Genomic DNA, 72,089 nt, shown 5'->3' with positions numbered 1-72,089 from the left:
GAAAATCCTTGCTGATTATTCCACTGCAGACTTTTCATAATTAATGACATAATTAATCGCATCCTGAAGTTAGGGGGCTTCAAATAACAACCAGTGTCTTAAACACATGACGTTGTGGGGCAGAAAGCCAGGAGTCTGGGAATTCCTTTGTCTCTCTGATGTTTAATGTGTTCAGCTGGCATCTGTGGGAGCTGGACCAGGTTGTCCACAAAGACGTCCCTCATACATACCTTGGTGGGGATGGTGGAAGGGGAGGCTCAGAGGAGTACCTCGTTCCACCCACGTGGTCTCTGGGTGACCTCATGAGATTTCTCCAACAGAACAGTCGCGCTGCTTGCATGGCATCTCCTGGGTGAAGACGTTAAGGCAGGAGCGGTCTCTTCCTTTAAAAGCTCTTTCCAGAAATGAAGTAGAACCCATTCACTGGACGTTAATGTCAAAGAAATCACAGGCTAGTCCAAGTTCAAGGAGAACAGAAATAGATCCCACTTGTCAATAGCAATAGCGTCAAATACAATTTTAAAATCATTACCAGTCACAAATTCGAAGTGTTTTTATACATTCTCATCTCTTCTTCTACATGTAGGATTTAAAAAAAAATTAAAACTATCCATAAAATATCAGCATTTATTACTAAACCCACCAATGGTAACAAATACATACCCTTGCATTTTCTCATGACTTCTAAACATTTTCTATAAATGTGTTTCAGCAGGAGCACCATTGAGTTATTATGATGATTGGTCCAAAGCCATTTTTTCAGAAATTATAATAATTCCTCAAATGTGATGTGCATGTTTTCCTAAGCGATCTGTGGGTGATCTCTGTGTTTTGACTCTTTGAGATGTGATCATTTTTTCCTCCTGGATTTATTTCTCATGTTTTACACAAAGAAAGTACTCTACAGATCCTGAAACAAATACCATTTCTCTCATCATTCTTGGAGATTGTGTTTTGTTTTATTTTTTCTTTAGCTTTATGTAGAAACCGGTATTCTAGGATTATGTGATATTAGAGTAATATGATAAAAATATTAAATCAAAGAAAAAGATAAGTCAGTAACCAGAATGAGTTAAATAGTTGCCCAGTGAATTTAACTTACTGGGGAATACTTAATAGAATGTAATCATTCTGAAGGCCTATAAAATTAATTGGAAGCATTAAATACACATGTACAATGGATTAAGGCTGAACTTACAGTCAATGTTCCATGGTAAAACCAGACATACACTGAAGTTAGATATATCTTTAGAAGTAAAAATATTAATATGGTAGTTTCATGTGAAAATTATTCAGGACTTCAATTTGAATGCTTTCATTTTGTAATGATCTATAAGGCTAAAGAAAGTCACTCTAAGAATAGAAGCACAGGGATGCCTGGGTGGCCTAGTCGGGTAAGCCTCTGACTCCGGCTCGGGTCATGATCTCACAGTTTGTGAGTTCGAGCCCTGCGTCGGGCTCTGTGCTGACGGCTCAGAGCCTGGAGCCTGCTTTGGATTCTGTGTCTCCCTCTTTTTCTGCCCTTCCCCTGCTCACACTCTGTCTCTGTCTCAAAAAAATAAAAGAAATAAACATTTAACAAATTAAAAAAAAAAAGAACAGAAGCACATATTATTTTAGAGGGATATTTGTTCATGGATGTTTTAAAAAATCCAACATGTGTAATTAATAATGAGACTTTGGGCCCTATAAAATTGACAAGTTACAGATAAAAAAAATATTTCTATGGTTTTCATTTAAGAAGATACTTCATAGCACATTACTGAAATACTGACACAGAACAGAATTCTTAAAAGCCAAAATGGGGCTCCTGGGTGGCTCAGACGGTTAACCATCTGACTTCAGCTCAGGTCATGATCTCAGGGTTCCCGGATTCAAGCCCCACATTGGGCTTTGTGCTGACAGCTCAGAGCCTGGAACCTGCTTCAGATTCTATGTCTCCCTCTCTCTCTGCCCCTCTCCCATTCTCTCTCTCTCTCTCTCCCTCTCAAAAATAAACATTAAAAAAATTATTTAAAAAAGCAGAAAAGAAAGACATTTGATATGTGTTCTCATTATACCATCACTTTGATCATGAAGTCATTGCCAAATGATATACCCAGCTAACGATGGAACTTCTATGGAAAGACTCCAATCTAGAGATATTCTGAGAAAGGGGAAAAGGAGATCCTAAATCCTTAATAAGATTAGTCCAATTAGTAAATAAAAATAGAGCAAATTCATTCAGTCTACTTAGGATGTATATTCTAGCATCATAAAATTACACACACACACACACACACACACACACACATATGAGTTACACATATATCTATATATATGCCCATTAATAATGAACTTTTAATAAGGGAGCGAAATCACCATAATGCTGACTTAATGGGAAAAAATTAAATGAAGAATGTAACATCATGAACCCTTAACAGATGTCCTAATTAGATATCATTAAGGAGACTATTAGATGAATTAAATTGAGCCTTTCATTTGCTACCAAAAATATACCTTTTAATTTATAAGGCAGCAGTTATAGGCTGAAATACTCACCTGGGCAATAGATGGAAATTAGGTGTGAGTCGTCTGGAATCAGTGTGTAGCTCCTCAGTACCATTCTAACTCCCTAACATGAGTTGGACGCCTAATTCTGCTTGCTGAAAACTTTTAAAGAGAAGAGTAAGACAAATTACTTTCATCAGGCTAAGGTTCGTGGAAATTTACAAACGGTTCACGAAGTCTTTGAAACGCTTTACAATTTTGTTTTTGTAAAGTGAGATCTTTTATTTATTGATTGATTTTAAATTGAGAGAGAGAGACCAGCTAGGGAGAGGGGCAGAGGGGGAAAGAGAGAGAGAGAGAGAGAGAGAGAATCCCCAACCAGGCTCCAAGCTCGGCACAGAGCCTGACATGGGGTTAGATATCACAACCCTGGGGATCATGACCTGAGCCCAAATCAAGATTTGGACACTTAACCAACTGAGCCACCTAGGTCCCCTAATATTTTATGTTTAAAGGTATTTTTAATGATAATTTCCTGTCGAAAGGCACTTAAAAATAATATGGCGTTTTAGATCAGTGTTTCTCAAACCAGGAAATGAGGCACGAACCCTCAAAGCCCTCTCGGATATTTGGTATATGTATTTTCCTCCTCAACATAGATCTGTATGATATTCAAGTATGAGACACAAAGCAACGCTTGCTGTCTTTTTCCTGGTGCTTGACCATGTGGAACGGACTCACTGGGACCCAAGTACTATACTAGTAAAAAGAAATATGTGACAAATGCTTGGACCATATCAGCATTCCTAATGACCATTACTTTCATTTACCAGTTAATTCTTGTAATGAAATACAAATATTTAATTCATTCATTCATTCATACAAATGCTAGACTTAGAAAAGCTAGCTCAGGATATTTCCATCTACTTCAGAAGTTGCCCGCCCTGCGTCCGCTGGGGCCTGTCAGGTGCCTACAAGCCCCACCGTGGGCGAGAGGGGCATCGCTGTCCTGCTGATATTACTGCCACTTCCCGCCTCCCTGCTCTTCTGATTCTCCTTGAACAACTGGCCTTGAAGGACTGGGCAAGAGGAAGGGACAGACTTCAAAATAAAGAGACAATGTACTGTTTTCTGTCAAGAGCAAGACATGTTTTCTGGGTTAACAGTGACAGTGGCTTTTCCAAAAGATCTTACATCCGGGTTGTTCAGCGGCCACAGCTCTGGATTTTAATGTAGTTGAATTTACATGAATGTCTTTTCATATAGATCATATTTGTAGTTTCTTATCTAAAAAGTCCTTTCCCATCGTAGGTCATAAGGTGGGTTTCTATACTGTCTTCGAAAAGATTCTTTTTATGATGGCATTTTAACGCTTTTTAATATTTATTTATTTTGAGAAAGAGAGAGAGACAGTGTGAGTGGGGAAGAGGCAGAGCGGCAGAGGGGGACACAGGATCCGAAGAGGGCTCCAGGCTCTGAGCTGTCAGCACAGAGCCCGATGCGGGGCTTGAACCCACTGACTGTGAGATCATGAGCTGAGCTGAAGTCCAATGCTTAACGGACTGAGCCACCCAGGTGTCCCTATGATGGAATTTTAATATACCAAATATTAATTTTCATGTAAGTTTAACAGCAGTTTCAGTTTCTCTGTGTGGATTCCGAATTGATCCAATGTCAGTCCTTATGTAGACCATACCTCCCTGCTCACCCGTGACCCTGGCTTTGTCATTCATCAGATTTCAGTTTGGGGGATGCCTCTTTCAGGACTCTTGATTTTCCCATCCCTTTCCTCATCCCTGTCCTAATAATACATTATCCTATTTAACAAAAAATGACATACTAACTTGTGATGTAGTTTAAAAGAAATCCCTTCACCTTGTTTTCTAAGTCCTTTGAACGTCCATGTAAATTTCAATAGATGATTATCAAGGTATATAAAATTATATACATACATGCGTCTTGCAATATTTTTATTGGAACTGAATTGAATGTATAGATTGATTGAGTTAGTTGTCATACTTTTAGCCATATATATATATGTTAGTAGTCAGGGTTCTCCAGAGAAACAGAACCAATAAAGTGTGTGTGTGTGTGTGTGTGTGTGTGTGTGTGTGTGTGTGTGGAGAGAGAGAGAGAGAGATTTAATTGGCTCATGTAGTTGTTGGTGGCAAGTTAAAAATCTACAAGGTGGACCAACAGGCTGGAAACCCAGGCAAGAGTTGGTGTCACAGTCCTAGTCTGAAGATCCTTTACTGGCATAATCCCCCCTTTCTCACGAGAGGTCTCTCTTTTCTTAACAATAAGACCCACACATATTATGGACGGTGATCTGATTTACTCAGACGCCATTGACTTAATATTAATTTCACCTAAAAAAAATCTTTCCAACAACGTCAAGACATGCTTACCACATATCACATATCAGATATTACGGCAAGTGGGAGTCTTGTGGATTCTGTCTGAGTTCTCTGATCGAGTCCTCTCTGTGCCAACACAGAGTTTTTACAGCCAGTTCAAGTGCGCCTTTGCATGCTGGTTCTACGCACTTTAATGCATCGGTTTCCCTATTTGCCAACTGAAACTGACCTAGAAAGATAGATCCGACAGAGAGGGACATGACTTGTTTTTATTTCAGATTACAATCCATTGTCTGCTCATGTTCCCCATTCATCCAATCTGTACTCCAAAGTCTTTCTGATGTAGCTAGGGTGAGCTGTTACAATCTTAGGCCGGAACCTACAGTTTAAAAGGTTAACACTATGCGGGGGCGCCTGGGGGGCTTAGTCAGTTAAGTGTCCAACTCTTGATTTCAGCTCAGGTCACGGTTTCACAGTTCGCATGATTGAGCCTCACGTCCGTGGTGTCTGTGCTGACAGTGTGGAGCCTGCTTGGGATTCTCTCTCTCTCCCTCTCACTGCCCCTCCCCTGCTCATGCTCTGTCTCTCTCTCTCTCTCTTTCTCTCTCTCTCTCTCAAAATAAATAAATAAAACAAAATAAAATAAAATAAAATAATAAAATAAAATAAAAGTATGACACTATGTTGGATAAAATACAATTACTCAAAACTAGAATTCAAATATTTACCAGTTTTCACGTTCCCTCAATTTTATTCCATGTAGGATTCCCAGCACCTACATGTCCCCAAATTTTGTTGTGGCTCAATGAGACTTTTTTTTTCCCATGAGGGGGCATGTGCAAGGATTAAATGACATATTTAGCTGTCACCATTCATGTAGATTCTGACAGAGATCTCTGCTTCGATTTTGTCCGTTCTTACTAGGAAAGATCTCTGTACCATGAAACCGTATTTCCCTTCCAATTTCTCTTTGAAAACACATATTTTCCACCTTCCTTGCGAAAAACAACTGCCTGCAAAGCTCTCCATCTGGCAGCTCATTTGAGCAGGCTGTCAGCCTTGACCTGGTCCAGGAAGCAGCCTGTGGCGTGAACAAAGTGTAGACGAAGACAAACCACCCAAAGGCCTTCCCTTCTTCCCGTTTCCCCTCCCAGCATCCAGAGCCTGCCAGCTGCTCTCAAGACGGCCCTTTCTCCCAGAAGCACACGCTCATTCTGACACGCCCGGACAAACCAGCACTCCGCCCAGGGCCCTCAAGGGCTGGGTTCAAGCACCAAGAGTGTACTCCCTTCCCCAGCCCCCTGCGTTCCTCCCCACCATCCACCATTCAAGGCTATGAAAGCCACTCGTTGACCCGTATGAATTCACACATCCACTCGTTCTTTCACGTGTCATCCGTGGATGCTGAGTGCCTACTAGCGATGGCAGTCCCTTCTGTACACCTGCACACACACACACACACACACACACACACATATATATATACAGGCACACACACACACATTGGACTTGGACCAAAGGCATCACTTCCCTTTTCCTTCTGCCTTCAAAGGACTGTATAGCAGATTTTAGAGAATTTGCCTTTAGCTATTTTATAATTATTCAGCTGCACTGTAGGTGTCCAGCCATCTACAGACCAGAGTCACCAACAACGAGGAGTAATTCGGCATCTTCTGGTTGATTCCATTCTGGATGGGGCTTGACCCGACAGATGAGGCCATTCTCATTTTATGGAACTTTGATGCTGTTCAGGGTGCTAAGCCAGCCAGGCGGTAAGAACAAAAGAGACCGTTTTCTGGACAGATAGGCAACCTGGCACACGGTGTTCATGGCAAGTATGTCTCTCGTGGAACACGGCCTGTCACCTGTTCTTCTTACTCGTCTCTAGGCATGTGTGTGCGTGTGTGTATGTGTGTGTGTGTTTTCAGGTGCTTAAATTTCACTAAGCATTCAAGAGACTTGGGTTTTGGAGTATTTATCTCTTTTTTCTGACTTCATGCCAACTACCTGGTGACTGCCAGAGAATCAACCAACAAATAAATAAACATTGGCAGACATGAACGTGGTTTGGCCGCACTTACCTTCAAAAATCTAGAGAGGACTGCTACGGTGTTATCGAACTCACAAATATGTGATTATGTTCTTACGGTTTCGATCTATTTGCTTGGCAAGTTGGATACGACGATTAACATTCGCGTGTCTCTTGCCAAAAAGGACAATGGCACGTTTGGATTCATGATCTCAGTTCAGAGCCACTTACAATTGATTTCTGCGTGCCCTGTCATGGAGATGATCACTTCTGGGAGCCTGAATGCCAGGAGTGGAGGGGACACCATGGGACTTTATCTACAGCCATTTTAGAAATGAAGGATTTTATCTCTGTGAAGGATGTTTTTAGAAAGGGAAATATGGTTGCTTTTTGCTACTCTTATTTCAAATTTAATGCATGTTTATCAAAAAAAACATAACTTTTAAAGAGAAAATTAAAATGACCATTTTGATGGTCAGTACTAAATATTATCTCATCTAACGTGGTGCCAGAAATTTTCACATCTTAATCTATTATTTTCTCCTCCTCCACGTCTGTTGCCCCTAACAGATTCATATGGTAGTTCAGACGCAAGTGCTTTATAAAGAATCTTCTTCTAAAATTTAGTAATTTAATGGGCCGGGAATAACAAGAACATCCTAAAGAGGAACAAATATCTAGTATTAAATACTACAGAGTGACAAAAATTAAGACCATCGACTATTGGCATGAGGAAAGACAACAAGCCAGTTAGAGTCCGGAGATAGGCCCGGGTATACATGGTTACTTGATTTACAAACAAAACAAAACAAAATAAAACAGAACAAAACAAAACAAAACAAAAATGGTACCATGTCATTAAGTGGGGACAAAGATATTCTGCTCAACAGGTGGTTCTGAAATCATCGTATGTCCACATTAGATATCTCAAAGCACAAAAGTGAATTTCAGATAGATCAGAATCATAAATGTGAAAGCTCAAATTATAATGCTTCTATAAGAAGATACAAATTATGGGGGACCTGGGTGGCTCAGTGAGTTAAGCGTCCAGCTCTTGGTTTCGGCTGAGGTCATGGTTCATGCATATAAGCCCTGTGTCAGACTCTGTGCTGACAGTGCAGAGCCTGCTTGGGATTCTCTCTGTCTCCTCTCTCTCTCTGCCCCTCCCCTACTCACACTGTCTCTGTCTCAAAAATAAATTAAAAAATGAAATGTTTTTTTAAAAAAGGAGATACAAATTAATATTTCCATGAATTTAAGGTAGGCACTAGTCTCTGAAACAGAACACAAAAATAGTTAAGAGAAAAAACGCATTTAATGTCATTAAAATTTAAAATTGGAAAGTTAAAAAAAAACATGAGTCAAAAGACCCTTCTGAGTAACTGAGAAGACATTTAAAAACTAAGACGTCATTTATTATACCAGCTATCCCCAGGGTGTGGTCTACTGACCCCTTGGGATTCTTGAGACGGTCTTGGGTTGTTTGCAAGGTCAAAACTATCTTCAGAATAATTGTAGGACAATATTTGCCTTTTTCAGTGTGTTGACACTTACATTTATACTGCAAAAGCAATGGTGGGTTTTTTTGCTTCACTCATTCCATAAGAAGATAATAACTACTGACAGGACCAAAGATTAAATGGACATTCAAAGTATAAAGCCCTCATTAGATAGCAATGGTTCTTAGATAACAATATCTGGTCCAACAGTTATAAGACACAGATAGTTAAGTAGAAGTTCGAAACAAGTTACTGACATGGCCCCCAACACTAAACTAATTTGTAACATAAGCAGATCTGGAAATGTTGTTGCCTGACCTCGAAATATACGAAGAGTATACTTTTAGTTCTTGAAATCTGCACACCTTTTTTCCACACTGTATTTATTCATAAGATTTTGTTTCATAAAGAGTTGCACCTAACACACACCACCATGGAAGGATTCAAAGAAATAAAACCCGCAGAACACATAAAATAGTATTTATACATTGCAGGCAATGGATAAGCTTTAAGCAGCTTAAAGCTTATTCTATTTTGCCTTTGCATTATTTTGCAAATTTGATCGACCTCACCACTTCACATAACCTCTGTGTTATGTTTGCGTACATTAATAAATTTGCGTGATGAATATGTTTTATTCCTTAGTTGAAGTTTCTATCATACTATAAAAGGCACTCACTAGGAAGAATCAGGTTGCACTTTTTATAAGCTTCAGACTAAGTGACTTAGGTGCATCTGAGTCCTGTGTGGAACAAGTTAAAATTCAGATTCTGTAGGTCCCAGAGTGAGGTCCATGTTTCTGAAATTCTTTTTTATGTTATTATATTATATTAATTATTTTATATTATATTATATTAATTATATTATATTATTTTATTTTATTTTATTTTATTTAAATTCAAGTTAGTTAATATACAGTAGGATCTTGGCTTCAGGAGTAGAACCAGGATTCATCACTCACATATGACACCCAGTGCTCATCCCAAGTGCCCTTCTTAATGTCAGTCACCCATTTAACCCCCTCCCCCCACCAACCCCCCTTCCATCAATCCTCAGTTTGTTCTCTATATTTAAGAGTCTCTTACGGTTTGCCTCCCTTTCTGTTTTTATCTTATATTTCCTTCCCTCCCTCTATGTTCATTTGTTGAGTTTCTCAAATTCCACATACAAGTGAAATCATACGATATTTGTATTTCTCTGACTAATTTATCTCACTTAGCATAACATCCTCTAGTTCCACCCGTGTTGTTGCAAATGGCAAGATTTTATTCTTTTTCATTGCCAAGTAGTATTCCATTGTGTGTGTGTGTATCATATATATATATATATATATATGATACACACACACACATATATTATCATATCATATCTTCTTTATCCATTAATCAGTCAATGGACATTGCATTTCTATCAGGTTCTCATATGATGTTGATAAGGCAGGACCTCACACCATGCTTACAATATCACTGTTGTAGAGGAAATGCCTAACTTTATTGATGCACAGAGTAGTGCTATGTGAGTTTAGGACATGTGGAGGCCATCCTTTCCCCATTCCTCTGTTCAGTAACTAAAATATGATTGTGCTGGCTGATGGTGCAGATAAAGCCTGAAGACAGTCTGATGGAAAATTTCCTCTTACTTGAGGGGAAGGTGAATCTTTGTTTACATTTTCATCCTATTCAGGCCTTCAAATGATTGGATGAGGCTTACTTGCATGGAAGATAATCTACTGATTAAAATGTTAATCTCATCCAAAAACACCCACATGGAAACATCCAAAATAAAGGGACCAAATGTCTGGGCACCTTGTGGCCCAGATGAGTTGATACATAAAATTAACCATCACAGAAGGGAGAAGGGCAAAATTGTATTCCTGCTGATTCTTAAGCATTCCTAGAGGCCCTGTGATGAATGAGTCTGCTCCTTAACCCCATTGTCCAGAACACTCCATCATACGGCTATACCTGGTCCTATGGAAGCTTAGGACACTGAATATTTCAGCTGGTCTTTTTTCCATTTCAAATAAACCCAGGAATCTTTTGATCATGGAAAAGGATAGATATTGGGGGGGGGGGCAATTAGCAGGATCTGACCCACTAAGTAATTTACCATGTCATTTGTCTGTAAAACAAGACAGGGTTAATATATTCTATAAATCAGACACATAGAAAATAATATTCCCCTGATTTCTCCAAATAGTGACTCAAAGAGTCACAACGTAAGGAAACTTGATTAAAATTTCCACATTAGAAAAAGATCAGGTAGGATGCAAAGGTAAGAGGGTAACAGATGTTGATCTCCACATAAATCCTCTTTATTTGGGATAACCAGCAACTACTGTTTAGGAGAGGGGGAACTTGAAAGGACAATCATAATGTTGCAATTAACGTATCTGACAAATATAGGAGTTGTGCAATTAATTAAATTTTTACTTGCGTGTCTTCACACAATCCAGAATGGGTTGTAAAACTCCCTTTCCTATATACATACGCACTGTTAATTTTTTTAACAAAATGATGTATACATCATATAAATTTAGAAATATATCTTCCCGTATCAATTAAAGACATGGCTATCTTTCCAGGAAGCATATTATATTCTCCACCTTTCAGATAAAATATTCTGAAATATCTCATACAGAATAATTGTTTCCAGTTTCAGCAATTCAACCCAAATTTATAAAATGTATTTTTTTCACACTAATAGAGAGATCCAAAGTTTTGAGCTCCCTACTGAAATGTCACTAGATAATAATTAACCTTTATTTTATGAAATGCTGCCAGTGGGGCAAGAACGTGTAGAAGTAAGGTTGAAAGTGGGACGGACTGGGGCACCTGGGTGGCTCAGTTGGTTAAGCGTCCAACTCTTGATTTGGGCTCAGGTCATGATCTCATGGTTAGTGAGTTCAAGCCCTGCATCGGGATCCGTGCTGCTAGTGTGGATCCTGCTTGGGATTCTCTCTCCCTCCCTCTCTCTCCGCCCCTCCCCCACTTACATGGACTCTCTCTCTCACTCAGACACGAAATAAATAAGTAAATAAGACTTTAAAAAAATAAAAAGAAAGTGGGGATGTATCTACTGAGATTCACTGAAAGAGTAGCATATGGTCTCATAACAAATATAAACAGATATATATTTAATATATATGTAAATATATGATATATTTGACAAATACTGACATGTTTAAATCTTCATTATGTACCAAAACGTTCATAGTAAAAAATATAGTGCCAAGTAAGCTGCTATTTTTTAAAGATCTACACATCATCCTAAAAAATCAATATTTACAAATTTCTCTTTCTTTTATTTCCACTGCGTAATTGAGGTATATCATGGTAGGTCTGCCCAAAGTGACACTTACCTAGTGAGTTATAGGCATTTAAATAGATGATTTGGAGACACTGGGTTTCCATCTAAATTTAAACGTTGTTGATATATATGTGCATTTCAGAGTTGAAGATCTAAATTTAATTACACATCTAAATAGTTTAATAGCAATGTTTTGCATCATACTTATTATTAAAATACTAAATATTTTTATGAAGTTTCACAGCAAAACAAGCCTTACAGTATGAGATAAGGTAGACCAATCATTTTCTTCTAATTAGACTTTGCTTAAAGTACTATAGATAAGGAGGTAGTTTATTTTGTTTCTCATTTTCTTTGGCAGAAACATAATCATAGTGCCATTTGTATTTTTTTTAAAGTTTATTTATTATTTGAGACAGAGAGAGAAAGAGACAGACAGAGCATGAGTGGGGGAAGGGCAGAGAGAGAGGGAGACAGAATCCACTGCAGGCTCCAGGCTCCGAGCAGTCAGCACAGAGCCCGACGCAGGACTTGAACTCACGAACCGTGAGATCAAGACCTGAGTTGAAGTCGGACACTTAACAGACTGAGCCACCCAGGCACCCCTCATAGTACCATTTTTAGAATTGTGTAGAGTTTAAATCAACTTGAACATCAAGACCATTTAAGACCTCTTAAAGTCTTCCGAAGGCATTCTTAGGAAACCTCAAATAAAATCCAACTTACATCTTTCTTTCCAGACTCTGGGGCATCTGGTCTTTGACTACTCCCCAAGTTAACCTCTCCCACCCTCTCCCTTTAGTCTGTATACTCCAGATATGCTGGACTACCTTTCTTCTCCAAGTATACCCACTCTTCCTCTCCTCAGAGCCCCTGTGCCTGCCATTCCTTCTCCCTACGATGACATTCCCAGTGGTTGGCAGGGCTGGCTTCTACTCATTCAGATTCCAGCTTGCGCGTAGTGCTCCTAACCAGGGGCCTCCTGTGAACTTATTGAGAATTGCACACTCCCGTTCATTTCTTCTCTTTAACACCGCACATCCTAGAAAGCCCGACAGTTAGAACTTCCCAGTGTTTGCTGTTTTTAATCGTCTCTTTCCCCTCTCCTACCCTTAACAGACTGTCGACGCTCATTTCGACCTCTTCAGAGCCGTATTCTCAATGCTTAGGTAGAAGGATGCCTTCCATAGCGGGCCTTCAATAATGTTTGCAGATTCACCGAGCAAAATCTCAACCTTAACAAACTTCGATAGGTGAGGTTCACTTGCAGTTAACAACTATTGTTTCCTCAACACGGAGCCCTGAAAGCAGAGCTATCCTAGCGGTAAGAACATTATTTTGTAATTTGGTAGAGAAATAGAATTGATACTTGGAGCTATTTCTTCAAATGCACTGATGAAATGCATTCAGTGTAGGTTAAACAATCATAAAATCTGAGATCACCTAAAGAGACTCCATTTATTCCAGTTTGGATGAGTTTAAATCCATTATGCTAAAGGAGTCTGGGGCAAAATGTTATTAGAGCAGCATGCTGAATTTTCTCATCTGTTACAAACAGTAGAAATAAAAAGGTTTAGATAGGAGCGTTGCAATCTGCATGTCTGACCCCCCCCAAAAAGGAATCCAACGTCACATTGTATGATTAAAATTGAATGGCCTACTGGTGTAGAAGACATATTTTGGAAAATATTTGGTTTTTTCTTTTTTTTTTTTTTAACATTTATTTATTTTTGAGACAGAGAGAGACAGAGCGTGAACAGGGGAGGGTCAGAGAGAGGGAGACACAGAATCTGAAACAGGCTCCAGGCTCTGAGCTGTCAGCACAGAGCCCGACGCGGGGCTCAAACTCACAGCCCTCACGGACCGTGAGATCATGACCTGAGCCGAAGTCGGCCGCTTAACCGACTGAGCCACCCAGGCGCCTCTGGAAAATATTTGGTTTTGATGCCAAATTAACTCTGGCACCTGCTTGTGAGGAGGTCAATATCAGAGGGTGGGACCTTATACCTGAAAGGTGGAGTGAATCTGGGCTATTGATGGCATTAGGGTTCAATGAAACTCAGATTAGAGAACAAGGAAGTTTATGCTGTACAAGTACATTAACTGGAACCAAACGTGTGCTGGAAACGAATAGAGGTGACGTGTGCTCAAATGTCAGGTAAATCTATCCTCTGTGCAATTTTAATTGGCCGCTTAACTGGGAGCCTTTAGAATTGTCCAAACTCTTTCCAATAGCAAATATTAAGCTGTACCAAATTGCTGGAGGTCAATAAGAAATTTTGAATTTTGGGGGGAAAAATATGGAAGTGGAGAACTTATTTGCACCAGTCTGTTGTGAGAACAGGTGGATCTGAGTGACTAAATGTCGACCCCAATGGATCGAACAAAATAGTTTCACGGTGGTTCAGCGGAGGCAGATGTAGCTTTCACTCCTCCAGAAAAATCCAACAGTCTAAAAGGGACTTGCCTGCTTTGAGAAATTCGGCTGATTCCTTCTTCACCGTTATAAATAGTGACTGCGGACGGGTACAATTTGTTTCTCATAAGCAAGGCTACAAAATGGATCCACTGTCTTTCTGCAGAATATTTAAATTCTCTGGCATACAGCAATCACCTGGTGAGATAAGATTTCGTTATGATTCATCATCAAAACAACTTAATTTATGACATTGATGACATCATGGAGAAAGCCAAAGGACCTGTGAGAGCTACTGTGGCACCTATTACTGGCTTGGCTTACTTGGCCAGATAAAATATACAGCTAACCTAATCTGTTAAATTCTTGAATATAATTTGAGCTAAAGAACCAGGAGGCAGTCTATAGATTGCATGGGATAAATTTCTCTCTTGGCTAAACCCTACCGAAGAAAAGAAGGTCAATGTCTTGAGAGGCTGTTTGGGTTTTTTGAAGAACACAACACATGTACCTCACCTGTTATTTTGTTTTTGTTTTTGTTTGTTTTTGTTTCTCGTGCTACTCAACATCACGTGACCAGAAGTAAATAGGAATTTAGATGGAATCCAGTATAATTTTTTTTTTTTTTGCAGAAGTCTGTAAGTCGAACAACACTATTAAGAACTAGAATTTCCATAATAGCAAATAATGTGAGGCATCTTTTCCTGTACTCATTTGCCATTCATGTATCTTCTTTGAGGAAAGGTTTGTTCACATCTGGAGGTCATTCATTACTTAGGCTGTTTGTTTCCTATTACTGACTATTGAGATTTATGTCTTCTGGATCCAAGGCCTTTATCAGATACGTGGTTTTCAAAAAATTTCTCCCAGTAGAAAGGCTTCTATTTCTAAACTCTTACCAGTGTGTTTTGAAGAGCCAAGTTTTTCATTTTGACAAAGTCCAATGTATCAGTTTGCTGTTTCAAGGTTCTTGATTTTGGTCTCATGTGCCCTGCTTTTCCTATGTGAATATTGGGAAGGATGGGGTGAGGGCGTTTGTTTGTTTGGGCTGATGTGTGAGGCAGTGGTGATGACTGAATTCTTCTGCTCCCTCTCTTAGTCATTTAAAAGCCTTTGCAGCAGGGAGAGACTTGGCAAGGTCTTCTGAGGGCACAGCTTCTTGCTAAATTATACCTGCAACATTTTTCATGTCTCTTGAAGTTTCCCCTTTTCCCACTTTGTCCATTCCTTTCCTATTTTCTTAGCCATATAATATCCTGCCAAAATGACTTTAAAGAAAGGAGCACCTGAAAGTTTATGGGGGAAAAAGTCTCAAATGTGTTTGAGAAGCCGCAGAAGGGTCTGGCTTCGCAGAATAACTAATGATTCTCACAGGGTAGATAAACTGCATTCCTTTCTATCTTCATAAGCATAACACAAGATTCTGATAAGCAAACTCTTCCATTCTTGACTGCAAGCGACCTATTGTGATTTAAACCGGAGAGAGCCCATCCCCCTTCTAACCCTGATCAGGTCGTCTTAGGTTAAACAAGAGCAGACAGCACACATTTCAACACTGATCGTCTTGCTGTATTTGCAGGGGTGGGATGGAATCCGTGTGTCGTCACAAGGCCTGCTGCGTCCACAGGCATAATGTAGAGATAACTTAGCTGATAAAGTGGCGTAGGGCTTTCAGTATTTGATGGAACCCTCGTGAGCTCACTTCAGTTGAGTGTGATAACCCAGCAACGCTAAGGCCATTGGATTGAATTTTGTTTTTACTCTCTAAAAACATAGATATAAATACATATGTACAGAAGGATACCTGATATGATTTATAAATCATATCATGTGCGTGCAAATAAAAATTTAAACTTGTTACATAATAAATCTGTTTAAAATCACATGCTAGCATTACCTTTGTACTCTGTTTTAATTCTTTTTCTTAGAGGCCACTTGGCTTAAATCCTAAAGGAATTCCAAATACCATACCAAAAATGTAGAAAATAGTTCTACCAGGAAGCACACATTCTGCAGGTTTTGTGTGGACTATTACTTGGGCATCAATCCAATTGAATCTCAGTTCAAGTGCATTCAATAAATATATAGTGAACACGTTACGTATGGTGACCTACATTAGATGCCTTAAGAAAATTTTAACTGGTAAATATCTTCTCTCATTTAGTAGGTTGCCTTGTCATTGTTGATGGTTTCCTGTGATGCAGAAGCTTTTTATTTTGGTGTAGTCCTTCGAGCTTAATTTTGCTTTTTTTTCCTTTGCCTGAGGAGACATATCTAGAAACATGTTTCTATCACTGATATCAAATAAATTTCTGCCTGTTTTCTTCTAGGAGTTTTATGGTTTCAGGCCTCTCCCGAAACCAAATGGTCATTCATCCATTTTGAGTTTATTTTCATGAATAGTGGAAGAAAGTTACAGGTTTCATTGTTTTCCCCATAGCTGTCTAGTTTTCTGAGTACTATTTACTGAAGCGACTGTCTTTTCCCCATTGTGTATTCTTGCCTCATTTGTAGAAATCCAAATGGAAGTTCCTCAAAAAATTAAAAATAGAATTCCCATATGAGATAGTAATATCATTACTAAGTACTTACCTGAAGAAAATGAAAACAGTAACTCAAAAAAGATATACGCAATATGTTTATTACAGCGTTATTTACAACAGCCAAAATATGGAAGCCTCCCAAGTGTCCATCCATATAGATGAACGAGTGAAGACGCGGTATATTATACATAATTCAGCCTTAGGAAAGAATGAGGTTCCACCATTCACAACAACATGTGAATCTGGAGGGTACATTGCTAAGTGAAATAAGTCAGAAAAATACCAGATGAATTCACTCATTTGTGGAATTCACACAAAAAAAGCAAATGAACAAAGAAAGAGAAAAAGAAACAACCAAAAAAACATACTTTTAGAGAACACACTGGGGTTGCGGGGGGGGGGGGGGGGGGGGGGGGGGGGGGAGGGGGGGGAGGGGGAGAGGGGAAATAAAGGGATTAAGAGAACATTGATCATAAGCACTGGGTAATGCACAGAATTGTTGAATTGCTATACTGTACAGCAGAAACGGATACAACACTGTATGTTAACTATGCTTCAATGGAAAAAAAATACATTCCTGAAAGAAAAAAAAATGAAAACACATTTTTTTTTAAAAAACGACTAAGACACGGTCCAAGATTTTAAAGCTTATAATACAGCACAAATGACTAAAAGTGAAACCAAATATGACAAAGTCGTAAAATATTTAGCCAATTTATTCATAAATGCATTTAGAGAAGAAAGTTGTACCTTTTGGGGATAGAGCTAGGGAGTCATGAAGGAAGTGTCATACAGATGAACTTTTAGATATGATTTAATGCCAGTTGTTAATATTACATTATTACTACAATGATGATGATGAATACCAACAAGGGTACAGAATTTATCATGCGATGGCAGAACAGCCTGAGAGGGAACATTTTGGGAAGGCAGAGGCAGGAAAGAGTCTACAAGCCATTTGGACCATATACAACGCATACATATAGGGGAAAGTGGCAGAAAAAGCTGGAACTGAGAAAATACTTAAAATAGTTTGGGCTTTGATTAAGTATTATGAGCTCGTAAAGATTTACAAACAAAGGAGCCGAATTACCAAAGTTGTGCTTTAGGAAGTTTCTGTTAGCTGGTGTGTAAGTGAATCCCAGAGGCCATGTTGAAAATGGAGAGACCGGTGAAGAAGCCACTTTGACATTTCTGGGTTGACAATCTCCACATTGAGAAGACCTACAGCCTTCACAACCTGGGTCCTGGTGACCTCTCCAGCCTCGTTCTATCCTTCTTCCTTTTCCTGGAATGAAGTAGACGTCTTTATAGCCACAGGCTGTGTGCGCCCTCTCACACATCCACGCCTGTGCACATGTCCACACACAGGCGCCTAACACACTTGTACTTACCCATCCAGTCTCTTGGGATTTCTGAAGGCTTTGCCAATTGCTACGAGCTTGAGAGCTCCTTCTTTCGGCCCAGATTCATCTGCGTTTAGTCAAGAAGGGAGAGAGTAGTGTTTCAATTTGAGTAGTTTATCATCATCAGTTTACCTACCACCACTGATTACAAACTCACCGCTTCCATTTAAATCAGTGAAGGGCCTTGAACGAATTTAGCCACTTTTTTGTTATTTTGCCATGAGATCTGAGGGCTGTGCTGACATAGAGATTTCAGTGGAACATGAGATGTCCATTAAGCAGGCAGAAAAGCAACACTGCGTTTCAAAAGGAAGCTTGTGAGTAGAGTTAAAAATGAGGGTAATGGTCTCATGAAGAAATTTCAAGCTGTAGAGGGAAAAAGTTATGCAAGAGAAAGTGTGAAGGTTGAAGGCAGGCACCGTACTTCAGTGATTTATTATCCTAGATTTTCAATAATCAAATTTATATCTGTAATTAATTCAAAATTTATGTTTAAGATTCTTTTTTGAATTTTTTTTTAACTTTTATTTATTTAGAGACAGAGCACAAGTGGGAGAGGGCCACTTCGAGGGGGGGACACAGAATCCGAAGCAGGCTCCAGGCTCCGAGCTGTCAGCACAGAGTCGGATGCGGGGCTCAAACTCACAAACTGTGAGATCATGACCTGAGCTGAAGCCGGAAGCTTAACCGACTGAGCCACCCAGGCGCCCCTATGTTTAAGATTCTTTTAAAACTAAATTGTACGTTGGGTCGGTTGGGCGACTGACTACAGCTCAGGTCACGATCTCGTGGTCTGTGAGTTCGAGCCCCACATCGGGTCTGTGTTGACAGCTTGGAGCCTGGAGACTGCTTCAGATTCTGTGTCTCCCTCTCTCTCTGCCCCTTCCCTGCTTGCTCCCTGTCTCTCTCTCTGTCTCAAAAATAATAAACATTAAAAAAAAAATTAAAAACAAAAACTAAATGGTACCTTTCCTCAAGGTACGGGTGTTTAAACAGATAATATGCGACCCAAACCCAGGAGCTCCTGTCCCTCGGAGAATCTCCTGTAATTGCTCTCGCTGAAAAGCTCTTTAATCGACCCCAAAATGTTCATATTTGTGGTCAGTTGTGAGATAAGAATCGATGAATTTGGCACACTTAATCCATCTTTTACTTAGTCTTTCATTAGTCAGCATTGGAAAAAATTACTTCTGGTTGCGACAACCTTCAGAACGGTGTCTTGATCAAATTTATCCTCCCGATATAATCTTCAGAGTTATTAGTCATCGGGATTTCTGCGACAATGTGCCTACTGGGAAATGTTACAAGCAGGATTTAAAAGATTATGCTCAAGAGCATTATCCCTCTGCTCCAGAGAAACAGAATCACTGCCATTTTAAATTAGGAAAGATTACGGGAAATGGGAAATGAAGAAGAAGACAGTGGATTTCTTACAAATGGTTTGCTGCTGGCTTTTTGATCATTTAATGACGATGTTGTGTGCCACCTAAACAATGTGCCTCTTGCAAGACGTTGAAAGACAACCTTCAGGATTAACTTCGGCTTCCACAAGGCGACTGCATAAAAGTTTGCACTAGCATCCACGATTTTGGAATCACGCTCCCATTTTTTGAAAAGTTGCATGCACAATATTTGAATGCTGGACGAAAGGAAGTAAAGATGCCTAAGAATTTTTAGATCTCAAATGCCCTCCTTTAAGAGATTTCAATATAATTATAAAATCTGGTCTAAAGTGCGTTCATGATGGAGTCATGCATTTGGAAGCTGTATGTTAACTCGACTTTATGGCAAGGCAATCTGTCAGCTCTCATGGGTGTAGCAAATTGAGATACGTTTCCTGGGCTTCACAGTGGAACAGATTTGATTCCTGCAGTGCCTGTTAACAGGGCAGTGACTCCAGGAGGCAGCTGGTGGGAGGGAAGGAGGTATCTTTGCCATTTGGTGCTAAACAAAGCCATGTGGCTTATAAATCCATCACAATCAGTTTAGAAAGTAACAATGTAAGACAGTTACCCTCTTGACTGAAAAATTAGGTAGAATATAAGTGGGGCACACACAGAACATCCCGTGTTCTCTCATTCATTCTTTCAACGAATATTTGTCGAATGCTGAAATTCCAAGCTAGTACTAAGGTGAAGCCCAAAAAGAGGCAGTGATGATATTGAAGGGAAAGTGAGCAGAAGAGTAATCAAATTCAGGGCAAATGGTGGAAGGATTTTTTCTTTTTTCTTTTTTTAGATGTTTATTTAGTTTTGAGAGAGAGACAGAGAAAGAGAGGGGGAGAGAGAGAGAGAGAGAAAGAGCACATGAGCAGGGGAGGGGCAGAGGGAGAGAGGGAGACAAGAACCCAAAGCAAGCTCCAGGCTCTGAGCTGTCAGCACAGCGCCCAACGGAGGCTCGAAACCACCAGCCGTGAGATCATGACCTGAGCCAAAGTTGGATGCTCAACCGACTGAGCCACCCAGGAGCTCCATCTTTTTCTATTTTTTTTTTTTTTTTAACGCTTCTTTATATATTTTTGAGAGAGAGGGAGAACATAGGTGGGGGGAGGGGCAGACAGGGAGACATACACACAGAATCCTAAGCAGGCTCCAGACTCTGAACTGTCAGCACAGAGCCTGACCTGGGGCTTGAACTCACAAACCACGAGATCATGACCTGAGGTAAAGTCTGATGCTCAACCAACTGAGCTCCCTAGACGCCCCAAAGGTTTTTCTTTTTTGAACAAGGTTATGAACAAAGAAACATAAATTGGATCAGAAGAAAGGACGTTTCGTTTGGGAATTATTGCAAATGCAAAATCTTGAAGGTAGAAATTATCCAGTTTTACATGAAATCATTGTTTGTTTAGAGTAGAAATTTTGTATTTAGAAAAGCCGGTTTTATATTATTCAAATGGAGTTACATTCTTAAATACCTCAGTGATTATTCACATTGGAATTTTTCCTCTTGGCAAAGAAAGAAAAAAAAAACTTACATAAGGGGATATAGCTATGCTTTTATTCGTAAGTTTTCTATTTAAAAAATTGTTCATGTTAGCATTATGAATGTTTCAGAAAAACCTAAATTAGATGCTAACGGTCTTCTATAAATATTCTGTGAGGCCATACAATTTAGATCACTTAGGGGAATTTCCTAATGGAAATTAAAAAAGCAAGAGGATGAGAGAGGGAGAGAGAGAGAGAGAGAGAGAGAGAGAGAGGAATTGAGAATTAAAAAAAAAATTACTAGTCAAAAGAAAACAGATGATTACTTTATATGTCAGATTCAGAGCTGGTTAATTGTTGATTTCTCATTGATTGAAAGCAGATGTCCTCACCTACTCAATCCCCATGTTGTAAATGTGGACAACTGGCCACCTACATAGTATTGGTATAATTTTATTATCAACATTTGTTATTGGTTTTTTAAATATATAATTTATTGTCAAGTTAGCTAACATACAGAGTATGCTGTGTGCTCTTGGCTTCGGGAGTAGGATCCCATGGTCCCATGATTCACCACTTACAACACCCACTGCTCATCCCAACAAGTGCCCTCCTCAATGCCCATCACCCATTTTCTGCTCCCCCTGCCCCCCCATCAACCCCCAGCTTGTTGTCTGTGTTTAAGAGTCTTTTACAGTTTGACTCCCTCTCAGTATGTTGAAGGGCTATAAAATAAATGCTATTTAACTATAATGAAGGTTTCAAAGAATGAAAAATAATTTAACCTGTTTTCACAATCCCCATAGGGTTCACTATGGTAAAACAAGATCTCTTTCAGTGGGAGATACTTACACATATATATACACACGTGCACATACACATATCACTATAGTCTTGTAGTTCTACTGATATACGTCCCATTTAATAGATGCTTAGTCTGAAGGTATTTCGGCAAACATTTCTATAACGAGAGTATACAGACTTTGACACTAACCAAGCAAAGCAAGAATTAAACAAACTATATATATATATATATATATATATATATATATATATATATATATATAAATGGCTTTTGCACAGGCTCTTGATTCAGGATTTTGTAAAGAAGGTCATATTTTTCTGTGTGCTCTTTCTAGGCTATCTTTTGTCCTGTCACTGCAGTTTTATTTAGGCATGAGGCTGCTTTGTTTAAGGTATGACCCCTTTAGAAATAAAAATACTCTGCAGAAGGCCTGCCCCCTCCCTTAGTCATTTTCCTCTTTGCTGTCCTTAATAGGGACACCATTTCATTCTCAAAATTCAAAGAAAAACAGACCGTTTCTCCTACTCAATGTCCTAGAATGTCTTGTTCCCCAAATGAAAACCAACAACAACAAACAAATCTGGACATTTATTTCTCAAATTCAAAAACTAAATGCGAGGGAGTTAGTAGGAGTTTAAGTTTGGATAATTGGAGTATTTGGAAAGAAATGATAGGATGCTTTTCCCGCTTCAATAATCACAGCCACTGGGTTACAAGCTCAGTTTGCTTGGGCCGTTTGTTACAACGCTTGTGATGTCTATTTCTGAACATTCTGTATTTTGTACTATCTTGGGAACAAAGTGGGAGAGATGTCAGCCACCAAGTCACTTGCATGGATAGAGAGCTCATAAAGAGTGAATCCATCCTCCATGAGTGGGTCTTCAAAGTGGCTGTGATTGTGGTGGCAATGGAGAAGGACGGGGAGAAGAAAAAGGGGGAGAAGAGGAGAAGGAAAAGGTCAAGAGGGAGAAGTAGGGGAGGAGGGACAATGAGGGAGAGACACAGAGGACAGGCCAGGGCAGAAGGGAATGGAAACTATATGCATTCAGCTTACTCTCTGCCAAGCTTTATATACACTACCTTCATTAGTCCTCCTTATAATTCTATGTAGCAGCTAGTATTGTTTTATAGATAAGGATACGAAAAGTTGTATTACAAAATTTAAATTACGAAACATAACGTGACTAATATTACATTAATAAACGGTGAAGCTAGGGTTCATCGGAGCTCATACTAATGCCAAATCTATATTCTCTATAGATTCTATTATATATCCCCAATGTATATATTCTATATATCCCCGATGTGTTAGTGGTATTTCTAGTTTCCATAGAAGAATGAGTAGCCTCAGGTAGCCATTGAAGCCGACAACAATTCCAATTCGTTTTTCACTATTTGGTGCAATGATTGTGTCTTCTAGTATAATGGTCCCACTGCCCTCCTCTGACCGGATTGTGGATAAACATAGGGGCAACTGGAATTATTTTAGTCAACTTGGTTTCATACGGCAGCAAGCAGTATTTGAAGTGGAAAGTGGTTATTGTAAATATCTCAGAGAAACTGTAATGGCGGAATTTCAAATTCATGATGATGAGACATAAAACCAGACGGAATAATTCTGTTAAATACTCTCTGCATGTTCATTTCATTATACTCAAGTCTACTAAGTGTAAGGAATCCAAAACAGACTGCTGGTAGCTTTGTGTTTTCTCTGTGCCTCTAGCTAATTTATTTAATAGTCTGACAAACAACCTCGCTGATCTTCATGTTTACAACTATAATGAGCCGGGCATCATTAATGCCCTTTGAGGACTCTTTTCAAACCCTTGTTATCTTGGAGTTTTCAAAATTATTTTGCTATAGCTGGTAACAAGGCCAAGTAAGAAATTAATCATAGTGCTTGAACAAAATTGAAACAGATCTTTAAGAGTTAATGAAAACCCCATAAAAATCCATGAAGTCTGGGGGTTTTGTAGAGCCTTTGGGTTGGTGAACAAGAATGCGTACATTTTTCTTTCTGTCTCTCAAAAATAAATAAACATCAAAAAAAAACTTGAAAAAAAAGAGGGGGTACCTGGGTGGCTCAGTCGGTTAAGCATCTGACCTCAGCTTGGGTCATGATCTCATGGTTCGTGGGTTCGAGCCCTGCCTGGGGCTCTGTGCTGACAGCTCAGAGCCTGGAGCCTGGTTCGGATTCTGTGTCTCCCTCTCTCTCGGCCCCTCCCCTGCTTGTGCTCTGTCCCTCTGTCTCTCAAAAATAATTAGACATTAAAAAATTAAAAAAAAAAAAGGAATGCATCCATTCTTGACAGGAGGAGGATATACCCTAAGTTCCACCTGGACAGAAGCTTTTGTGTTCAGGATCCTCTAGACCTTGCCCCATGTACCTCTTTCCCTGACCATCCACTGGTATCCTTTAATACCCTTTGTAAAATACTGGAAATCTAGGAAGTAAACTGTTTTCCTGGGCTCTGTGAATCGTTCTAGTGAATTAATGGCAGTCAAGGAAGGGGGTGTGAGAATCTCTGATGTATAGCCAGTCAGGCAGTCTTGTTGGACAGAGCCCTTAACTTATGAGATCTGCACTAACTCTAAGTAAACAGTTGAACTGAATTAAATTGAAGGACATCCAGCTAGTGTTGCAGAACTGTCTGATATGTGGGTTTTCTCACGCACTTGATGTCAGAAGTGTAGCAGTGTTGTAATAGAGTATTTAGAGGAGAGGAGACACATCAGAGAGTTTTTCCAAAAACTCGACTAGTAGGTCTGTTTTAAGTGTTTTGAGGAGCCATCATACTGTTTTCTGTAGCACCTACACCATTTTACATTCCCACCGATAGTGTTTGGGGGTTCCAATTTTTCCACATCCTCTCCATCACTTATCTTTTGTTTTCTTGATGACGGCCATTCTAACAGGTATGAGGTGATACCTGATTATGGTTTTCATTTGCATCTCCCTGCTGATTAGTGATGTTGAGCATCTTTTCATAAACCTGTTGGTCATTTGTATGTCTCCTTTGGAGAAATGTCTGTTCAAGTCCTTTGCCCATTTTTAAATCAAGTAATAACGATCACTATTATTATTACTATTTTCTACTGAGTTGTAGGTTGTAGAAGCTCCTTATATATTTAGGATACTAATCCTTTTTTTTCAGATATGTGGTTTGTCAATATAGTTTCCCATTCCACAGGGTGTCATTTCACACAGTTAAATTGTTTCCTTTGCTGTGCAAAAGCTTTTTACTCTGAGGTAGTACATTTGTTTATTTTGTTTTTTGTTGCCTGTGCTTTTGGCGTTATAGCCAATGTATCATTGCCGCAGTTTCTCTCATATGACTTCCCTCTTAATCCAGTTTTACTGCCATGATTTCCAATGTTGTGTTTAGCAATCTCTGGGTTAGAGATGAATATTATTCCTGATCTTAGGGGAAAAGGCTAAAAATATGTTTTATCAGCAGTATTTTCTCGTGTTCTTGTTTACATATAGCTTTTATTAGCTTGAGTGATATCCCTAATTTTCTAATTTATCTGAGAACATTTTTCTGTAATCACAAGTAGGTGTTAAATATTACTGAATGATAGTTTTAAAGCTGTTGAGATGATTACATAATTTTTTTCTTTAATCATTGACATAGGAATTATGTAAATGGTTTTCTGATGTTAAACCATCCTTGATTTCCCATTTCGTCATGATGTACATCTAAAGAAAAATGATGGTTACATTTCCTGTAGGTTATATTATATGAGATTTTTTCAATGTCTGTAAGTTTATCTTTGGTCATACTGCCCCATCTGACCTTGGAAAGAAGTCCATACACTCTGCCTAAAATTAGTTGGACAACTTTCTCTGATTTTTTTTTTTCTGGAACAAATTATAAAAGAAATAGACATAACCTGTTTCTTGAGAGTTTGATACAATAGTTTGTAAAACAATCTAGACTGGGCTATTTTGAAGAGAGTTCTCATCACTATTTTCTGATTATTAGTCTGTCCTGAATTTGATGCATACACATTCCATTTTATTCCATAAACTAGAATTCATTAATATATATTGTTGCACAATGATGATATAGTATTCTTATAATTTTTAATTTGCCATTATGTTGGGATTCATTTCTTCTCATCATTCTGTATTTGGCTTATTTGTAATTTGTTTTTTACTAATTAGTCTTAGCGCAGACTATTCTATTTTATTGCCTTTCTCAAAGAAACTACTTTTATTTTTAATTGCTTCATTGTTTTTGTAGTTGTTTTCTCTAATGCATCAGTTTCTGCCCGTATCTTTAGTATTTATCCTGGTCTCTCAGAATAGTGTCCTGCGTGTGGTAAACACTCAAGAGATATTAGTTATTGTCATTGGCTAATCTCCTTTCCTTTTTCTTCAATGTCCACCAAGGTAAAGTAATCAATGTCAACACTTCAGTATGTACTGTCACACACTTTTACGAATGGTCATACGCACACATATACATTTATACATACATAATACTTCTTTTCTATAAAAAGTGGTATTATATTGAACGTTACTTTACAGTGTCATGTATACTTTTTTTTTTTCCTGACACATATTATTAACAATCCTTTGGGGAGCATATTTATATCAAACCCTTTATTTTAATAGATGCATAATTATCTAGAATGGATAGCCTATAATTCATCCAAATGTTACCTGTTCTTTTTTTTTAATGTTTATTTATTTTTGAGGGAGAAAGAGAGAGACAGACAGAGCAGGAGCAGGGGAGGGGCAGAGAGAGGGAGACACAGAATCCGAAGGAGGCTCCAGGCTCTGAGCTGTCAGCACAGGGCCCAACAAGGGACCAGGGGATCATGACTTGAGCCGAAGTCAGACACATAAACACCTGAGGCACCCAGGATCCCCCAAACTTACCTGTTCTTAATTATTATTTTTTTCCCACCACACTCAATGTTGCATAAACATCTTCATAGTTGATCTATTATTTCTGGAGAAATAAATTCCTATAAAGAATAATATTTCTGAACCAGAAGATGTGTGCATTTTAAATGTTGATATACCCAGCGATCTTCCCATCTAAATACTGCAGTATTTTATTCCCCTAACATCAAGGTGTCGGTCTCCTCTCCCCATGAGCCTGGGATGTTGTTTAAAAACGTGCTGGAGCTCAGGGCGCTTGGGTGGTTCAGTTGGTTAAGCATCTGACTTCGGCTCAGATCATTATCTCACGGTTTGTGAGTTCGAGCTGTGCCTCGGGCTCTGTGCGGACAGCTCAGAGCCTGGGAGCCTGCTTCAGATTCTGTGTCTCCTTCTGTCTCTCTCTCTGCCTCTCCCCCACTTCTCTCTCTCTCTCTCTCTCTCTCTCTCTCTCTCTCAGAAAAATAAACAAACATTTAAAGAAAAGATTCTCTAAAAAATATGCTTGAGCTAGACTATCTGGTTTCAAATCTCCGCTCAACCAGTTACCAGATGTGTGGTCTGGTAAAACTATGAACTATCTTGTGTGTGAAGTGAGGATAAGTATTCCATCCTGGGGCACCTGGGTGGCTCAGTTGGTTAAGCGACCAGCTGCGGCTCAGGTCATGATCTCGCCGTTTGTGAGTTTGAGCCCCCCATTGGGCTCTGTGCTGACAGCTCAGAGCCTGGAGCCTGCTTCGGATTCTGTGTCTCCCCCTCTCTCTACCCCTCCCCTGCTCACGCTCTGTGTCTCTCCATCTCTCAATAATAAATACACATTAAAAAAAATAATAAAAAATAAAAAAATCGTATTCCATCCTCAGAATAATAGGAGGATGATACATCAATATCAGTGAAGTGTTTAAATTGTGCCCGGCATCACATAAAAGATCCGTGGCTGTTAGATACACTTAAAAACTATAAATGTATATAGTTTGCCATCTGATTGTTTTTTAATGTATATTTCCTCAGTGAGCATGGAAGCTAACCAGGAGACTGAGTTGCTTGTCGTATTGACAGAGTCTTGTTTTTTCCTTCCTTACTCTGTTCTTATCCTGGTTGGTAGGAAGTGTCTGTTCTGACTCATACTGACATCAGGTCGTGCTTCCATTCCCGATCTTTTGAGAGTTTTATGCTACCTCTATGTTCTGGTTTTATCAACTGTTGTTTGTGCTTTCGAAGCGGTGTTCGTTCTTTGTGCTACATTATATCTGCATAGTTCAGTAACTGGGAATGAAGATCTGTGATAAAAACCAATAAAGGCGCAACAATTTGACCTTAACAATGTGCCTCCGTATGTAAATAATCTAACGACAGTATTCATTTATTGTGATCCTTTACACGGGCAGGATCGTTGCCTATTTGTTCACTGAAGTATTCCGAGTGCCGAGCGCTTAGCAATCTCAAGTGACGTTTGCTGAACCAACATAAATTTATGTGTTCATTTTTTTTCTCTTGTTCCAAAGTGATTATACCAATTTAGTAAACAGGAAAAAAAAATTGAAGAAGCACATAAGAAGTTTTAAAGCAAACCAAGCCTCTGAACTCCTTTGCTTAGACTATTTTTCTGATGGTTCATATTATGGATGCAAACCTACCCGTCTTTGAGGCCTGCATGCTGGCCCTGGACCCAGTCCAGCCTTGGCATAAAAATCCTCCCAAACCCTCCGGGCACCCTCGGCTCAGCTGCTGCTTTGGTTTGTTTCTTCATTTCTGTTTATTTTAATTACCTTGGCTTCTTCTGTATTTTAGCAGTAGAAGCGTATACGCAAGACAATGCAAAGGACATTATGTGATGCAATGAGGTCAAAGATGAATTGGATACAAGAAGATCCTGAACAAAGAAAATTAATCCAAAACCTGGATTTGTATTCTGACTCCAGTGGGCTGAAATTCTAAAATTTTTTAAGCCGCGTTGTGCTTTTTTATTAAATATTTATCTTCCGAGGTTGCAAAACGATAAATTGTTATAAGGCAAAAAAAACGGGGGGGGGGGAGTACAGGACAATATATCCTGCTCTTTTTCAGAACCTAATGTCTTTATTTTTATCAAAGTGATACATGCATGTGGGAAAAAAGGATAGAACATTGTGGAATATTCTCACATGACATATATGTTTGTGTAAAAAGCTAGTGTCCTGACCTCACTGTGGCATGATCCACAGAGGAAATACCTTTCCACTCTCCCTTTTTGAATTCTTGTTGCTGCTTCAACATCTTTATATAATATATGTATATCCATTTTTTTAATCTAATAACTTTTGACATACCTATTGCTTCCCAATTTCAAAAGATTAAAGTTTTGCTTGTTAACATTATCCTTCTCCAACTTTCTCTCCCTCTTTTTTTTAATTATATATTTTTTTAAATGTTGGCCAGTTGAATGATTTTTACTTATATTGTTTTCCTTTTAACTTTAACTTTTACTGACCCCTCTATTTACTGGTGCATTAACATTAGAAGGCATCTCTTAATGTTTTTCACTATATGAACTATAGTGCCTTGATTTTTTCATCTCTCTCTCTATTCTCTTCAACTGTCCACCTTTAGCCCACCATGAGTTTATGCTCATGTTGTCAAGATTGAGAATATTTAAATCTTCTGCACTTTGGGGCTTCTGGGTGGCTCAGTCGGTTGAGCGTCTGACTTCGGCTCGGGTCATGATCTCGCAGTTGAGGAGTTCGAGCCCCGTGTCGGGCTCTGTGCTGACAGCTCGGAGCCTGGAGCCTGCTTCAGATTCTGTGTCTCCCTCTCTCTCTGCCCCTCCCCCACTCGTGCTCTGTCTCTCTCTGTCTCAAAAATAAAGATAAACATTAAAAAAATTTAAATCTTCCGCATTTTGTGTCTACATTCTGAATGCTTGGGAATACAACATAATGGGTGAAGGTCCTTTTTAGGAGTGGAACTTCACTTAGGCGCCATTTTCAGCCATATTTCCTGATAATAATTCCTATGTGGATAATAATGCTTATTCTCATTACAAAATAAAAAACATCAGGTTGTCCTTTTATGCTCATGCTGAGCTTGGTCGCCTGGTTAGTTTGATGATTATCTGATCTTTCCATTTTAAGGGTAAATTTCCCCCTTTCATGATTATAAGTAATATTAGCCCCTTCATCTTTTACTTTATCATATTATTGTAGACTCATGGAATCTTATATTTTATCTTTTTTTTTGATCCAGGGATTAGCAAAGTCCAACACAGAAGTTGAATGTAGCCCACCAATTGTTCTGTATAGACTATGAGCTAAAGAAGTTAACATTTCCTAATGGTTGAAAAAATATACAAAAAATACGTCTTCGTGACACATGAGAGCTGTACGAAACTCAAAGAAGGCAAGGGGCAGAAGTTGTGTGAGCGGAGCCATGTTAGAGCAGGTGCAAGGGAGGAAAGGCTTCCCCTGTCAGAGGAAGGGAGAGCTCCTGTCACAGAAGTGTGACTAAAGCTGACAGAGACCCAGGGGAAGTGCCGTGTCCCGTCTCTCTGTCTGCCCTAGGATTTCCCACTGGCCAAATCCAGCTGGGCCCCGACGCCCAAAGGGGACCTCAGAGCCCAGAGTGAGACTGTGCACATAGAATGTGGGTTCGGGGTTGGTCCAAATGATGAATAACCAGCAAAAAGGAAGACAGCACTTTACACAGACAGTTGACCTAGACGGTGGTCTAGATCAGGTGTACGTTTTGGAATGAGATCAACATCACATGATTGTACAATTTAAAAAATCCCTACTTCTAACGTGAAACAAAATAGAAAACAAACGACAATGAAAAGTATTCAGTTTCCTTGTTTTGTTATTTCCGCAAACATTTGCCAGCTGGTAAAATTCAAAGTATTACCAAGCATTTCAACATATCTGAGATCAAAACATCTGGAAAACTGAACACTTTCTATCCAAATAGTTAAATATTGAGATTGAGCATCTGTAATATGTGACACGTGATTCATATAAATTATCCATGCCATTGAGATATTATTATTACTCTCATTTTTTGAAAGAAGAAGTTGAGACAGACGGTTAGTTCAAGATTTCATAGCTAACAAATGCCGGAGTGTGTCGAGACCCAGATCTGCCCGTCTCCAGCAATTACATGTTAGGGTCACCTTTCTCTTTAAAATGACATCATTCCAGGGGCCCCTGGGTGGCTCAGTCGGTTAAGCATCCGACTTCGGCTCAGGTCATGATCTCACGGTCTGTGAGTTCGAGCCCCACGTCGGGCTCTGTGCTGACGGCTCAGGGCCTGGAGCCTGCTCCTGATTCTGTGTCTCTGGCTCTCTCTGTGCCCCTCCCCCACTCACACTCTGCCTCTCTCTCAAAAATAAATAACCATTAAAAAAAATTTTAAATGACATTATTCTGAGTGACTGAGGCTCATATAACGATAACAGCATGAGCAGTTAGGAAATACCATAATAAAATGATTTACTTTCACTAGATTTGGGGTTCAACCACATTTGTAGCAGCACCCATATTTAACAATTTATTTAATATCTAGCCTTCTCTTACTTAAAAATATTGTTAAAAATCATGTTCCAAGGGCACCTGTGTGGCTCAGCTGGCCAAGTATCCTACTTCGGCTCAGGTCATGATCTCACGGTCTGTGAGTTCGAGCCCCACGTCGGGCTCTGTGCTGACATGTCAGAGTCTGGAGCCTGCTTTGGATTCTGTGTCTCCCTCTCTCTCTGCCTCTCCCCCGCTCTGTCTCTGTCTCTGTCTCTCTCTCTCTCTTTCAAAAATAAATAAACATTAAACTTTTTTAAAGTAAAAAAAAAATCATGATCCACCGTAGAAAATATTTCTTCCAGGGATTTCATAAGTGAACCTCGCTAGCTAACTTTTCACTCTTCACAAAATGTGAAAGGACCTGTGGAGAGAAATACACAGAAAGGCTGCATGGAGGAGAGAGTAGATCCACCTTGGTTCTGTTACCACATTTCGTGTTACTTTCGTTATTTTCTGTAAGCAAGATTTTGAGTAAATATAAAACGTGAATATGCAATCGCTAGGTGTTCGTCTTGCCATTGTCATCAAGGCTCTTTTTGAGTGTTAAACACATCTCTGCACACAGAGAGGTTTGTCACCTGCCATTTGACATGACTGACATAATATGCCCTGCCATGTATTTAGGAGTAAAAGCCCTGCCTCTCCTTACAGTATGTCGTCAAGAGCATGTCTTAGCAGAAGCTGTATAACATGATTCCTCTAGAATCGTTTTTATGTTTGATTTCTACTCCTGTGCTCTCTTGAAATGCCAACCAACGTTGCAAATGTCCCAGATACCGCCTGCTGCCTAGTCCACTGATGGCTTGTTTGACTAAAGTGTCAATTTGATCATGTGTTTGGGGTAAAAAAATGCAAATCGTCACAGCGAGTCCCTTTAACCTTCCCCGCAGCAGGTGAAACGCCAAATTTGTTTGACAACTTATTTTGTGCCAGAGAAATGATGTCTGCTCCTTTCTTTGAGTTCCTAAAGGATTCTGTACAAAATACTGCATTTTATTTTAAATTAAGAACTCTGCTATGTATACTAATTTTGAGGAAGAAAAAGCCTGGCCATTGTTTTTTTTTTTTTTTTTTAATTTGAAAACGAAATACACCCTTGGTTTCTAATTAATATCACATCATTGCAATAGAAAATGAGCTAATCCACAAACCCATGAACTTGTTGATAGCTCTGTGCCCCAGCAATATATTTTCTCTCCCCTGTGGTGGATGGAGCATGTATAATAAAGCCATGGTTTTCTGAGCACATTCAACCACTTAATTGTTTACTAATGGCAGACAGCAGCAGGAGCTAACCGTCTTCATCTATCACAAGCTTTTCTTTTCCTCCAGTGAGCTGTTCCAGCTTGGAGGGAACCACACCACTCAATGCAATGCAGCGTCTGGAACCAAAGTAGCTTTACCTTAGACGGCTTCGCTGTTTCAGTAAACCCACAGGGATGTGGACAAAGTCTAAGCTATAGAACAGTCTGAGTAAAAAGCCTAATGGTTTATGAGGAAATCCCTGTAATTGAGAGGGAAATTGTACCACATGTTGACAGAAACCTGGAGTAAAGACATGGTCAACCTAAACCCGGTAAAACCTACCACTGCCAGGTGAATACCACCGCCAGGCACAACGCTTCCCTTCACCGGTAACTTCTGCACCCAGATTTTCCTTCTGCAACAGACAGAAAAACGATGTAGCGAAAATCATCTGTAGAAAATTGATAGGTCGTCATGGAGGCTGGGACGTTTTCAGAGGGAACAATGGAAATTTTCTCTAGTAAAACCCAGCCTTGCAGAATCAGCCACATTCCCTAGGATGCAGAGAAAGCCACATCTAATATAATTACCTAAAAATCCCTCCTGTGTCCTTGCTCGTGTCCCTGTTGGACCTCTAGTCATTTGCCAGCCGCAGATTAGGTCAGATAAATGCAATTTTGGACTGTGAGGTTGAAAAGATTCCACTCACTCTTGTGTGATTCCTTCAAAATTGTCTATGGAGGTGTGACATCATTTGAACTTGAGTTTTTTAATTATGTGTTTTCCATCCTACTAAAGCAGTTCCGAAGTTTTCGGCAAATTAGCACAAATTTTAGGGCTTTAAAAAAAAAGACCAGTGGTTGTACCAGACATCCAAAGACTGATTTCATTGATCGGAGGTAGGGCCAGACCCCCTAAGGAGACCATAACATACATGCAGCTTGAGGGTCATGAAATATTCTTGTCTTTGAATGGTATTTTCTACAGTTGGGTAGTGAATCGCTCTCCCTCCAGTACAGGGAGCACGGGATGCCTTCAGGGACCTTCGTTTGAGTGTTGTCTGCTGCTCTCCCAGAATCGCTGTTTCCTTCCTTCTTTGTTCGTGTTCTCCGACCTTGCTCCCTCCTGCTCTCTCCCTCCTCAGCTCCCTTCCTGCCTCTTTCCTTCTCTTTTTCTTCTCTTCATGCTTATTGAAAAATTAAGTTGATATTCAGCAGTCAGGTTACTTGTACACTGAAATTCCAAACTCTGAAATTTTCATTTCGTGCAAGAAATATATAAAATAGGGACACCCGGGTGGTTCGGTTGGTTGGGCCTCCAACTCTTGATTTCAGTTCGGGTCACGATCCCACGGTTCATGGGATGGAGCCCTGCTTCAGGCTCCATACTGGGTGCAGAGCCTGCTTGGGATTCTCTGTCTCTCTCTTTCTCTCTGTCCCTGCTCATGCTCTCTCTTTCTCTCTCTCTCTCTCTCTCTCTCCCTCTCTCAAAAATAAATAAATAAAACATTTAAAAAATAAATATATAAAACAGACAGCTATCACTGACAGAGGGTATGAATAATTCAAAGCAAGAGAAAGGACACAAACAAATAAGTTTAGAAATACCCCCATGAGACTTTTGGGCTTTCATTCTAAGATCTGTTAGAAATCACAGTCACTCCTGGGGCACCTGGGAGGCTCCGTCGGTTAAGTGCCGACTCTGGCTCAGGTCATGATCTCATGATTCGAGAGTTCGAGTCCCGTGTCAGGCTCTGTGCTGACGGCTTGGAGCCTAGAACCTGCTTCCAATTCTGTGTCTCCCCCTCTCTGCCCCTCCCCTGCTTATGCTCTCTCTCTCTGTCTCTTTCCTGATAACAGAAGATAGGGAAGAAAAGATGTTCTGTAAACCTCAGATTTCATTGGTTTCATTTGGCTGTGAGTTTCCTGTATTTTTCCTCTTTTTTATTATTTTTTGGAAGGTTTTCTTAAATCTCCGTGTCCTAATATAGGTGAAGCCAAAACATAAAAATAAAGCATAAGTATATATTTATCAAGTATAAGTAAAGAGTAAAACTCTTGTTTTTGACATGTGAGGGAAGACTGATAAATTTTGCTCCCATACATCCCTTGATAATAGACAAAAAACAAGGAAGACATTGAATCCAAAATGTTGGGTCCATCAGAGAAAGGGAAGGAAGAAGTGAGAGAAGGAAGTGATAGATGGAGAACTAATATCTCTAACTTACCAAGGGGTCACCAGGAAACAGCATCCATACTTGATGAATGGAAAAGTCTACAGTAAGCCTGTCACTTAGTTTAATGCATGATCAGTAGAGGAAATAAATATGATGACATAGTAATGCTAAGATGGGTGGAGGGTAGGCAGTGCTGCATGGCTCAAATCTTCGAATACAGGTTAGAGACTCAGAGATATTTTTCACCCTTGTTCAAAACAAAAACAGTTATGAAAGATAAGGAATTCTCTCCAGCAGCAAGGCCAGTACAAAATCTTATGGCTAGCGTCCATTTCTTTTTTCTAAAAACAATCTTGCATTATTTTACTTTTTAAATTTGTGAATGTATTCTTTTAAAAATATACTGTTTAGGTGCACCTGGGTGGCTCAGCTGGTTGAGTGTCTGACTTCGGCTCAGGTCATGATCTCACCATTCGAGGGTTCAAGTCCCGCTTCGGGCTCTGTGCTGACAGCTCAGAGCCTGGAACCTGCTTCGGATTCTGTGTCTCCCTCTCTCTCTCTGCCCCTCCCCAGCTCATGCTCATGCTCTCTCTCTGTCTCTGTCTCTCTCTCAGAAACAAATAAACATTAAAATAATAGTGCCCTTCTATACAAGACTTTAACTGAACACAAGGTATTTGCTAACCACTGGCTTCCACAGATGGGTCAAGAATCCAGAAATAGCACAAGCAACACTAGCAGCTCAATAAAATAGTATTTAGCAAGAATTTATTGCACTTGTAAGAACATTTTGTGAACTGGGAGTTTTTAAACCCAAAACTAATATGAAGCTCAGAGGCATGGCATCACAGGTGGCTTATAAAGTGAGAATAAGGAAGTAATTTAATGTTTACATGACTGGTTACTATAGGAGGGCTTCCCAGAAATCAGGGGATTCGTTAAAAGTTATAACCTTATATCATTCTTTTTGAAGCTTTATTATATTTTGAGAGACAGAGAGAGAGGGAGAAGGACAGAGAGGGAATCCCAAGCAGCCTCCATGTTGTCAGCCAGACACAGGGCTCGAACTCATGAACGCTTTGATCATGACCTGAGCAAAATCAAGAGTCAGACACTTAACCAACGAGGCCAGCCAGATGCCCCTATCTTATACCATTTTTTAAAGATGACTTATATTTCTTTCATGATTATCAGAGGCTTTTACAAGAAATAATCTAAGGTGGGGCACCTGGGTTTCTGACTTCGGTTCAGGTCATGACTCATGGTTCTTGGGCTTGAGCCTCCCATCAGGCTTTCCACTCTCAGCACAGAGCCTGCTTCAGATCCTCTGTCTTCCTCTCTCTCTGCCTCTCCCCTGCTCAGTCTCGCTCACTCTCAAAAATAAATACTCATTAAAAAATTAAAAAAAAAAAAGAAAAAGAAATAACCTAAGGTAGGTTTTGCTTATGATCTTGAATGAAGCTACATTCAGTTTTGTTATGTGGCTTAAATGATTTTATCTGCTCAGGGAATTCTCAAGTTTGGTCTCTATTTCGTATTTTACTTTAACATGAGAGACAGTGTGAAGAAAAATCTAGAGCAGATGTGACAGACGTTCATGGAAGAACGTTATAACGGATAATATTTGATTTTTGCTTCATGTGGTGGAACTCTCATTACCAGTCTGGAATTTCAGAGCAAGTTAGTCGTATTTCCTGACTGAGATGCACGTTGTATGCATGTTTTCTTTTGCTTTCCAGATGTCGTTAGTCCTAGAACAAACTGACTTTGACTTTTCATTTGCTGTTACTTCCATATTGCAAAATGATCTTAATGTTGAATTACAGCCACAGATTTCCCACTTACAAAAAATTACTGAGTAAAAGTGTATAAATCCACGGTGTTAAGATGTGCTTCTAACATTCTCTTGATGGAAATGATCACAGTACAGAATTGGCTTATAAAAGAGTGAAAATGTGAGGAGTAGATAAGTATTTTGACCAGCAGGCAGTCCAAAACTGAGTCTACACTTTACATCGTGATTTGGGAGCAACGATGAGTCAAGTCAAAACAGAGTAGGGACACTTGGTACTTTCTAGAAACAGGCCAGGTTTACCCTTCTATGAAGTGGTATTATTATTCAATTTGAAGATCCCTGATTTGTTTTAAAGCCTCATGCCCAAATGTCCAAAACTAAAAACAAACGACATGATTATGGATATCATCTTTTTCTTTTCATTAGTTCAATAAATACGTTTAGATCAGGCAGAAAAATTAATTTCAGACCACAAACGTGCATTTTATCTTTGTTCTCGTTGTGAAATTGAATGCAGATCAAAGAGTAAAAAGACTGTTTCCCAATTGTGTAGGCTGCTGTTTGCTAAGGGAAGCCATCATCCCATCTTTAATTTATTGATTTGCAAGGATATACTAAGTCCCAACTATTTGGAGATGTGTGTATGCTTGAAATAGATAATTCACTACCATGATAAGTTTTCTTATGTGTTCTGTGGAAGAAAATTTGCTGATTAACACTAGATTCATGGGCTTTTGGGTTTTTTTATATTTATTTATGTCTTGGGAGAGCTCAAGCAGGGGAGGGGCAGAGAGAGGGCACCAGAGGATCTGAAGAGGGCTCTGTGCTGACAGGCTATCAGCAGTGAGCCCGATGCGGGGCTCGAACTCACGCACTGTGAGATCCTGACCTGAGCTGAAGTCGGATGCTCAACTGACAGAGCCCCCAGGCGCCCCATGTCTGTTTCCTGTTGTTTAATTATTTTTCCTCATCTTTCAAGTCATCGATGCGTAAACAAGACTATAGCATACGTACGGTGTGATGTTACCAGTTTTTTTAAGTAATTTCAGTTACCAATATGACTTGATGTATTTGTTATTTTCTAGAGATTATTTTTAATTCGCTGTGAAGACAGGAGACATGCAAACAGAGTAATGTTTAATATTTCACGTTATTTCAGAGATGGTGTTCAGTCATTCAAAAAAAAAATAGCGTTTGCTTATTGTCAAGCTATCAGGGAACATGACATACACTGAGGACGCAAAGCCTCGTAGCCTTGTTGTAAGACCAGCTGGAAGTCTTTCTACTAAGGAAATGAAAGCTGAGATATTGCAGCTTTACTATTAAGCGGTATGTTGGCCCCAGGGAGCAAAGAGTTTTTGTTTGTACAGGAAAATTGCTTGGTAGTGACAGAGATTCATTTCAAACCCTTCATGAAGTTGCATATGATTTCCCAAGAGATGTCTCCAGGGGTCAAAGAAGAATGGGGAACGCAAACCTGGTCCCTCTATTCTGCTGGAAGGGAAGAAAATTAATATGGGGGAATTCAAGCTGTATCCACTCCACTCATGAGAACAAACATTTGTATTAGGAACCATCTGTTTTTTGAGATGCTTTTACCTCTACCCACTTCTATTGCCCCATTGTACTGGCGTCTCTCTGACAATGAATGCTACCGGGGACAATCGTAATATGAACTTGGCCCTTTGTGTTCTTTATGTAACACCAGCATGCGTTTGGTGAGTCAAAGGGATCGACGCTGTTTCCAGTATCTAATCAATGCCGGGCACCAAGTAAATCATCAAATAATTTCTGATAAAAACGTAATAGCCTTCGATGTAAGCTTACAAACACATAGTTTTACAATTATTTAAAAGCAAAGGGTATAATACATAGAAACTATTAGCAAAGAGACTCCTTTTTTAATGGTGTAGATAACAACAGCTTCTATGAGGTCATTTGGAGAGATCTTTCACGATTACAGTGCAAATTCTTTCACCCGGAATCACATTTCTGAGAATTTATTTGTAGGATATTTATGGCAGCACTCTTTGAAATACTAAAAGATTAGCAATTGTATAAATATCTAAATACCTCCTAAACAGTAGTTAGTTAAATTGAATTATGAGTCTTTGATGTAATGAGATGCTGTGCAGCTGTTAGAAATTACAAGGCAGCTCTGTGCATGTACTCTCACGGAATTTCTACAATATAGCAACAACTGAACAAGTAAGACACAGAAAGCTATGAAGAGTTTGCTCAAATTTGTGAAAAAAATAACAAAGTGCTGTGAGTTCATACATATTCATACAAACGCATTGGGATTTGCGTTCACATGGAATATTCAAGAAAACCCAGGGAAGTGGCCCCCGGAAAGATACCTGAGTGGCCACATGGTTGTGCAATGAGGTGATGAGATTTCCCATTTATTTCTGTACCATTGCAATGCATTGCTTTATCCCAAATAATTAAAACTTATTTGAAAATTATTGTAAAAGCAAAAAGACAGTGTTTAAAAGTTGTAACGAATGACTTCGATGAATTTTATCAGCGTGAAAGGTTTGTCGTTAAATGGATAGGAGTTACTTTGGTGTTTATAATTTGTTCTATTTGAAACATTTCAGAAACTTACAGGATTGTCGTGCCATTAATTTGGAAAACTCAAATGCACAGAGTTCATTGTTAAAAACAACGGAAATAATTCAGGGGATGAGTTAATTTATGTCCCTATAAATATATTTAAACAGACTGAGCAAATGGATTAACATTTTGAATTGTTTAAATAATGTTCGTTCTTATTTTAACAGCTCGCGATTCACAACCGTTTTAGAAGATCCAGCTCAAGAAGTTTAAAAATTTCCCTTCAATTGCTATATACAACCAGTAATTTGCGATTTTTTTTTTTTTGTATTTACTCTCTTGACTCATATGTCAGGTGCCACTTGGTCACTTCAGTGAGGCCATTTCAAGTAAAATCATTAAACTATTAGAAAGCCTTACTCCTTATTCTGGAATGATAAAAAGCATATTCATTTAGAGTGGTGTATAATCTAGGTTTATGAATGAAATTCATGCAATACGCAAATGGAAACAGGGTGAAAAAGAAAGCAATTGCTTATAAGATATAATTTCAGCCCTTAAATATAAAAGTAATTCTGGAATTAGAAAAATCATTTTGGGGCAACTTCCATAATAATTGATTCAGGTGAATCTCATCAACAAATACTAAACAACAGGAAGAAAGTTGTTTGAAGAAGTTACTGAGGGGGCTGGACATCACCCCCATGGCTCACTGACTAGTAACAAAGGGGCACATTCACCTGCAGAGTGGGAGGAAGGAGGGGTCACTACCTTAATCAGGGGCCAATGTTCTTCCATGCCATAAAAAGAAGTATTACCTGCCATTGCTGAAGAAGCATTGTTTAGCAGAAACCTCATCCCAAAGGAAACAGACACACCCAGAATATGTAAACAAAAATCAATCAAATAGCACGGCCTTGATTTTCAAAAAAAAGTCGATGTCATGAAAAACAAACATTGGGTGACTTCCGTGGATTCGAAGTTGCTAACTGGGCCTAACAACCAGATATACCATGCAAATCTCAAATATATCTTGGATCAAATCAAACCAGTCATGCAAATATTAAGCCATAGAGAAAACGTGAACGTGGATTCATTGTAGATGATATTTTCAGGTTACGGTTAATTGTCTCCGGTATGATAATGTACTAAGGTTGTGGAAAAGTCCTTATGCTAAAGGGATGCGAGCTAAAATATGTACGTCTGTGACCTACTTTCAAATACTTATACACTGTGTTGGGCTACACACACGTACACATATACACATAGGTGTGTGTGTATGTGCACATAGGTCTGTGTTGTTGGATTCTATATGTTTTTATTTATAAATATAATAATTTTGAACATAAGTATGTATCTGTGTCGCTATCTGTAAAGATACCTACCATCTCTTCGCATCTATAGAATGAAATCTTGCCATTTGCAACAATGTGGATCGAACTAGAATGTACTATGCTAAGCGAAATAACTCAGTAAGAAAAAGATAAATATCGAATGATATCACTCATATGTGGAACTTAAGAAACAAAATGGGTAAACGTAGGGAAAGGGAAGGAAAAGAAGGTAAAAACAGGGCGGGAAATCATAAGAGGCTCTTAAATACAGAGAACAAACTGAAGGTTGCTGGAGGGGTGTTGGGCGGGGGATGGGCTAAAGGGGTGATGGCCATTAAGGAAGGGACTTAGGATGAGCATTGGGTGTCATGTGTGACTGATGGATCACTGAATTCTACTCATAAAACCATTATTACACTATATGTTACCCAGCTTGGATTTAAATAAAATAAATCAATCCCAAGATTCCTTTTTCCAACCACAACTCTGTGTATATCCAAACTCCAAGGCTGATCTCTTCATGGGTTAAAATATCATCTCCTTTGGGGGCACCTGGGAGGCTCAGTCGGTCAAGAGTCCAACTCTTGGTTTTGGCTCAGGTCATGATCTCACAGTTCATGGGTTCGAGCCCTGTGTCGGGCTGTGCGCTGACAGTGTGGGGCCTGCTCAGGATTCTCTCTCCTTCTCTCTGTGCCCCTCCTCCTCTCGAGTGCACTCGCTCTCTCTCTAGACAAATAAATAAACTTTTAAAAAATATCTTCTACTTTCATAGCAAAATTGGAGGCGAGAAAATGACTAACATGATAGATATTCTCCCTTTTCCCCTTCTCTAGCCTTCATTTATTCCCCAGTCTCTGTGTTCAGTAATGCTGACCTCTGGAGTTTATAACGTTGGAATTCTTTGCATTGTAATCTTTACAAGTTCATTTGTATTACAATATAAAGCACAATTACTTTATCTTTTCTGGACATCAGAATTTTGATTACAATTATAACTATGTTAGCATTATTACGAACATAATAACGCGTCAAGCACTGGGGGTAGGTGTTTTGCAAGTGTCTGATGCTCTATGGCGCACGAATCGAAGGCATCTCTTATAAAAGCAGAGCTAGGGTGTTCTGTAGGCACAAATTTTATGAAACCACTTAAGAGTTCACTGGAAGTGAGTAAATTTCCATAATGAAATACAAAGCATGTGCCTTTTGCTTTAGATTAACTCTGATGTAAATATGTCCATTATAAATTGTATGGAGTGAGGTGCCGAACCACAACACTAGTTACCCCATAACAGAAATAAGTCAGAGCCCTAATGCTATGTGACCGAGTCTCTATATCAACCTGCTTCAAATTCACATCCTCTCCCACTTGACTTTATGCACACTCAGTAACTCTTGTTCATAACCCCTCAGTGTTGTCCATTTCCTTCTATGTTGAGAATAACCGTATTTATAAATATAAGCATCCGAAGGCTAACTCTATCCTTAATTCTGCTCAATGTTCTCTACAAATTGTCATCATAGATTGGACTCGAAGGGGATTTTCTTATTTTAACACCTTAATGACGTCAGATATCCGCCTCGCTCGGGAATGGCTGTTCTCAGCTGTAAACCTATCCATCGCCAACCTGTGAACAGTAATTGGGATGCTGATGGGAAAATAATATGGACAATTCTGAGTAATATATCATGGGCTCTGAATCGAGTCCCAGTGGGTTTTTGACTTGAGCCATTCACATATTCTGTACTGCCTTTGTTTTAATCCACAATATGGGAAACGGAACAATACCCACTTCATAGCCTTGTTGAGATCACATGAATAAACGCTTCTTAAGAGCACGGGACTGTCCCTGGAACAAGGAAATCGCCTAACAATGTTGCCATTGTTGTTACTAGTAGTGGCATTACTTGTATCACTATCGTTATTAAGCAGGTTAATTTCTGAATGGGATTCAGGATGAAATCAGTTTCACTGTAGAGGAAACATATGGATGTAGTGACGCTGACACTTCGTTAAAAATTTCCCCTCTACGCCTGGCTAAAAGTGTTTAAGGATGCTTCCCTAAACAGTTTATGATATCATGTCTGTATCACCATAGAGCGAATGAATATTGCCTCACAAAACGTTGAAGCTTGGTTCTATATATACGCACTTATTTGAATGTGCATTCTTGTAAAAATGAGACAGCCCCCCTAAATACACCAAAATAGTACTCATGAGTATGGAGATAATCTGAAGAGAAAAATATTTGAAGAAGTGCTTCATTAGGCAACCTGATATCTGTATTTGAAATAATCTAATGAAACAGTGATTGCCGAGCAAATGCATTTTGAATAATGATGCTCACACACTGTTTCAAACCATTAATATATTTTAAAGAATTTACTGCGTGGGGCGTTTGGTACAAAATAACACACACCCTTCAGTTCATTTGCTACATGAAGTGAAACCATGAAACTCCTCATTAATGAAAAGGTCAATACACAATGAACACAGCAACTTCTATCACTGAAAGATGTTTCTTGATGCATCTGTTGGTATTAAAACCTTTCAGAACTTCAAACATTTTTCCAACTGCTTCTTTTTAGTCCAAGTGAAACATTTTGCTAATTTCTAGAATGGATGCCAAGGGGTTACATCTACATATCAAATACCTCTCTAGTTCCCAACTGCTGAAATTTTTGAGGCTAATCATATTTGGGAAAAAATAAAACCACTAGACTATATAGCATGTCCTATTTTGAACTCCAGCAAAACAAACCTAGCCTGTTGACATTTAGAGTAGGCGATTTGGAAAACCTTCTGCTCTACATGACAAGATGGTTGTTGGTAGTAATTACAAACCGTGTAACATGTTTCAAAAGAACTGCAAGCAATGCTTTCATTGTCCCCACGTTTGCCGTATTAATTAATTAATTTATTGGTTGAGCTCCACTGCATCAACGCATTTCACGTTGGCAAGAGCATTCTCACTTCAAATTCTTATAAAACCCAGGATCGTGAGGAGCTGCTGGCTGGTTTCATAACTTTATTGAAATAAGGGCAAGTTCCTCCAATTTCCTGTAGGATAAAAAGCATGACTCTTTATTCAATAGTCTCCATGTCTGCCTAAAATTCTGAACTTTGACCTTTTGGTTTCAGCGGTCTGTTGTATCAGTTTACGTAGGTAATTGGCAAGCGATTAAGTTTTACTTCATCAAACCGAAACATCTCCAAAGTTACATGGTTGACATCTAACAGATTGTGCCACTGATGTAAACCTTTAGTTTCTGAGTCATTTGTTTAGAAGCTAGCGACTCAAAATTAAAATAGAAAAATAAATTTCAACTTTGAACGTATTCAAATATTCAAATGTTGTCTGTGAACTGCGCCCATTACAAATTATTACACCTCATAGTTCACACTAAGCTCGAATAGAAAGTGGCAACACTGATGTGAACACTTACAAAGAACCCCATTAGTGTCTGCACTTGGTGTCCGTTCTTGCCACCACACCTATGACACCAAGGGAAAGGGACATTTAGGATGTCGTGTCTTTAGAGGTGAAGAGAAAGATTTTAAATTTAGCGATGTTTATTTTGTCATCGAAGCTGGTTGGCATTTCCCAATGCATGTGGTCTTTTCCAACGGGTTCCTATAATACATGTGAAGAAGGGAAGAAAATGCTTTATAACAACAAACATTACACTAATAATCGGATGTTAGAGATTTGAAGGAACTCATCTGAATTTTAAGGTAGATAGAATGGAATGAGAAAATGTAGGAAGTTTTCATCACTCATTGAACCAAGGTTGACTTCAGAAAGACGTAATTGAAAACAAGTAGAAGGCTGGGAGAAAACCAGCCATCCCCTCACCTAGAATCTGTGAGCTGTCCCGGCTACCTTTCTTCTTTTGACTTCCTCTCCCTAACGTCCACCAGCGATGAGTCTGTCAGCCTCAGGGAGTAAGGGAGAACACCCGTAGCAGAAGAAGGGAACTGAAAGGTGATCGTTTTGGGGCTTCAAGGTGTGGACTCAAAGGGCTGAAGGTGGCTCTTTCATATGAGGGGAGGTCAATTGGAAAAACGTTGCAAGATTTCTTGGGTTCTGCAGATGCAGCAATGTCTAAAAGGAAGTCTAGATAAGGAAACTGTTGTTGATGGGCAATCTGTTTGCACAGGTGTCTGGGTAATGTTTTCCAGAAACTTCCTGAGGGAAACAGTGAAGTTGATCCTTGGTTTCCAGGCTTTTCTTGCTGGACAACTATTTGCCGGAAGCCAGTGAAGTCACGTTGACACACGTGGTCTCCATTCATGGATGTGGCACTTAAGCTGTGTGGACATGGGGGGCGGTCAGCTCCCCTGCCCTGCCCGTGAAAGGCGGGGAGGCACCGTGCCTGCTATTCCCTCTCTCCATTCCAGGTGTCAACATGCCACCTTTAGGCTGGAATTCCAAATCGCTGTCAATGATAAGAGAACATGGTAACAGGGCCTTCTTCAGTTCTAATAAAATGTTATAGGTGAGGAAAATGAGAAAGACACCAGCTGCAAATTGAGTTTTATTCTCCTGAACTAAGTTATCACTATCGCCAAATAATTAGACAGTGGAGATTTAAGGGAAATGTTCTCTCAAAAGAAGAAATGAGATGCACCAGAGAAAAACATACTAGTTTGGGGAATAGCTCAGGAACCTGCCTTAAAGGGACCTGCCTTCAGTGCACATCAGATAGCCTAATACCACAGCATGATGCCCCATCACCAGGACCCGGGAAAACCTGCCAGCAGCTGTGATGATGAAGTCCTAGTTTTGTCTGGTTGTTACTTAGTTACGAATGAAGAAATTGAGGCATGGATCTTTTAAAAAAAATTTTTTAATGTTTATTTAGTTTGGAGAGAGAGACAGAGAGCGGGCGGAGGAGGGACAGAGAGGGAGAGACACAGAATCTGAAGCAGGATCAAGGCTCTGCGCTGTCAGCACAGAGCCCGACGCAGGGCTCGAACTCACGGACCGTTATGATCATGACCTGAGCCAAAGTCAGCTGCTTCACTGACTGAGCCGCCCAGGCGCCCTGAGGCATGGATCTTTAATATTGCAGAGCAAGAATGAAAGAATGCTTTTGATTTCAACCCGTAACAGACTGGTACATGGGGAAAAGAATGCAGACATTTGAAACTCTCCAATGAATACTACACAGTGAGTTTTATTTAACTTGTGCATTTTTCACGTACGTGAGAACAGACTTAATGCTTTGAGAATAAATGTCCTTAATGAGCCAACATGGGTCATTCATTTATTACAGGAAAAGAAGATCATTAATAAAAAATAAAAAATGTCTCTAATTAAATTTCTAAAAAGCTGAAATTTTATACATATGCCTAGTATAAAATAACAAAATTATATGTATATAAATTCATATATTTAAGTCAAACACCTTTAAATTAAAAAAAAATCACTCTCTTAAGACACACTCACTTAGCAAATAATAATGTAAACACTACCCATTAAAATATCTGTCATGATAAAAACTTGTACTTAGTAGATATTTCATGCCTCATATTTCTTTTTTTTATAACTTTTTAAAAGTGTATTTATTTATTTATTTATTTATTGAGAGAAAGAGAGCACACTCAAGCAGGGGAGGGGCTGAGAGAAAGAGAGAGACAGAATCCCAAGCAGGCTCTATGCTGTCAGTACAGAGCCCGATGCAGAACTCGAACTCATACACTGTGAGGTCATGACCTGAGCAGAAATCAAGAGTCAGAGGCTTAACCGACTCAGCCACCCAGGTGCCCCACTTCATATTTCAAATCAAAGCATTACAAAAAAAAACTTCCACTCTAGACAACAGAAGGAATGTCAAGGCCAGGGGTGCCTTTCTGTAAAAGTCATTATAATGTTCACAACATTTTTGAGATGATGCATTTAGAAATTGATAAAGGACATAGTGACAGTAATACTTTTCTACAGAAACATTAAACCTTAAGTCTAACTTGTAAAGTTACAGCAACAATAATATTATATGATACACTTGGGGAAATTAGGGTAAGATAATTTTAATATTCTTGTATTATTTAAAAAGATAATAGAAATAATGATTCGTTTTAGCCTTTACTGATTTCAGCATGCATATTAAAATGTTAAGAGTATCTACTTTAAGAATCAAGGTAGAGTTTGTAAGTTGCAAGCACCATGGGGAAACAAGAAATAAGAATGGAGAGCATTGTAAACTCAGTTGATCACAAAAAGCCAGAGAGAGTGACTCAGTCACCTGAGCATCTGACTCTTGATTTCAGCTCAGGTCATGGTCTCAGAGTCATCTGAGCCTGCTCAGAACGGAGCCCGCTTAAGATTCTCTCTCCCTGTCGGTTTCTCTCGCTCTTCCTCTACCCCACAAGGGGTCAGCATGGAGCTCGATGTGGGGATTCGATCCCACAAACCACGAGATCATGACCTGAGCCGAAATCAAGAGTTGGACACTTACCCGACGGAGCCACTAAGGTGCCCCTGTAGATTTTTTTTTTAAGTTGGTCAAAAAGTACTTAAGGTTATAGAAGATGAATGCAACACACAAATTGAATCTGAACAAATATATATAGAAACGTATACTGCCAAGGTAGGGAACATGAATTTCTCCAAAGCATGAAACATTACAAAACCCGAATACACAATAGGCCATAAATCTTAACAGATTAAAAAACAAAACAAAAAACAAAACAAAACCAAAGATTGTTGGGGGCACCAACTGACTCAGTTGGTAGAGCATGGGACTCTTCATCGCGGGGTCATGGCTTCAAGCCCCACACTGAGCTTAGAGCTTACTTTAAAAAAAGTTAAAAAATAAAAATAAATTAAAAAACAAGGGTCATAGAGATAGTTTCTTTGAGCAGAATGCAATTAGTCAGAAATCAATAACCGAAAGCTAAAGCTACAATTGAAGATGAAAAGAAAACCAAACCTTAAAGTGTTTTATGAATCAAATAAGAAATGAAAATGAAATTATGAGATACTAATTAATAAAATCTACCCAAACCCTAACCAGACACCAAGCATGAAAAAAAAAAAACATCGTAAATTGATCCAGGCTGGATCCTAGATCCTCGTAAATTTTCTTCCTTAATTTCCTCGATTTGAGACACTATTAAGATTCTTTCAAACTAGTGCTCTCTTTTATTGCACTAAATCTAATAAACTTCTTTTTTCTTGATTAACATATTTTTCTGAAGGCATCTGGTGGGTCAGCATTTGACAGGAAGCATTTCTTCTGGGATTACATTTAGGTACTTTAGTAGATGAGCTCAGCTTAGTAGATTGGCTCAGATCTGGATTTCTGCGTCTTCACTGAATTGGGATAGATAAGAGTCACATGGTTCTTTTTATTTTTATTTATTTATTTATTTTGCTTACGTCCAAGACAAGGAATTCAAGTCTTTCTTCCACAGAACAGAACTAAAAGATAATGAAAACACTACACATCAAACTTCAGTGATGTGGTTAAAGATCAAATTATGGAAAGTTAGATTTTTAGGAACATCCCTTTAAATAAAAAATAATTCAGGCTTAAAAATAATGAATGATGCAAACATCTAAGTGAAATTAGAGAAATATGCAAAAAGTACAGCATATTCTCAATGGACAAAAGGAAACAATTGATCAAAAGAAAAATACATGAATTAGAAATCAAAAGATATTTTACAGAGAATTAAAAGACAGCCCTCTACAAGCACTAAACATTTTTCACAATAGGCAATTTTACTTTTACAGATTGATAAGCAAGTCATAAATGAGAAATATAAATGAAAAGGGGCCGAAGTCTGTTAGCCTGATTTTAGATAAATGTATTCATCGCTGGATGGAGGCCTCTCCAAGATGTTTTTAAAGTGCACAATTAAGTTCCTCTTTTTAGAGAGGTGTCTGGGTGGCTCAGTGGGTTAGGCCTCCGACTTCAGCTCAGGTCATGATCTCACAGCTTGTGGGTTAGAGCCCTGCGTGGGGCTCTGTGCTGACAGCTCAAAGCCTGGAGCCTGAATCGGATCCTGTGTCTCCCTCTCTCTCGGCCCCTCCCCTGCCTGTGCTAGACAGACAAGTCTCTCAAAAATAAATAAACATTAAAAAAAATTAAATTTCTCTTTTTAGAGAATGGGGTCAATCTCCACTGGTAGAATAAAAGGATAGGAAAGAATATGCTTCTTCCCCTTACAACTTTTCTCCTTTTGTACTGAAATGAAATACAAAACTTAAATTGGCAAAGCTTCTATAATACTTGTTTATCATTAGACTTTTCCGTGGTTTCATTAGGTCTTTTCCCAATTCCAACTGTGAATTCTCCGTTTCTAACATAAAAGTTGGAAAGACATTGGATATTTGGTACAATTATGGTAGATTCCAAGTTTAGTTTTATCACCCATGGGGTATGTGGGGGAGGGCATTTCTACCATAATTTGTCATCTATCTATCTATCTATCTATCTATCTAATCATCTATCATCTATCTATCTATCTATCATGTATCTAATCATCTATCATCTATCTATCTATCTATCTATCTATCTATCTATCTAATCATCTATCATCTATCTATCTATCTATCTAATCATCTATAATCTATCTATCTAATCATCTATCATCTATCTATCTATCTATCATCTATCTAATCATCTATCTATCTATCATCTATCTAATCATCTATCATCTATCTATCTATCTATCTATCTATCTATCTATCTATCTATCATGTATCTAATCATCTATCATCTATCTATCTATCTATCTATCTAATCATCTATCATCTATCTATCTCTCTATCTAATCATCTATAATCTATCTAATCATCTATCATCTATCTATCTATCTATCATCTATCTAATCATCTATCTATCTATCATCTATCTAATCATCTATCATCTATCTATCATGTATCTAATCATCTATCATCTATCTATCTATCTATCTATCTAATCATCTATCATCTATCTATCTCTCTATCTATCTAATCATCTATAATCTATCTATCTAATCATCCATCATCTATCTATCTATCTATCTATCTATCTATCTATCATCTATCTAATCATCTATCATCTATCTAATCATCTATCATTTATCTATCTATCTATCTATCTATCTATCATCTATCTAATCATCTATCTATCATCTATCTAATCATCTATTATCTATCTATCTATCTATCTATCTATCTATCTATCATCTATCTAATCATCTATCTATCATCTATCTAATCATCTATCATCTATCTATCTATCATCTATCTATCTATCTATCTATCTAATCTCTATTATCTATCATCACCTTTTATCCCTTTTTGTTACTTAAACTCAAAAATGTAAACACCACAGAAATGAGTAACAAATGATACTGTTTAGTAGCAGATGTTCAGAGTGACAATAAAGCAGATGTTTTTGACTTCAGTTGACAAGGAACCAACTCTTACTGTTAACCTACGTTTGCTATTGAAATCACAGCATTTTACTCTCTTGGAAGAAGCTCAGTTGTATTCTTTTCTGTGCTCTCCGCTTATTGTCACAGGGACCAAAACCCTGCCCTGGTCTCTTTCGGGGTCCTGAGGTTTGGAACTGGTTAAATTTTTTATTGGTCTGAAAATTTTCTAGACACACCCAGATACGATTCCCAGATTATGCTTAGAATTCTTTCATTTAGTACTCACGATCTCCTCCCCAAATACTCAAATAAGCCTTAAATTTTTATATCAGTCGTGTGGCAACATTCAGTGCCCTTTGGTGTGGTGTAATTTTTATTTCTGCAAATGAGTGTGAAAAAAAGGTCTTGGTCTTAGATGCACAGATATTATAAAACAGCCCTGAAATTATTCCTGCTTCTTGAACCGTCGGTGGATATATTTAAAAACATCTTTGCAGCCATGTACAGCCTTTGATTTTGATATGCATTTCTTAAATTATGAATGATTTTAAGTACTCTTTCTATATTTTTGGAAATTTCTAATTTCTTTTTCGACTTTCTGGGAAGTGATTGTTCATATCCCTAACATCTCTAGAGGGTATGTTTTCTTTTTTATTATTTTCTATGAGTTCTTTATAAACTAAGGATGCGAACCCTTTGCTTTACGTTTTTCAAACCTCTCTCGGTGTCTTGTTTTATTTTGTAATTTTCTCTACGTGAAATTTAATTTCTATGGAGACAATTTCATTGTTCTCTTTCATGGACTTCATGTCTTTCTGGGAAAGCCATTGACATTCCAGAACTGGGCATACACTTATCCAAGTTACTTCTAGTATTTTGAAGGTTTTATTTTATTTAATTTTAGTTATCTGATTGGTATGTACATTATTTCGCTGCAAAGTGAGCCCATTTTGTTTACGAAGAGTTTCATGGAGGGGCGCCTGGGTGGCTCAGTCAGTTAAACATCCAACTCCTGGTCTCAGTTCAGGTCATGATGTCACCGTTGGTGAGATAGAGCCCCACGTTGGGCTCTGTGTTGTAGTGCAGAACCTGCTTGGGATCCTCTTTCCCTCTCTCTCTGCCCCCCCCCCCCCCGGCTTGCATGCATGAGCGTTCTCTCTCATTCTCTCTCTCTCAAATAAGTAAATAAACTTAAAAAAAATAGTTTCATAGCTGTTTTTTTCTGCAGCTAGAAACAAGGGTTAGGAATACCCACCTTTATGCACTGATTTGAAATGCTACCTGTAGTCTAGAATACAGTTCTGTGACAGATTTTATTTTCTAATAATAACCACACCAATCTCTCCCTCTCTCTCTCTCTCTCTCTCTCTCTGTCTCTGCTCTTCTGCATGACACTGACATTACTCCACTGAGAGACGGGGTATATACCCCCTTCCCTTCAACCCAGGCAAAACTTTATATCCAAAGGTCTCTTATGTAGGCTGTAAAGGTGCTAAGTAAACCTTCTCCTTTGCTAATGCACCTAACTTAGGAGTTCAGTCCACCTACCCTGCAACCACCAGTGGAGAAGTGGAGAGATCCCAAATAAAGAGAAAGATTCCTGAGGGAACTCAGGTGTTCCAGCCCCCGGCAGTTTGAATCTTTGCAGTCCAGGAACCAGACAGGCGGGTAAGGGTTTTGCCAGATGAATCCAGCCCCGGCTTATAGACACTAGGTGGCACCACGAGGATCTGGGGGGAGCCGCCCCCTCCAAGCCCCGCCCAAACTGCAACATGTTATTGGAGAGTTTGACACGCTGTGTTTTACGGCAAGAACCAACTGGAACAGGGGCTCCTGGGTGGCTCAGTCGGTTAAGTGTCCGACTTTGGCTCAGGTCACGATCTCACAGTTCACGGGTTCAGGCCCCACATCGGGCTCTGTGCTGCCAGCTCAGAGTCTGGAGCCTGATTTGGATTCTGTGTCTCCCCCTCTCTCTGCCCCTCTCCCACTCACTCTGTCTCTCTCTCTCTCTCTCTCTCTCTCTCTCTCTCTGAAAAATAAATAAACTTAAAAAAAATTTTTTTAAAAAGAACCAACTGGAAAAATTCCCATGTATCTTTCATTTCATTTATTCTGCTATAATTCATTGATCTACATTTTTATTCCCTCCATAGGTAATAGCTTTTAAAAACTTTCTTGAAAAAAATCAAATGTGACAGAAAAAAATTCTCCAGATTACTTAAAATACCTTGGATTTGTTCTGCCTTTTTTTGTTTGTTTGTTTGCTTGTCGTTTCTTCCAGAAGAGTGTATTAGTTGATATCCTCAAGCAAAAAACAAAAACCACCACAACAAAACACAACGAGCAAACCTTATTTAGTTCATTGTTACCATATTGAGTGTTGAGAATAATTAAGAGATAACTGTTAGTTTCATTTCATCATCTCTAAGAGAAACTTATACTTTAAAAATTTGTTTACATCTTTTTTAATTCAAATTAAAAAATTACTTTTTATTTATGTAGGTTGTTTCAATATAGACCATTTCCTGGAAGTTAGAGATCTCAATAATTTAGCTATTATTATAGGCTTGTGGCTTTTTGTTTTTTGCTTTTTGTTTTTCATTTTGTAAGACAATCTTTATTTTCAACATGTTCTTTTACTGCTGTAATGTAAGTAGAATTATTTTAAATGTTTATTTATTTATTTATTTGGAGAGAGAGAGAGAAAGCACTCCAGCAAGCTGGGGAGGGGCGGAGAGGGAGAAAGAGAGAGAGAAAATCCCACGCAGGCTCTGTGCTGACATCTCAGAGCCCCTCGCAGTGCTGGAATTCACCACCTGTGAGATCTGACCTGAGGTGAAATCAGAAGTCAGACGCTGAACCAGCTTAGCCACCCAGGCACCCCAAAGATTTTTAATTGAATTATATTTTTAAGAAGTTATTTTACTTTTACTATTGATCTTTGCATTTTAACTTTCTAAGTAGGCACCTCATTACATTGTGTTTCCATTTATAAGATTTTAGGTGGTCCTATCTAGGCTTCTGGTTATAAAATCAAGACCTATAGAGCAATAAAGCATTCTTCTCTTTCCAGAAAAAATGTATCTGTTGCTACTCTGTAACAATACCTTTGTTCTCATTATTATGCCTTGCTTCTGAGCAGTAAGAAGGGCAGAGAGGTATTCTAGGCAGCAGGGCTTGCTAAAATCTGGACTTTCCCAAGCCTCTTGAAATAAACGCTCGTTATTTTCCAGCCCGGGTCTCCTGACTAGTGATGCCAGCGGCGTCAGAGGGTGAGGCAGTGTGATGTGCACAGCGTGTTGCTTTCATTGGTTCCAAACATCCGGCAGGAAGAAGGAGGAACCTGCAGAGACCCGGGATGACCCCCGCACGTAGGCTCGGCGGGCCCCTGAACCACGCGACCAGCTACCGCAGTGCTCTTCCTGGTCCACGGAAAGGGCCGCTCACAAGGTTCTCAGGTCCCCCTGCACGGCACAGGGAGACAGAATGTGTCTCTCGTCACAGCAGTCACCTTCTCAACTGCCTCACTTGAGTGGGGTTCTGCTCATTACTGGGCTGCGAATGGGAGAGAACCGCACCCCTGCGGTCCCACCGTGCCCAGCACCTGCCCAGTTCGCTGACCTCTGACCACAGGACGGTCGCAGGTGCACAGACAGAGCGTGCTGTCTTTCTCCAGATGTCAGGTTTTTATTGAGCTTTCCTCCTTGCTGTTCAAGCACCGGTCTTCATTTGATAATCCTCTTTCTTTACAAAGTGTGAGTCAAATAAAGGTGCAGCTTATAGAACTGTGAATATACCTACGTAACTGCAATTTCTCACTTATTACTTTTATGTTGCTGCAGTAAATGTCTTAGTTTTTCTAATGTCCTCAACTTATTAGGTGCTTACTGGAGGAACCAATTTAAAGGCATGATTTAATTTGATTCATTCAACAATCAAGAAGTTGATACTATTATTAAACCCATTTTCCAGATGAGGAAAGCGAAGGATGGAGAGATTAAATATTGTGTACCAGGCTAATGGGGACGTGAGGATTCCCAGTCAGGCAGACTGATATCAGAAGGAACAAACACGCACTCTCCACACTAACTTGCCCCTGGAGACTCCTTGTGGGGTGTGGTAAAAGATGAATTTTGTCAAATGCATTTTGGAAATTTATTGAAATTATCCTTTTAATCGTAATGCATAATGATAAATACTTATGTATCTTTGTGTTGAACAGTCTCTGTATTCCAGAGAGGAGCTATAATTTGTCAGCTTTTAATATAAGGCTGAATTCACTTTAAAATATTTTATTTACATTTTTTGCATTGGTATTTACCATTGTGGTTGGTCTAGAGAATGACTTTTGTGCTTTCTTTATCAAGCTTAAGCGCCTGAATTTTTCTGGCTTGGTAGAAACAATTAAAGTTTTATTGCCCCTCATATTCTCACTTTTAAAAAAGTATCTGAATTATTTCTACCATAAGGGTATGTCTTTAATTGGTTGTAAGACCCCCTGAAGGGCAGTGTTTTGTGTATACGCTCATGCTGTTGATAATATCTCTAGCAACAGCGATTGTTAGGATTTAGAAAAAAGAAGTCCTCAATAGTCTTTATGTACATGGAGTCATGCTTGGTTTAGGGTGTGTGTGTGTGTGTGTGTGTGCGCGCGCGTGTGTTTGTGTGTTCGTGGTAGGAGCAGGAGTGGCTTTACCTTGATGTTTAAATCCCAACTTAACCACACTCTGGCTGTGGAATTAACTTAAGCCTCAGATATTGCGGGGAGATTAGTATTTAGCACAGTGCCTGCAGGTAATGAACAGTGAGTATTTGCCATAATACAACTCAGTAAGTGTACAAATTCTAGTGTTTTGGGAAAAGGCTGATATCCACATAAGTGTCTTGCTTTTCTTTTTCCTTTTTGTCTTTGTTTCCTTTTGTGATTTATCCCTTAGTTGTGGTGCACTAAATACAAAGTGGGATTATTGAGATAATTATAATCTTTGTTTTGGGTGAGTCTGCATTCAAAATCATTTTTTTAAGGATTTATACCTTCTAGATGATTTCCAACTTTGACACACTGCAGATAATTCCTACCTAATAAGTTAGAAAAAAGATTTCTTTTTTTTTAAAAAAAAGGAATTTTTTTTACTGAACATCTGTAAAAGGATATGTTACTTTCAATTTGTACTGCTTTTTTGAAATGATTTGTGGATCTTTTCATATCAGGGAATAAAATATTTAATAAATTCTGTGAAGTCTTGATATATATTTTTAAAATATGAGCCAGTAACATTTTTATAGAATAATTTCTCCTTGAATTTTGCATATCACGAGTTTTCATTTTCCTGGGATAAATACAGGAACTACAGTTTCTGGGTTGTATGGTCATTAAATGTTTTTTGTCTTTTTGTTTGTTGTTAGAAAGGGCCAAGGTGTTCTCCATAGTGGCTGTACCATTTTATTTTATTTATTTATTTATTTTTATTTTATTTTATTTTTTTTAATATATGAAATTTATTGTCGACATGTTAACCATCCTGGTAGACATGTAGTGATAGGTCCCTGTGGTCTTAATTTCTGTTTTCTTACCAGGTAATGATTTTTAGTATTTTTCACGTGTGTCTTTGCCAACTCTATCTTCTGTGAAATGCCTGTTTATGACTTTGGCTAACCTTCTCATTGGATTTAAAAATTTGTTTTAATGTTTATTATTTTTGAGAGAGAGAGAGAGAGAGAGTGAGCAGGAGAAGGGCAGACAGAGAGGGAGACACAGAATCCGAAGCGGGTTCCAGGCTCTGAGCTGTCAGCACAGAGCCCGACTCGGGGCTCGAAATCCCGGACTGCGAGATCATGACCTGAGCCGAAGTCTGCCGCTTAACCGACGGAGCCAGTCAGGAACCACGGATTTTTTTTTTTTTTTTAACTGTTGAATTTTGGAAGTGTTCCCCCCGCCCCCATATTCAAATACTAGTCATTTGTCACACATGTGATTTGCAAATGGTTTCTCCAAGTCTGTAGGTTATGAATCGTGCTTTTGGTGTCTTTGCCTATGTACCTTGTCTCCATCTTTTAGACTCTTATGTTTACATCGTATTTGACATCCAGGCTTTTTAGTGATGCAGTGGGAGGAATAAGGAGAAATACTCTGGTCTGTGTTCTCATTATAACAACATTCTAGTATTCTATTATATTATTACGACAAAGTGGACGCCATTTTCATGCTATTTCAAAAGAATTTATTTAGGGCATGTTTTTTTTGATTTTAGATAATCTTCAGTTATTTTTCATGCTACAAAGTCTTCTGATTCTTCTGCATGTTTAACAGTCATCATTTTATGCGTGTTCTATCTGCTTCCATGTTTGAGGTTATTTCCCAGTTGGGGTTTTGATATTAGAAATGGTATAATCCGTTTAGAAACGTGGTAGAAAAGATCTTTCTATTCCTCTCACAGGAGGTCTTTCTGCGGCATTATAGACCCATCGGGAGGCAAGACGCCTTCGTTTGACGGCGATTCTGTCGCTTTCTCTGGTATTCTACATGTTGCAGTAAGAATTTGAGCCTCTGATTCCTCAACTACTGAATGAAATAATAATGCTTATTATAGGGAGAAGGGACATTCCCATCCATTTCACGAATACCTGCTTGTATGACCCCATCCTGGTTGCCTTCTAATAGAGAATCAGATAAAGCCTAACTTGATTATTTAGAGCTCAAGACAACGTTTTGGCAGCAATTATTGGTGCTTGAAGTCCTCCTGTCTTAAGAAGCCCAAACTCCTCTTCCTTGCTCCATCTCTATTTTGAGGCTAGTTAGGTCCAGGCAGAGTCTAGAACCTTGGGGAATGCCAAATATGTGAACCATGCTTCTAGTAGGTTCTCTGTAGCTGGTGGATCAGTAGACTTTAGGCTCTTCTTGGAGTTTGTTCATCTCTCTCCTTCTCTCTGTCTCTCCCTGTGTGTGTCTCTGTCTCTCTGTCTCTGTCCGTGTCTGTCTCCCTCTCTCAGGGTAAAGGGTAAGGCTCTGACCACTGGAGAGAAGGATATTTAGAAGAATGCTCTACTTACACAGTGATCACTGACTGTAATGGGAAGATCTAAGTCAATACTGATGTTCAGAGGTCATTTGTTATTTCCTGGAGCATCTGTATAAATTCTAATACCATCAGAAACTGGGCTATCTCATATTGTTTGTAATAAATCATCAATTTTCTCTCTGCTTTATGCAGACATCTAGAGCGGAGATTAGAAAAATGAACAAAATCAGATTTGGTTGCAATTTAGGAATGTTATCATCCATGGAAAGTCATGTCTTAATTATCTCATTTATGATGTTTTGTTTCCTTCCTGATTATGGCTGTGCATGGTGAAGGATTTAGGCTGTTTTGTTTTCTTAGAGTATTGCTTCTATATTTCGGCAATCTGAATTCCTTTTTCTATATAAAGGCAATTGAACTTGATTTTTTTTAAGTTTATTTATTCTCAGAGAGAGAGAGCGAGAGAGAGAGAGAGAGAGAGAGAGTGAGAGAGCACGCACAAGTCACCATGGGGGAGGGGAGGAGAGAGAGGGAGAGAGAGAATCCCAAGCAGACTCTGCACTGTCCGTGCAGGGCCCGATGCAGGACTCCTGCTCACAAACTGTGAGATCATGACCTGAGCTGAAATCGAGAGTTGGATGCTTAACCGACAGAGCCACCCAGGTGCCCCTGAACTTGATTTTTAACTGTTAAGATGATGCTAAGACATGTCCAAAAACGTTTTTTGATTGCCATCTAATATTTATTAACAATAGTTCCTTGTCACAAGGCGATGTAAGTTACTCGCTTCTGCAAATTCCCCATAGGAGTTTCATGCGAAATCTCGTGCTATCTTCATATAAGATTCAAAGCATTTTGTTTTGTTTTGTTTTTTAACGTTTTTATTTATTTTTGAGACAGAGAGAGAGACAGAGCATGAACGGGGGAGGGGCAGAGAGAGGGGGAGACACAGAATTGGAAGCAGGCTCCAGGCTCTGAGCCATCAGCCCAGAGCCCGATGCGGGGCTCGAACTCACAGACCGCGAGATCGTGACCTGAGTGAAGTCGGACGCTTAACCGACTGAGCCACCCAGGCGCCCCTCAAAGCGTTTTAAAATGGAGAAGAGTGGAATGTTTATCTTAATAACTTCTGTTTTTATTATTCTGTAGCTCGTGAGCGTTCCCATACCGCATCCATGTCTAATCACATGAGTACCCCCTAAAGTAACTCAAGGGTTAAGAGTAACCCACTCAAGATATTCTTACTGACATTATGCCACTGAGTTTGAATGCAAACATTAAAATCACAGATGTTGGGCCGTCAACAGTTATGCATTTTTGAGTGATGACTGCATTACAATGCTATTGTCTCAGAAATCTCTCCAGACAGGCAATTGCCTTGTGAGGTGGACCCAGACTCACCGGTGAATACAACTTTTCAAAAGGTGGCATGGTGTGAATTCTTTACGTGCTGCAATTGTCATTCCAACAATTTCTTCAAGGATTATTGGCTACTCCATAGTCTGCGGATTGTACCCTGAAAAGTGTATCGATGTCCAATTATAACTCCCTCCCATGTTAAAGTACAGTAGCTGCATCCTTGAAAATTGCACATTGATTACCTCATTTTCCTCCTCCCTCTGAAGCGTTCTGTCCTTGTGCCTCATCTGTAGTGCTGTGTTCCTTGCTCGGAAGCGCGGACTTCATTCTGTGCATTTCCTAAAGCCAGTGGAGGGAGCTGGGATCTGCAGCCGAGTCTAATTGTTAGGTTTTATTTCCCCAGGAGCTGCGCAGACCTGCTTCCTGCCAGTTCAATAATATTCTCACCATGTACAACCGGACAAGAAATAAACGCTGACGCCCCACCTGATTCTTCACTGCCTCCTCTCTGCCATTTTCTGAGTTCTCTACCTTGCTAATACCTCCTTTCTTTAAAAAAAATTTTTTTAAATGTTTATTTATTTTTGAGAGAGACAGAGACAGAGCATGAGTAGGGGAAGGGCAGAAAGAGATCTGCAGAATCGGAAGCAGGCTCCAGACTCTCAGCTGTCAGCACAGAGCCCGACGCGGGGCTAGAACTCCTGAAACGTGAGGTCGTGACCTGAGCGAGAGTTGGTCGCTTGACCGACTGAGCCCCCCGGGCGCCCCAATACCTTCTTTCAACTTCATCCTTCCCTGCATCTCTCCTTTGATGATGGCCACTTCCCCGGTGTTTAGAAAATCCACACTGTAAGACTAATGTCTTAGCTTTTCTCGAGCTCTGCATTGCCGGAGAAAATCACCCCGATGTCCCTCTGACACATGATTCTTACCAGGATAGAAATCCAAATCACTTTTTCTTCAGATTTCCTATTTCTTACAAGCTCTGTAAAGAGTCTCCGTTCCTTTCAACCGCACACGTTTGGTGCTTTGCCAACTTTCCCATTCTGCACAGTGCTGTCCGCGTAATGCTCCAAAACACTGGTGATCTTTTAGTGACTTTGTTTTCCTATTTTTATATGATCTTTAATTCCATAAATTCCAAACTTACCTAGGCCCTGGCAACCCAAACTAGGATTTTTTTTTCCAAATTAGGGTTATTTCAGCTATAGATACATAATATCATGATAACTTCACTTGTATCGTGGTTTTAAAAAGAAGTCCAAAATCTCAACCCTTATAACAAGGGCTTACATCTTGTTCAAACTGCAAGTCTATAGTAGGTTGGCTGTGGTCCTCCTTAATCTCCTGCATCCGGGGACCATCATTATCTACAGTTTTTCTCATTTATAAGCTTTTCTAAGTTCTTTCTCCCTATAAAAAAAAGCACCCTCTTCCTTTTTCTCTCCCAAGCGCCTCCAACCATTTCATCAACAATTCTCCATCTGATACTTCCTGCCCATTTCTGATGACTTTATTCCTTCCAATACTTTAAGAGTTCTTCCATTTACAATCCTTCTTGATAAGGTCACACCACATTCTCAAGCTGTAATGTGTCGAAAAGCATGTGCGTGTTTGAGTGCGTTCTATAGACTCTAAGAGTAGAGAAATGAATATGGAAACTTAGTTTCTAGACTCTAAGAAATTAGGTAGGACCTTCAAACAAATGACCTCAACATGTGCTCTTCGAAGTCCTGATAGGAAGGGCTTTGATTTCCCAGGGAAAATAATTTAATACAAGTAAGTTCCAGTGGTGCATATTGACCAGAGTCAATGAGGCTGAAAAAAAGTAAAAGAAAAAAAGTACACATGCTTTGAGATAATATAGATTTTGCTGTAGTACATGTTTACAAATGGCTCACTGTATTTGTTGGGAGTGTTCTAAGAGTTGTTATGCTTTAACGCTTTGGTTGTTACATCGGATATTTGGATATTGACAATTTTATGCCCTCAAAGAGAATGTTGCTCTGTTTTATTCTTGAGATCAATTATAGTCAGGTTAGTCTTTATGTGTACCCACCAGGAAGTCAGTTTTTCCTGACTTCCATGAGGACATTAAAACATTCTAACCAGAGGCGCAGTTTTCCATTTACATATGTGATTGCTTTATCATATTTGTCCCATCTACTAAACTATAAAAGCTATAAGGGTAAAAAACACATCAATGTCTGACTGTCAGTCAAGAGCTGAGCATACGCTGGCCTCCGGATACAGATTTTTGATTACATGAATCAATTCAAAGTATTTTTGAAGGTATTACTGTGTAGATATTAATCTTCCAAGGGGCAGATAGTACAGTTAAATGATTCAGGCATAGTTAATCTCCAGTTGAAATAACATTACTAATAGTTGGAGAATAAAAGAAATGATTTTCCATTTAAGCTCTGCTGATTGTGTGCTAATTGTGCGATCCATTTTGACCCCAATATACATTCATAAAAGCCCTGGCACATATATTTATATGTAGCTGTGCTAAAAAAGCCAAGACATTTTAAATTGCAAACAACAGCCAACCTTACCTGGACAACAGAACGGAATCTACTGACTCATGAAATCAAGAAATACAGGAAGAAGGTTGACTCTGGTAAGGTTTGTACACGCTGGTCCAGACAGTGTTACACTGTGATTGGAAATTTAATGTCTATCCATTTATATCTATCTATTTGCTTATCTATTATCTCTCTCTCTCTCTCTATCATCTATCTATCTATCTATCTATCTATCTATCATCTATCATCATCATCATCTACCTAATCTCTATCATCTATCATCTATTTATCAATCATCTATCTAATCTTTATCATCTGTCTATCATCTATCTTTCTGTCATCTATCAATCCTCTCTTCTCGCTCTGCCCTTCCTCCACTGTTCTCTATTTTCCTCTCTCCCTTGTCTCACCTCTCTTAGACTTCCCTACCCTAAGGACTGGCTTTGTTCTCAGGCAGGGTCCTTCAGAGTGATCCGAAAACGGCCCCTGGCAATTCCCACCTTTCCTCCTTCTCACTGAGCAATGCAGGATCAATAAAGCATCTTTTTCCTAAATAGCAGTTGCAAAATCCTCTGGTAAAATTCTCTGCAATTGACGATATTGTGATTCAACCCATGAAGTGACTGGCTGGGATGTGCGGCCATGGGAGGGAGACGGGCCCCATCTAAACTATGATTCAGAATGGGCAACAGGTGGTTTTCAAAGTGGTTGCTAAGGAAGGAAACTTACGTGGCTGCCATAGACACAGTAAGGCTGGTGAGAGGTGCGTTCGCTTCTGCTCTGAGTGGTTTCATTCCAGGATCTAACAACTGACCACTTGCCTCATTCATATGCTTAGCGGGAAAAATGCCCTCATGGAATGACCCCTTTTACTTTTGTCACTCTTTCGGAATGTTTTTATTTTAAAATCTCTTTGTTTCCCTCTCTGCCGCAGAACTGAGATTCAGCTATACCTTTTACTTAAAATTTTCTGAATCCAAGCGTCAGGATTTGGAGAGTAGTTTCCTTTTAAGCATACGATTGATTTATGGCGATTACCCTTGCTTGTTTACGCCCATTCCCTGAGGTGCTTGCATATGTGCAGAGCCTTTTCTTCCCTAGAGTCAACATCAACCTAGACTACTGACGGGCTCTAACATCCACACGTTATTGTTCTACCCCTACCCCTTCGTCTAAAAATAGAGCATGCCTTGGAACAAATTATAATGTGTCAATACGATTGCATTTCATTGATCGTTGATTTCCTTTTGTTAGTTAGCTTATAGATGTATTAAAAACTCAAACATAATATGAACACAAGCGCAGCAGACGATATAGAGAAATAACCTTGTCATCTTGATCTCCTAGGGCACATATGATTTAGCTGAGGGCATAGTCAAATAGTATCGTCAGCAAACAAGGCTTCACATCTGACTCAGCATGTAATCGGGGAGATACGGAACATGGAATTTGCAGGAATTCAGATCATCGTCACAGAGTGATTTCTGGGGTGTCCACGTGAAGTAGAATCTTAAAAAAGGGAATGCAGTTTAGAAGTTAGCAGGACGCAGGAGGAAAATTCTTACAGTTTTGACTGTTTCTTATCCAAATGGAAGATTTCTTGCCACGGAGAATGTTGTCCTGATGATAATGGGAAATAGTCAACAGTCTGGTTGACTGTAGGTTTTGCTTAGCTCATCTGATCATGTTGATTTTGCAAATCACAAGCAGATCTAATTCAGGAGCGGTTACATAGGCTATATTTTAGACTGATACAGACTTAAACCAACATAATATTTTAAAATGTATTCACCTATATGAACTATAGTCAGTTTTGTTTAAAACTGTTATTAAAGATGATGGTGGGGATAAGAATAATGGTTAAATGGCTAATACTGAATGTTTACAACGACAAGCATATTGTATTAACTGATCGAATTATTTAATCGTTAAGAAATTGCTATTACCTGTAAAGATGTAAAAATTGATAATACTGTTTTCATGAGATTATTGATTCTAATATGCTATTGCATCCTAGAACTTTTTTAGAATTTTTCTTTTCTATTGTATAATTTTAATAATTAAAATATTTTTCCGTATCTATTTTATAAAACAAGTCTGTATTTCAGCTTAGTACAGGAACTGCTCAATCTTTAAAATCCAAAAAGAAAAAAATAAATAAAAGAACAAAAGTTTATTTTTCTTTAAACCTTGATTTTGAAAGATTATCTTTCACTCCCTGACTTTGGGCAAATAATGAATTGCTGATTTTTTGGTTTTCTTTCATTTTGTTTCACGTTGTTTAATTATTTTGCAAAAAGTAGTATCACATTTCAAAGAGGATTTCTTGCAGGTATGTCTATAATCAAGTGGGCTTTTGCAAACTAACATATCACATAAAAACTTACAGGAGCATTAGAAATTGCTTGTTTTTCATAACTTGTTTGAAGAGCTTGCCTTATAATTTATCAAGTAAAATACAAGTGTTTCACTGATCAATTTACTGTTAATGCTTTTAGTTTCCCAGTTTTTGAATTAAATAACTTGGTTTTATGTCAATTGAATACAAAAGAAACAAATCAATACAAATCATATCAAATTATCTATTTTGTAAGGGATGCATAGCTGTGTTTTGTATGGGGGAACATAGTATCTTAATTGGTCTCCTGTTAATTAATCATCCTTTACTCTTTGAAAGCAGCATAAAGAAATTATACAATATGTGTATTCATAAAACAAATGTAATTTGTAAAAATATGTGTAAATGCCTCATTGCCTTAAAATGAAGATAAGTGATTGTAATTATGCTATTGCCTTGTCATCTGTTGGGCATGGCTTTGAACAGGTGATAACAGCCTCTCGCTGACTAATATTTATCACCTATGAAATGAGATTAGTAAAGACACCTATCATATTTTTTTTCATGAAATTATGTATCAGTGCCCTGAAGAAAAGGCATGGTTCATGCATACAGTCTATGTGTTTAGATGTCATTTTCATGATCTTTAGTAGTACATATAACAATTACATCGGGTATTTTCACATACACAATAGGATATTGTTTGGTAGGGATTATAATTGGACTATGAATATTTTGCGTAAGGTCTTGTATTTTCAGGTAATGAAAAGAAGTCTTAATTTTTTGTATGTGTTTGATTTGTAAACTAATGACCCATCTGAAATCTTGACTTCCAGGATTTCTTTGGAAATTTACTATCGATATATTAGATAAGCCCCATACTACTTAGGATGTTAGAACCAGTGAGATCAGAGCTAAAATCATAATAATGTCTTATTATCCACTTAAATGATTTGTTTTGTATATATTTGTTACATAATTTATAATGTTTCCCTACAATTACTTTCTAAAGATGTTTCTAACACACTACCTCATAAATTTTCCGTAACTTTGTCCACCAATGCCAGGAAATAAAATCTTTAACTACATTACTTCTGGACACGATGTTACAGAATAGTCCTTGAAAAAGGCATACTCCAGGAGCATGACAACCAATTAAGATAAAATATGAAAAGAGGGGAAACCTTGTCATCAACGTCACAACCCAGTTGTCCTCATAATACCCTGGAGTGTTCCCAATGCCATTTGCAGCATGGACAGAACTGGAGAAGGAGATCAGCGTGATTCTCAGTGTTCCCTGGAACAAATATAAATAAATAAGTAAACATGGCCCATTGAGCTTTCCATCTTGCCAGCAACATGGAAACCTCTGTTTCCTACGGCTTGACCAAACTTTCGCTTGACGAAACCTTCCGAAGTTTGCTCCCTGACTCCAGGCCCTGACCTCCCTTTTCTGAGACCGTTTACTTTAGAGAACTTGTAAATTCTTCCTCTGCACCCTTGCAATGAAAATCTTAAAAAAAAAATTGGGGGGGGGGCACCTGAGTGGCTCAGTCGATTGAGCGACTGACTTCAGCACAGTTCATGATCTCACAGTTTGTGAGTTCAATCCCTGCATCAGACTCTGTGCTAACAGCTCAGAGCCTGGAGCCTGCTTTGGATTCCATCTCTCTCTCTCTCTCTCTCTCTCTCTCTCTCTCTCTCTCTCCCCCTCTCCCCTGCTCATGCTCTGTTTTTCTCTGTCTCTCAAAAATAAATAAACATAAAAAAATTAAAAAAAAATTTTTTGGCCAGTTTTAAGACCCAGGGAATGTCTTTCTCAGAGACCAAAGGGGATACCCTTTGAAACGTCATCATCAAGAAGGAAGATGGCTCCCTCATCCTAGTCTGTGTGTAGGTACCTACATACTCCAGCTTGTAAAACTACTTCTGTGATGGAGTATGAGAGTTTACTTTTCCTATGAGTAGAAAACACAGATGGCCTAAGTTTCCCCTACGCTAGCTCTTAAAAACTACCCAGGTTTTCTTTTTCTTTTCAGGGAATTTCAACCAGACTGAGTTCTGGTCTCCCCTATTGCCCTGGGCCTGGGTGAAGTCTTCCTTATCTTTTTAAATTTACTTGGTGCAACTTTTCCTTTGGCAATATCCTCTGCCTCTCTTCCTCTTCCTTCCTGTCTCGGTCGCCACCTACATAGGTCTTCTGTTACATGTCCAAATGGAATCTGCTTCTATTTTCTTATTAGTGTTTTCATGGAGTCTTTTTAGAAATAAGAAAATAGCAATCTAACCTTCTTTAGAAGCATACTAATTTTTCAAATGTACAGATTTTTTAAAAACCTGTCATTACGTACATCATTGGGGCTTTCCTATAGGTTTGCCCCATATGTGCCGTGTTATGACATGAACTCAACATTTCTGTAGTCAGAAAATTTTATCTTAGATTTTTAAGTCTTAGAAATAATTTCTAACTTACAGAAAGTACAATAGTACAAAACACATCTGAACATTTTTTTTACCCAAATTCATCAACTGTTAGCATTTTGTCCTATTGTTTCATCATTTGTTCTCTTTATGCATATTTTTTCCCTCTGAGTTTGTCATTTGCCTTTTGACTCTTTATGATATTTTCTCCTAGCAATTGTTTTTAATGTAAAACGTATCACTTTTTGTTTTGGTTTTCTATCATGTTTAGGAATGGTTTTTCCACTTTGACCTTTCGATGGAAGAACTTCTCTTTTTCTGTTAGAACTTGTGTCATGTTTCACATTTATACTGTAGATGAATTTCAAATTCATTTGTATGTTTTAGGTGAGGAATGGATCTTATTATATATTTTTTTCCAAATAGCTACCTGGCTTTCTTAGGATCATGGATAAGAAGTTCCTATTTACCCCATATTTTGAGATGTCACCTTCATCATATACTTTATTTCTGTGTCTATTTGTATCATTTTTAGTCTACTCCATTGGCCTGGTGTCCGTTTACCTATGCCAAACTCTTTTAAAAGGACTTTGAAGTATATCTTAACATCTTCTGAGTTCATCAGTTTCAAGCTCTCCCTTTTCAATGCTTTCCTTGATATTCTTGTGTATTTGTTTGCCATACAAACTTCAGTATCAACTTGTGTTGCTCAATCAAATTATTGGTATTTTTTTTCCTGGAATCTCATTAAATGTATAAATCAACTTTTGAGATCTGACTTCTTCTTGATCTTGAGACATATCTTTCATTTTTGAAGGGTGAAAGTTATACTTGCTTAAAAATAGAGTAAACTACTAAGAGTTTTGCGTATAAGATCAGGATGACAAAAAGAAACTAAGATGTTATCAACTTGTGGATTAGATCTCTAAGAGCGCATAATAGTCGCTACTTACAAAATGGTAGACGAGATCTCTAGGAGTGCATAATGGTCGTTAATTACAAAATGGTTAGTAATTATGGTCAATTTTCTAGGTCTTCTTAATACTGAAGGAGAGTAAATTACTTCTACTGCTGTAGAAGTTATGAGGGAAAATTCTAACTACATAAGCTTCTTCTGATTTCAGTATGCCCCCACCTTGGTAAAGGAGGCTTGGGTTGTGTGTTTGTTCTCACATACATACACCCATGTGTGTGCGTGTGTGTGTGTGTGTGTGTGTGTGTGTGTGTGTGTGTGTTGGTGCCAGATACTGCACCAAATGCTATGCATGGACAATAATGGATGCATAAAAATAGAAAAGGAAACGCCTGGGGCACCTGAATGTCTCAGTTGCTGAAGCATCCAACTTTGGCTCGGGTCAGGATTTCACGGTGCATGGGTTCGAGCCCCGCATTGGACTCTGTGCTGACAGCTCGGAGCCTGGAACCTGCTTCAGATTCTGTGTCTCCCCCTCTCTCTGCCCCTCCCCTGCTCACACTCTGTCTCTCTTTCTCACAAAAATAAATAAAAACTTTAAAAAATTAAAAAAGGAAAGGAAACTCCTTTCAGGCAGTCTCCTTTCTAGGAGGTGAGGTCATATGGATCAAATAGGTGTAAAATTGTGAATTTCTTGAGGAAGTGACTTTTGAACTAAGATGAGGCAGAGAAGTAGGAGATACATGTGGTGAGAAGCAAGGGAGAGAGTTCTGGTCAGCGTGAAGGCAAATGGAACTAGGAAGAAAATGGAGGCCAGAATGCCTGGGGAGCATGGCTGGGGACCCATGAGGAGGTCACAGCAGCCAGATGGGGCGGATCTGCGTGGCTCTTGTGGCAGTCTGTCCTGAAGGAAAGGAGGCCATTACATGGAGCGAGTTCAGGTGAAGAGAGTGAAGAGAGTCAGCTGTAACCACAGATTTAAATATTGGAATAATCATTCTGGGTCCTTTGTAAAGGACCGTTCGGACAAGGAAAACGTTGGGTACGGAGAGTGTAGTTTGGTCATTGCTGTTGTCCAGAGAGAGGTGGCAGCTTGACACAGAGTTGTGGTGAAGGAAGTGTGAATGACACTTAAGGATTTTTTAAAACTAATTTATTAACTAATTAATTTCTGATGAAATGGACACAACTTTGGCAAATGAGAAATGATGAGGCACGGCCCTCGCTTGGTCTCGTGGCATGAAAGGACTGCTGGACACATGCCTGACGGACAGGACAGGAGAGCCCCCTAGGGCTGGAGGGCACGAAGATCACAGCTGGGGGCACTCCAGGGTGAGAACCTTCAAGCAGGAAGTTAGATAGTGAGTTTGGAACTCAAAGGCCATGCCTAGGTAGTTTCTAAAGTAGACTCCTCTCATATTCATGAGTTTATAGGTTTGTTCATTTTAAATGTTAATGGAGTTTGTAGGAGAACCATTCTATCCACGTGTACTTGGTTGTCTAGGATCTTCCTCTCTCTGGAGGCCTGTGTTCTGAGTCACTTGTGCAAATATGGGAACAATGCACAGGGAGAGTCATAGGAGAACGTTTTCCAGTTAGACTTATCCCAGGGCCTAAAGATTGGAGAAGTACAGGCAAAAAGTAGAAGCGTAAATGTCTGTTTAGCAGTAAAAGCAACAACGATCAAACAACAAACAACTAAAACAGAAAGCAAAAACCACCTTGTTTTGAAATCGAACAGCAAGTGTCTGGTTTCGGGGGGCTTGGTGCCCCTTCAGACTTGGGAAGAGTTCATGCTAGACCTCTGACAAGTCATTTAACTTGTGCAACCAGCGAGCTGTTAAATAGACTTTGCAAGATAGGGATTAGATGAGATAATGCCTGAGATCTCCCCATACTTTAATATTCTAGAAAAAAATCATTTCTGGTGTTCTCCAAATATGTCCCCCCCAAACACACTTTGTATCTTAATTTTCAACTTAAATTATAGCATACTCTGGCATAGCAACTGATAGAGCCATCTTTCTTACAACATTTTCTGTTATTCATTTGCATAAAATGGAAATTATTGAGATTGCTTCAGAGCACCAGTTTTTTCCCTCATGGGTCTATGAGGAAGTATAATGTTCTCAAAGGTAAAATTTCCCAAGAGGATAGTGCCTCATTACCATTCTTCAAAAGCTGTTAGGATCTCCTGAACCATCAAATGTGATTTAAAAAAAAAAAGATACGGCATTATTTTTTTGGTAGGTGATAATTTGTTTTAAGTCACATAAAATTATTACTTTTATTATTCATATTGCATCACCCTAGATAAATTAGTAAAACATTTCAAGAATTGAAATTTTATTTATTATATTTCTATAAGATTAGGAGCAAAAGCGATACACCTTTTATCCCAAGGTACTGTAAAGCAGGACCTCACACAAATATATTTATGAAAAAACTGTGATCTGTAAGAAACTTTTCTCAGTGCTTTTTCTCTAAGTATTGCCGACCTCGTTTTTGAATCAAGCATCATCAAAGCTCATCAGTGTTTCGTTAGTCTCCCCCAAATAAATTTACAAATAGTGCTTGCTTTAAGGTCACAGAAATCTTACCAGGGGAAATAAAACACTTCAGTATTTAGTTTATATACCATGATTGGTATGTACCGTACATTTTCTAGAACTATCGTATGTCTATTCATGCATCACACTCCCTGGATTGCCACCTGGTCACTACATTGCATTATGTTTAGTTTTGCATTCTACTGTGCTCAGTATGTAATAGGTGTACAACAGGTACTTAGAGATAGGCGTAAATGGTGTAGGGGCCGGGATCATTTCCCTGTCCTTCTACTGAACAGTACCAGCCTGGGCGAAACGCCCCCTGTCTGGTCTGGGAAATGCTGGAAGAGAAGGTGCGAAGGAAACAACATGGCTTGCTCTCAAGGTCCCTTCCAGAAGTTCGCCTCCCCGTGCCTACCAGTCCAAAGCTATTATATCCCAAACTCTGTCCTGTCCCAAACTGCTTTGAAATCCTCCACGTGAGGCCTAAAACCCTGTGAATCCCCTCCCTGAATTCTCCCGTTCTGGGACCCTACAGAGACCTCCGCGAAGTGGTGTTCTTCCGTACCACGAGTGACATTTTCTTGACCCACGTCTCTCGCTGGTGATCTTTTGGGAAATGGATGGTCAGTTATTCTGGAGATTCCACCAAGATCAGATAGAGACACTCTTTTTTTTTCCTTTTTTTTTAAGTTTATGTACTTATTTGGAGAGAGAGACACAGTGGGGGAGGGGCCGAGAGGCGGGGGAGAGAGAGAGTCCCACCCCAGAGGTAAGTGTCAGTCAGGACAATGAGGAATTGCACTGGCGTCTTGGGATAAGTTGGGTATACACAGCGTAGTTAATCTGAGAAGCCCATAAAAGAGGTCATAGACTCAAGATAAGAGAACTCTCCTTTCGGTTCTTCCCCCTTTGTCCTTCCTGTTCCTTTATTATTTTCCTTTAATCTTAGGGAACACAATAGAGATTGATTATGATTTGGAGTACTGACTTTGGCCTCTGTAATTTAGAGCTTATATCCAAGAGTCCTTGAACATTTTTGATAGGTGGACACATACATTTATTTATATTTAAATGATTTATGCACATTCTCAAAAATAGGAAAATATTTGGGCAGATAAAAGCGACTCGATTTCTGGCACAGAAAAACTTTATGTTTGATTCTCTCATTTTATTACCATATAAAAATAATGTCAGTCTAATGTAAAACACCTTAGTTTAATTTCTCCTGATTGATTTAGGCTTTTGCAATTCAGACTTTATTTCTATGGGTCTAGTAAATTATCATTAGTTTCACAAATTTTTCAGGACTACAACAATTAAAAAATATGCTTCACCGAATCAAACTGTAAAATTAAATATCTCTTAAAGGAGTTGATCTTATAATAAGTGTTTATAATCCTTCATATAAAAGGACATATGCATTAGCTTGAATTATAACTTCTAGATCTCTATTCAACTTCAAGACTGTAAAATAGTATTAAATTATGTTCACTAACGAAACACATCTTTGGGCACCTAGACAAACATGAAGAAGGGAAAATATATAAACACTGGTAACCAAATAATTTTTAGGTCATTGATGCTTATTTTTAGACAGGGAACAGTTACAGGTTAACATGATGTTAAATGTATTTAAATGACAACACTATTCTCTCTCTCTCTCTCTCTCTCTCTCTCTCACACACACACACACACACACACACACACACACACACACACATCCAGACGTTCATTTGAGTCTTAACATTTGTTAAAGTAATATCAAATATATGCTCGTGGAAAAAAACTTAGGCAATTCCTCTTTCCTATCTTCTAGTTTTCTTTTGTGTTGTTTACTTTGGTGAATTTGGTAAAAATATAAATCGCTAAAACAATATTAGATACGATGTTTACAGAACTATTTATATGTTGATAGGATAAGCGATATGACCGGTTTCTACGGAAACTGTTAAAGCTTATTAAAGTAGTAAATTCAATGGGCTTCAATTATATTTGCTTAATATGCCAAGAAAGTTAATACTTTGGGCTAAAGTTCCAAGTTAAATTTTCATCCATCTGATTATGTATATTAAACTTGTGTGTGTCAAAACACATACATTGAAAGTCTATTAAGATCAAATTGAAAGAACGGAGCGCTCGCCTCAAGAAATACTTGTTCCTGGAAGATAAAATGGTGGACCAATTAAAAAAACTCTCGAGGAAGCTAAGTGTGTGGAACCAAGAAGCCACTCGAGATGCCACCCTGTACCCTGGTTTCGTGGACTGAATTCTGCCTGATTCCACACAACCCCCCGACCCTACAAGCTCTACCTCCAGACCTCCTAGCCCAGCCTCCCAACCACACAGATGCTTTCTCCAAGTTTTCTCACCTTGAGAAATGACTAAAATTATTCAGGTGACACTCTCCCATTTTGCAGTAAATCTGACAAACACTTTTATTTGCTGAACAATTTTGTCCGACAGTCTTTCGTGAATCCAAAAGTTAGTAGTCATGATAATAATCAAACCACATACAATTTAAATGATACTTAGGAAGGGAAACCTCTATGAAGGACATTAACTAGAGTTATCCAGAAGACAATAGTATTCTGAAATTTGAGCTTCATCAAATTTTAGCCTCAATGATGTCTTTCAGATACTTCTAATATACCATACATGACAATAGGTTAGGGAACTATCCTTCATTGAGACAATCCCTCAATGATATGAAAAAAATAAAGGGTGGAGTTCTGCTTGCAGATATACTCTAAAAACTATAATGTGACTTCTCTGTTACTGACAGATTAGCTGTGAATGTAATTTGTTACCTTTTCTTTTTAAAAAGATTGAACCGAAAGCGAGGTCATTCAGCGGCACATCTGCCCTGTGCCGGGGGTGTGACAGAATGGGAACAGTTAAAGCCCAAATTAAAGTGTCTCATGGTTGTCTCCCAAGTGATTCTGAAATGGAAAAAAAATAAAAGCCAAGGTCAGAAATATGTCACCATCGGAACAAGCTGTCAAGCAGCCTCCAAGGAAACGTGTCCAGATGACTTCCCCATACATAAAGTGAGTTATTTAAGTAAGAGAACACAAGTTAAATGTGCCTTCATTAAGCCCATCGGGGATTCGAGAGAGACATCTTTCTGGACTTCCTCTGGGAAGAAAGGGTTGGCACTTTTTTCAACTCTCCGCACTTTCGAGGCGGGGATCAAGAAATTGTCTACCTGTTAGGATCTCAAACGGGTTTCGTAATTTGGCGCAGGGCTCTAGGGGCAAAGCGTGG

Source organism: Panthera leo, chromosome D3 (genome assembly GCF_018350215.1).
Source record: "Panthera leo isolate Ple1 chromosome D3, P.leo_Ple1_pat1.1, whole genome shotgun sequence".
NCBI classification, from domain to species: Eukaryota; Metazoa; Chordata; class Mammalia; order Carnivora; family Felidae; genus Panthera; species Panthera leo.
Note: the sequence above shows the minus strand (reverse complement) of the source record.